This window comes from Ostrea edulis, chromosome 1 (assembly GCF_947568905.1).
Source record: "Ostrea edulis chromosome 1, xbOstEdul1.1, whole genome shotgun sequence".
NCBI classification, from domain to species: Eukaryota; Metazoa; Mollusca; class Bivalvia; order Ostreida; family Ostreidae; genus Ostrea; species Ostrea edulis.
The window spans coordinates 70,013,986-70,068,262 of record NC_079164.1 but is presented as its reverse complement, the minus strand read 5'-3'; the positions used below and the strand labels follow the sequence as shown (position 1 = coordinate 70,068,262).

At 34.9% G+C, this 54,277-nt stretch overlaps 1 protein-coding gene and 2 long non-coding RNA genes across 3 annotated transcripts; 2 read left to right on the top strand and 1 right to left on the bottom strand.

The window, feature by feature from the left end:
* Positions 1 to 8,595: 8,595 nt before the first annotated feature.
* Positions 8,596 to 48,108, bottom strand: LOC125683512 (uncharacterized). Its single transcript, XM_048924745.2, has 2 exons — positions 47,772 to 48,108; positions 8,596 to 9,906 (listed from the first exon to the last, which is right to left on the bottom strand). Exons 1-2 carry the CDS (start codon positions 47,853 to 47,855, stop codon positions 9,019 to 9,021), a joined length of 972 nt encoding a protein of 323 aa, XP_048780702.2. The 5' UTR covers positions 47,856 to 48,108; the 3' UTR covers positions 8,596 to 9,018.
* LOC130052731 (uncharacterized) lies at positions 21,665 to 23,661 on the top strand. The gene is made up of 2 exons (XR_008801113.1): positions 21,665 to 22,169; positions 22,275 to 23,661. It is a non-coding gene; the product is annotated as an uncharacterized LOC130052731 (long non-coding RNA).
* Positions 34,193 to 38,702, top strand: LOC125681092 (uncharacterized). The gene is made up of 3 exons (XR_008801112.1): positions 34,193 to 35,129; positions 35,993 to 36,059; positions 38,326 to 38,702. It is a non-coding gene; the product is annotated as an uncharacterized LOC125681092 (long non-coding RNA).
* Positions 48,109 to 54,277: the final 6,169 nt, after the last annotated feature.

Here is a 54,277-nt window from a genome sequence, read left to right as displayed (position 1 = left end):
CTCAAATCTATACGGCTCCAAACTTAACTGTTCGTGACTTGTCATGTTTACAGTTCGCAATGCTGATGAAATAAACCGGAATAGACGGTGTGACGTCATAAATTAAACTCCAATTGCCACTCTCTTAGCGGCGGGTAATTCAAAATACATGATATATTAATATTGATTTAATTGTTAAGCAAGGATTTTTGTTGTTAAAGACTATTAAGCAATACTTTATTCATAAAAGCAACTATGTGGTTAGGGTTACCTTTCCCTTTAAGGATGGAACAAAAATTGATCAATGTTAAATCATCTTCCCTACAACCTCACATCTGTAATAAAGATCTAGGCCTCTACCGAAATTGTGTAAATTGAAATTGATCTCTGGGGTAAACGTACTGACTCCAGGGCGGGGCCAAACTTGGTATATATAATGTTTATGTGTAAACCATTTCTGAATGTCTTTTAAAATGTTATTGATAGCATATATCTTCTTTAATGGGTATGCCGTGGGCCTCTTGTTAGTTAAATATTTTAGATGAAATAATTCCGGATCCATCTCCGCTAAGTTCTGTTTTTATATGTCAGTATTGAAAAAAAATTCATCGGGGACAGGGGCCAGACTGATGTCTTTCATAACGTACTAGGATTACTTTTCAATATTTACGTCCAATATTCGTGTTTATTATGAATGAAGACCGAATACGTACTTCATATTGGATAGAATGAATAGATATAAAAATCAACGGGGTTCGAATTGACTGCTACGTAACATGGCTATCTTTAAAAACGAAATCATTGAAGTTGCGACAATTCGGTTCACATGGGAATTTGATAAATGTTTGGACAAAAATATACTAGGTTAATTTGCAAGGAATTTTTTGATATTATGATGCCAGAATGCAGCGACCTGCACCGTAAATCGAAGGTTTTTATAAGGGGTGGATCTGTAGCTTTCTGGTATGACCAAATATTTTCCAAGAGAGCTACAGATCTGCATTAGTGCAGATGCACATGTAATTCCAAACTGTCGGTACGCTTAGCACGCACTGTGTTGTATCTGTGTTTGATTGAATAAACCTGTATAACAACTTTACATTTTATGATAAAAGAAAACGCAAACCTCCTGCATAATACACTTACATGTACATCCGATTCATCATGTTGCGATGACTTTTTGTGTCGCCTGCGTTACGCAGTGGCGACATATAGGGATCACTATCCGTCGTCTTGCGTCGTCCTGCGGCGTCGTCGTCGTCACAAAAAATTTCTGTCACAGTTTTCTCAAGAACCACATGGGGCAACTCCCTGATATTTGGCATAGAGCATCACTGTGGCCAACTGTATTGTGTAAGACATTTTCGAATCTGTCGCTTATCAACTTCCTGTTTGCCGGGACTTAGAATTTTTTACAGCAAAAACATTTCTGTCACAGTTTTCTCAAGAACCACATGGGGCAACTCCCTGATATTTGGCACAGAGCATCACTGTGGCCAACTGTATTGTGTAAGACATTTTCGAATCTGTCGCTTATCAACTTCCTGTTTAGTGACAAAAACCATTTCAATAATTTACTTTTTCAACATTATACGTGATATATTACATATAGAATGAACTAGCAGGCGACACATGTCTTCCGGGGAAGACTTAATACTGCGTTGTAAAGTTTGAACATGAATCAATGTATATGTTCGAGTTAAGATTTTACATCTACAATGTATGTATGCATGCAAAAATGAAATGAATTGTTTTTATTTTTTAATAATTGTCAGATAAATGAAAGAAGTTAATGTGGTTTAAAACTGAACAGTAGTACTATAATAATATTGTAACGTACAGTGATATGAACACGCTCACCGCTGCTTAGAGAAATACTACCATATCACTAAAATGGCTACATGTGGCTCTCTAGCGAAGCAGTAGAAATTCCCTACATACTGTTCGCTACACTTCCTACGTTCAGGGAAGCTTCGTTCCGAAGCTTAGCATGGATCTTCTCTGATTGTTTGGCACCTCTTCGGCAAAGGCGTCCGCCGTTCACGACGACAACTGCCGTCGTCCCGGGACGAAACCCCGTCTGTACATGGACACAAAGTCCCAGAGATACTCTATCAGAAGCAGGCCTCCCACCAACATCAGCGACTACCCTGCCACGATTTTGTAACGTGCAGCGGTTTGAACACGCACGCCTTTGCTTTTGCGTGATCAAGAAAAATCACCAAAAAAGCTAGCTCAAGATCGAGGCAGTAGAAGGTCCCTGTATAAATGCCAACAAGTCGATATTACATATATTTAACGATATCGTGCTTCCATACCATACGCAGGTTTAAATGTCCAAGTCAGCCGTTGATTGTGAAAGTCAGCCCTTCTCGCAAAAGTCCATAGGTAACACGTATATACATGTTTAAAAGGAAAACTAATGAAAAAGTAAACCATACCTATGGAACTTGAAAATTTTGGTCACAATGGCGTCGATTCGAATACTATCGCGCTAACATGACTGTATTTCTCCATTTTGAATCTCGTGTACCCAAGTTCACGTTATTTTGAGATGTTACATAAATCCATAAAAGCATATAAATCTTATATTCTTAGTCATATATAATCACTCCTCGATTTAAAACGCGAATTGTACATGTACAACGTTTCCAGTGTTTCTGTATTTGCTAAACACCGACGCTGAATATGACGTCATAATGCACTGTTTACATCGTTGCATAGAGTTTCCCGCGTTCAATGAATAGGCGGATCAAAAATGTCTGAAGTTAGAATACTTTGAGCTCTGTCCTCATATGTTAGGTGCAAATATTTCGGGATATTTTTTGTCCTGTTATGGATCTAGATACTATATAATGCCAATATCTTTTTGCTTCGCCCTCAAACACGGTCACGCCGTAAAATGAACTTGATTTGAGGTCAATGTTTTATTATCAACTTTAATATTCTCTTCATTGTCAACTTAAGACGGTGGTACATGTATATAGCGACTATTGTGCACAATGGCAACAATGCTGTTTCCTTAAAAAATGTTATTTGTTTATTAAATTAACTTTCTATCATTATCAAAATTTAATGTCCATTGTTTACCGTTTAGTTATGTAAATCCCAAAATAAAAGAACCACATCGTTTTGCCATTCAAAAGATGGCATCCATGACGTATATAGGGTCGAACTAATCACCTGAAGTACTAAAATCCTGACTGACCTTACCAAGCTTATATTTTGTCTAAAAATTTACTTTTAAGTTTTAAAGTCTTATTTATGAAGTCAAGTAAAGTTATAAATAAAATTCAAGAACCCTATAAACATTTATTAAAAAATTCTGAATTTTATATAGGTCAGATCAATTTATTGTTGGTAGTCAACAAATTTTATACAATGAATGAATTCAATAACGTTAAATATGTTTTCAACCTCCTTCAATATATGAAGAATTACACATATTAATTATGAAGAATATTTCTTTAAAATTCATTAATAAGAATTTAAAAGTGTATCCTCGGCAAAATGTATGCATGGTAAGGTCAGGTAGGGTTTAATACTTGTTTAGGTGATTAGTGCAACCCAACGTACGTCATGGATGCCATCTGAAAACAAGTGTTTGTTTTTATTTTGGGATTTACATATCTAAATGGTATGTAATGCATAACTAATGCTAATTAGAAGTTAGTTTCATAAACAGATAACTTATTGGAAGCAAAAAGCATTGTTACTAAGGTGCAGAATAATTGTTAGCACCGGCTAAAGTTGACTGATATTCCACACATGACACATGAATATTATGGACTGTCCCGAGATTTCAACGATCGACGGAGGCGTCTGTCCAAATATCCAGTCCAGTGGAATCTATTTTCTTTTCTTTCTTTCTTTGTTGGGGGTTTTTTTGTGAAAAGGAAAAATTACAGCGTCGGAAATATAAAAAGGAGTGAAAAACCATTTTTTTTTTCAAGATCCCAAAAAATCAGTGCGGCGGATCCGTAAACCAACTCAATAAAAAAAGGCCCGAGTTTCTATTTGTTTCATCGTTGGTTTACAAATATCGTTTTTATATTGTTTAACATCCCTCTCGATTTTTTTTACTCATGGAAACGTCACGATTGTCGATGAAGGGCTGCAAAATTTAGGCCTATGCTCAGCGCTTACAGCCTCCAAGCAGATAGGGATCTAATATCATGCCACACCTCCTGTGACACTGGGCCTCGGTTTTTGCGGTCTCATCAGGATTTAGTAGATACAGGAGTTGTGTGTAAATGAATTGCTACAATGACAATGGCACTACTTTCTGTCACAATGTGTCTTAAGATTTCTCAGAAGGCCTCCTTTACGATTTTTAACACACACAAATCACTGTATTGGTTGGTGGATGATTTTGTTTCTTTTACATGAAAACTGAAGGTGACAAACAGTGATCAATCTCATAACTCCTATAAGTTATCCGCAGTCAAAATCAGTGTGCCAAGAACGGCTTAAAAATCGGTATGAAACACGTCAGACAGCATTTGACCCAATGCGAGGTTGTATTGACGAACTAGATCGTTATAACGACCATAGAATTTGCTAAATGCTGACTTCAATCGAGACTGTTGAAACCCCCTGTACCATCAACTTGTTTGTCAGTAGCTTACCTCGATTTAAAAACTGACTATACCCAGAACAAGCTCTTGCATATCGAATCAGTTGAGATATATAAACACGATATGCAGGTGATAATGCAATATTGCTACATAAATGTGGGAAGTTGACAATGGAGAAGCTGAAATCATCCCGTTTGTCATACAGTTGAGTTGTCAGTTTGCCGTTAATGTCTACTTTCAATAAAATATCTAAGTATGAAGCAGAAGTGGACGACTCTGTGGTCTCCTTTATTTCGAGCTCACAGGGATATATCAAATCGACATATGAATGAAAGCTATCATTGTTAATAGACAAAACGTCATCGATATATCTAAAAGTCGAATTGAAGGTCACAGCAAGAGATTTTTTCTTCTCACGTAGAAGTTTTTGAATAAATTCTGCTTCATATGAATATAAAAACAGGTGAGCTTACAAAGGAGCACAATTCGTGCCCATGGGAATTCCAACAGACTGTTGGAAGACCTGATCACCAAAGACCACGAAGATATTGTCAATGAGGAACTCTAGCATATTTTTTATTTCAACTTCAGAGTACTTGTGCGTGGAATCAGAGTGGTGTTTAACAAAGTAAGTTTTTGAATGACTGATCACTAGATATGAATATTTCCGTTTTTGTTGAAGAAGCAACTGTCTATGATGTTAAAAAGTCTAGTCTTTAATTTATCGTGAGGAATGGTCGTGTATAGTGTTGAAAAGTCATAGGTTTTAATGTTATTGATTTGGGAAAAATTTTGCAATTTCAATTTTACTAAAAGTTCTTTAGAATTAACACCACTTCTGGCATATGTAGTCGCACAGCAAGTTTGGAGTTTCTCCTTCACAGCTCTTAATATTTTCGTGAGGAGCAAAGATAGGGGCTTGGTAGAGCACTTACTGGATCCAGCAATGTATCTTTGTTTGTAAGGGTTTTTATGTAGTTTAGGAATCCAGTATAGGTACGGTAACTCATATTCATTCGACCCATTGACTGGGATATTAAATGTGTCTAAAACTGAAGCATGGTTTTGAAGAATTTCATCTTTTGAAAGGGCAGTTGGAGTATAAGTATGATTACCAAAATTGGAATTAATGCCAAGTTCGTTTAAAATACAGTTGTAATAATGAGCCTTACAAACAAAGACAATGTTGTTACTAGCTTTGCCAGCTGGAACCAAAACATATTCCTCATGTAACCAATTTAATTCTTTTATCACTTCTGGTTTACTAAACACAGAAGGATAGATGGTACGTACTTGTGTTTTCATATGTCTAATGCGGGATTTTAATATCCTTCTTCTGCTTTTAACCCATTCTGACAATGTATCAAGTTCTTCTTTTTCATATTTTAGCCCATTGTCTGGCATAATCTTCGACAGCATTCATAATAGAGATGAAGTTCTGTCGCCAATTAAAAGACCGAGGTTCTCTGTATTTAGGACCTTTTAGAATAAGTGATTTGAGGTCCTCATTTTCAACTGTATCAACATCACCAGTAATGACATGTCCAGCTGGACTATAGTTGAAAGAAGATGAAGAACATGTTGGTGGATTACGTATAAGATGGTCTATAACTAGGCACTGCAAAGTTAATTTAAAAGTTTGGATGCAATAGTAGAAGTATAGCTGTAGGAAATACAGGGTGTAGACTTGAACTTGAAATAAGTTGGAATACACGACTGAACCCTTTTATGACGAAGAATGTTGCTTATGTTGACGGCATCTATTCCTTTGTTTGTAAATTTGAGCTTTAGGAACTGGCGGCATGATTTGGAAGGAATATCATCCATGGTCCGTGCTGGTTTATAGAACCTGTGGTAGACAACATCCATAATAATAGAGTTCAGTCTATATTCAGGTGTTGAAAAATCCAAGTATAGACTAGCCATAGCTTCTTCAAATAACGTGTGTAAAATTCTCAATGGAATAGAGTAAAGTTTTGTACGAATATGATGTGGACCTAATTGTCTGTTGACGTAATGCAAAAGTGTATCAAACGTGACATCATTTATACTTGGTCTTTTATATGAACGATGTCCATGACTGCGTTTCCGTCTTTGGGTATTGGGAAAGAGTCCCATCACATTCACGTTATTTCCTTGTGGACTAGTCAAATTTCCCACATCATATACATTATCATTGCATCCATATGGAATACATTTCCTTGAAAAAAAAAGACTCAGTTCAACAGCCTGTAATTTTCTCAAACATTGAAGAAAATCAAAATCCTTGCCTCATGCACATCTTCCATACCCATACAAATATTCTGTAAAATAAGGTCCTCACTTGAAAACTGGAGAAGGAGAAATAAAAGACAAATCGTGTACTCTGTGCAATATTTCCTCAAAACTGAATAAGTTCAACAACCTGTAATTTTCTCAAAAATTGAAGAAAATCAAAATCCTTGCCATATGCACATCTTCCATACTGATATGAATACTCTGTAAAATAAGATTGATTGATTGATTGATGTTTTCCGCCACACTCAACAATTTATCAGTTATATAGTGGTTTTTATTGGTGGAAGAGAGAACCCAGATACATGTACAATGTACCTGGGAAGAGACCACCGACCTTGCGAAAGTAAACTGAGAAACTTTCTCACTTATCGGCGCGAGCGAGATGCGAACCCGCGCCGACAGAGGTGGGAGGCCGTGTGATTTTGAGCGCGATGCTCTAACCACTCGGCCACGGAGGCCCTTGTAAAATAAGAAGGCCTCAAAACTGCATGTGGAAGGAAAAACAGACAAACTATGTACTCTCTATTGAATAATTCCTCAAAACTTACTAAGTTCAATAACCTGTATTTTTTTCCAAAAATTGAAGAAATTCAAAATCCATGCCACATACACATTTTCAATATCCATACAAATATTCTGTAAAACAAGATGGTTCTCACTTGAAAATTGTGGGAGCAGTTAGCCGGACAAGTTGTATGTATGTACCCTACATAAACAATAATTTTCAAATAAAAGGGCAAAACGCCTGCAAGAGAGGTAGAAATGGATCACACAAAGATCCACATAGCAAGTTTCAGCTTGATCTGTGAAAGAGAAATGAAATTAAAACGGAAAACCCCGAACGGACGTGCAGGCATCGCTGTACCATACCCCACTCCGTAAAACTTTAACATTTATACATTATAATACCGGCATTTGAATATAAGTTTGAGTATATTTACGACCTTGGATATAATTCGAAATTTGTTAAACTCTAACTATTAAAATTAAGATACAGGTACATATCTTCGTTATCTTTACCTTTATTGTGCTTTGCAATTTAAATTTCACATTCTATCGAATTTTTTTTCTAGGAAGGGTATTTGAACACAACTTGTAAATGTAAAACGTTTGTCATAAAGTGAGCTGTTATTTTGTCATTAACATCTATTTTTAGTAAAACATTCAAATATGAAACAAATGTGGATATATACATGAATATATAGTCACATTTTGAAAAATCTTTTGAAGTTTCTGAATGTCTCATTCAAATTTGATGTGCCGAAAATTCACTACAGCATTTTTGTTTTAATGTTGAAGTTTAAAACATTTACGATTTAAAATGATACCTTGAATTTTGACATCACAATAAAATTTTGGGCATACGACAAGTTCAGTTCACAGTAACTAATCTACTGAAACTCACGTGTATGATGATATGTCGAAGAATACAGAAACATGATTTACTCATACTCATGGTAAAAGATTTGTCATACATATGGACCAAGAAAAAGAGATAGATTACTAATAATAATACACGCATTCGAAGAACTTGCAATAGAATAAAAAGCAGTCAATATCAGTTACATGTAGGTAGAGCATCTCTGTAGTTCCATTGTTATCATGTAATATCTACAAGTAATTATCATGTACGGCGATATTAAATACACAGTGGTACCAGGACCCCATAAGTATGAGTAAATTAAGTTGTTTTCATAATGTTATATCATTACTCAATATTTCCATTATTGCACAGCACGAACCATGATATCATCAAAATATCTCGTCTTTTATCTGGTATATTTATTCAAAACTGAAAACACTGCATACAAAGAGAGAAATATATCCACACTAAAGCTAACTGACAAGAAATCCATGTGCTAAACATGTGAATATGATAAAATCTATATCACCCGAGAATCAATGTACTTGTACAGTTGTATTAAAATTAACTCTGACCTTTTACTTCATTATATTGAATATAACATCGAGATTATACACTCGTGAGATGCTATATATCTTTATGAATATAATCAGACGAAATATACCGTGAATATCCGGTGTTGTGTTTGTATATATACAACCTAAATACGCATGCATTCTCTTCAAATTCAACGAAAGGAAATTGGATTTAATAACCACATGAAATATACCAGTAACATTGCTGTACACCAACATTAACAGTCACAAGGTTTTATTCATACATTCATACCGAGTCCAATGATCCTTTTGGAATCTCGTCAGTTCTTTTCTTCATAAAACGGACAAACGACCCCGATTTATTCGCAATAGAGTCAAAGCGTCGTTTTGAAAATCCCCCAAATCTGCCAGATCCATGGGCGATGGGGTCCATACTGTATTTCTTAGAAAACCCTCCGAAGTAACCAGAATCATGACCGATTGAATCAAATGGTCTACGCTTTGAGAAAATTCCAAACTTTCCCGATGAATGTGCAATAGAGTCAAATGATCTCTTCACCCGTGACACGGTCTTTTCTTTATTGGCAATAGGAGAGTCAACAGAACGTTTAGAGAAACGCCCAAAGTGACCCGCACTGTGAGCAATTGAATCAAAGGACTTCTTTGAAAATCCACCAAATTCGCCATGTTGATTATATATTGAATCGAGGGTTCTTTTTGAGAAGCCTCCAAAGGAGCCCGTGTCGTGTGCGATGGAATCGAAAGTCTTCTTCTTAGCAAACAAGCCATGCCCTCCATATCTGTAGTCTCTGTACATATATGGAATCCGTTTGGCATTGAATATTCCAAAATGTCCTGAACCATATGCTATTGAATCAAAAGGGGATCTTTTTCGAAAGCCATGAAACGAATTACCTTTGTAACCTATAGAATCGAATGACCTCTTGCCATTAAACCGACCAAATGAGGACCCGTAAGCAATAGAATCAAATCGCCTTTTGTCGGCTGATTTCGAGTCGTCGTCGGCCTTGAGGAAGGTTAGGTAGATTGAAGGATCGCCTTTCTGGGAACCAGAATTTGAGGGACCAGACTTGGAATCGCTAGCTGAATCATAGTCTAAACAGACAGCCAAGTCACCATATTTAGGTAATGGGATGCACACCGCACCTTCAATCTACAAGTAAAATATATTAAATACAAGTTTTATCATAGACATGACAGAGCTTTGCCCTGTATCCACAAACATATTGTTATCTTCAATATCGAAATGAAAGCCTTTGTTGTTATTCTATTATGTTTATAAACTACATTGATTACTTTAATCACAGAGCAGTACCTTGTCCATAACCTAGATCCACCTATCTATGCTTAAACATCTATTTTTACACAAGTTGATTTGTCAAATTCTCACATTACTCTGAAGGAAATAACTAGAAGAATTAAAATATTTAAAGAATTACATGTATATTCCGTCATTTCAAAGTTACACCAACCCGAGTTTAGCATTTATGAGGATTGATGACTAAAAACTGAGCACATCACACCATAAGCGAAAATAATAACAAAAATGTTGTCAAGACATCACATCAAAAGGCTTGGTGATTGTAAAATTGCATGATTTTTACATATCGCATATCATTTCTATAGCTTTCAAAAGAAAAAAAAATAGATCTGTTCGTGAGCGGGAGGGTTTCGATTGTTTTCTGGTTAGTTCTGGGCCTATAATGCGAATGAGAAAAAAAATGAGATTGATAGAAAGAATTCATAACATTCAATTAATCAATCATGTAATGCAATCTATCGTGTTCAAGGGTTTGTAGTCTACAGAAACGTGCAATTTATACAGAGGATTGTGAATAAATAAATTGTGAATGAATATAAAGTCTCCATATAATGTAGCTCAAGTTGACTATCAACAGGTCATGAATCCCTGAGGAAAAATACATAAAGCGATCAGTAGGAAGAAAATGATATTACTAAATGGTGCAAATGTCTTCATGCCCTCACCAGGGATTGAGCGAAAACCTAATCAGAATTTACTGTGAAACATGAAGAAAATGGAAAAGAAAGACGAGAGAAATTTAACTTCGCGTTTTACAAGACAAAATTTGCGAGAAGCCATGACATAAAACTTGATTATCCAAGAGAGGGACATTAATACGACTCTATTCTATACGGTATTAAAACCACGTGCATATGTAATTTAATTTCTTCTCCACGAAAAATCGGGGATATGTCTTGAGGAAGAATTTAATATGACACTTATTAAAACTAAGTTCACCATTAGGGAAAACAGCTACATTAAAGATATTTAGATTTCAATGAAAAACAACGATAATAAGAAAAGCAGTCTGCCGCACGCAGAGAAAGTAATTAAGCTCCGTCATTATAGCATTGTATTGAAATGAAATTTTTTCTCTCGGACAGCAATATTACAAAATTCAGGCAAACCTAATGTTTACTGTTCATTATGTGGAAACTTCTTATAGAAATATAAAATTCTAACTATTCTAGAATTGTAAATGTATGTGTGACCTGTAGTTCTGATAATAATAATAAGGCTTTAAAAAAAAAAAGAATCGAGGCACATTCTCATTACATGCATTTCGTTCATTGCCTTCAGAACAGGGAGTAAAATGATCCGATTATCGTCCATTGGAATTTATCGAAAGTGTTAAAAACGGTAGAATAGTCTCGCAAATCGTAAGTTGCAGAATGTTTTATATTGACTAAGAACATATAAGTAAAGAAAAGCAGCAAATGTTTAGAATGATCGAAAATGTTGCGGGAGTGAATCAATCCCGCATTTGCACCATTACAGAGATCCCAAGAAGTTATAGCCCTCCCCCTATAAGAAAGTTGGAGAGGGCTATATTATTGCTGCTAATATTAAGATGCCCCCAGCGGTAGGTGAAGTACCACAAATTAGATCTGTTCGTAGCGCTCAGGGCCGTAGCAGTGAGGTTTTTAATGTACCAAAACCTGCCGCGACACAGGATCTCCATTTGTAAGGTCATATCGAAAAGACCTGTGACTCTCACTTCTAAATGCTGGGCGTTTGGTGAAGGCGCCAATACTACCAATGATTGATACTGCTAAGGCACGGACAAAAGTAAGATAGATTACAATCCATCTTTGATAAACCAGAGTATTTACAAATACAAAATAGGGGAAAAAACTGTAAGAAATGTTCTACGTTAACTCACAAGTACTATATCCAGGGTTCGGATCCAGGAATTGCGGCTACGGGGGGCGCCACTTTCTGAAGCAGGGGATCTGGGGGCCGCCTTGAGGCCCCCAGTGGGTCCAGAAAAAGCGAAGCCCCCGGATTTTACAGGGCTTTAAATACATCTCCTATTTAGTCAGTTGTACTCTTTTCTATCATTTTTTAAGAAGGTGAAATTATTAAAATGACGCAAATGTTAAGGTTTTTCGAAAAAATTAAGTTCTCCCTATAAAGTAATTCAAGAAATCCAAAGATTTTGTCATTTATTTCTCCGGGAGTGGAAGAAATTATTGCTTCTTTTATCGTTTAGTAAATTTTTCTAAACATGATGCCACAATTTACCTTAAATTTGAAATTTTTAGGGGGGGAGACTCTGGCTGCGCCCCATTGATATCCAACAACCGTTGGATAAAGGTACTTCCGGCAAGTAAATTCCCGACGTAGATTTACGTTTAGTTACATGTTAGTCAAGAACATTCAAAAGCAATTTGTATGATAGATAGAACATAACAGTTGCATCTGTGTGTGTAGAATTAATTATTTCCTCATACACACTTTCTGACACCATCACAAAATAAATCGGTAGCAGCAGCCGAAAATAAAATAGTTATCGGGTACTTTGAAACTATTTTTAGAAGTGGACTCTATTTTTTAGGCCGATTGAAAATATATCGTTAGAGAAACTATAGTGACTTATTTGTATTATATCGTCTTTTCGTTATTTATCCCGTGGGGATCCGGGTTAGAATAGGTCCTCAGTACGCCCTTGATTGTCGTAAGAGGCGACTAAATAGCGCGGTCCATCGGATGAGACCGCAAAAACCGGGGTCCCGTGTCACAGAAGGTGTGCCACGATAAAGATCCCTCCCTGCTCAAAGGCCGTAAGCGCCGAGCATAGGCCTAGGTTTTGCAGCCCTTCACCGACAGTGGTGACATCTCCGTGTGAGCGAAATATTCTCGAGAGGGACGTAAAATAATATTCAATCTATCAATCGTTAAATATTTCGGAGCGAAAAGACGACAGAATGACAATTTGCGTAGTTTCGATTTGAATTTAATTAACCCGCGGTCTATCTGCCAGAGTTTCTCGCCTTTCGCTCCGCGTTTTGTCGTCTTTTCTTTCAACTAATTTGTGATTATTTTCTCGCTCCGCTAATTTTGAACCTCTTCAATGTAAATTTTTCGTCTCACTAATTTGCGACCTTTTTATATATGTTTTCATTCTCCTAACAAATCAAGAAACACTGACATAGCTGGTGTTTATTCTATATCTTAGTCGCGAGGAGATGCTTCATGTATATTGTTTTTGGCACTGAATCTTTTAGTGAGAAGGCATCAAGTGCAAAAACGATACACTTCCGGTGTCGTGATGCTGTTTGCCTTTGAACTAGAACATATTTCTTTGATCAATGCATTTATAATATGTTCAGATGCGAAAGTGTGACGAGTATGAAATTTGTGCATGTGATATCTTTTGCTGGTATCAATTGCATATTTGACTAATGAATGATACTATAAAAACTACAATGGTGAACTGTCAAGGATAAGAGATACCTCAGAAACGTCCTTCACTATTATAAGAAAAATGAATTCTAATTTAGGACACACACCTCACTTATGAAGTAACTGTACGTAGAAGTTCAATGAGAGTATCAATGTGTAGTTCTTGCAAATCCAATTCACGTGACGCTAATATTCTGTTTAAAAACAATCTTGAATTTAAAATGCATTAAGAAAAGGGGATAGTTAAGGAAACCTGGTTCCTTTGGATCAATATATTTTCTCCCGCCTCAGGTATGCCCAGGGGTCCGTGTTAGCCCAACTCTCTATTTTGTATTCCTTATAGGAATTATGACATTAATCACTGTTCGTTATCTTCACCTCCTATTAAGGTGTGTGGACCAAATAGTGATTGACCTGACTTCTATGAAAACTTAATTGTCAATTTCTCAAAAACTTGTTATTTCTTCATTTATACCTAAAGTAAAGGTGATAAACGAAGACAAGGTTAAAAACAACAATTGGCACCAACAATTTTATTGCACGTAGAGGTGTAGATTACGAACAGTGAACGGCCGCGGTAGCTCTGGGATAGCGCGTTTGTTCCGTAACCAGGTCGTGAGGTCGAGTTCCGCTTGTGCCCTGGCCGCGTCCAACCTAAGACGTTAACATAGGTAGTGATTGCCCCTTTTCCCAACGCTCGGCATTTAGAAGTGAGAATCAAAGGTCTTTTGGATTTGACTTTAAAACGGAGATCCATGTCGCGGCATGCGTTGGCACGCTCAAAAACCTTCAATGTTACGGCCATGAGAGCCAAGAATAGGATGAAAGTTGTGGTATTTCACTTACAGCAGAGGTCTGTTCAGCAGAGCGCCCGCCTGTAAACATTCCGAATATAATCCTTTGGTGCTCGAGGCGTGCGCCCGTTCTGCTGAACAGGTCTCTGGTGAGTTGACTCCTCTTTATGAGTGAAAAATTATCGACAACCAATCGATCAAACAAAGAGTGACCAATCTCTGAACTCCTATAAGGAATAGAAAATCAAGAATTGTGTAAACACGAACCCCTGGACATATCAGAGGTTGGGTCAGGTGCCTAGGAGGAGTAAGCATTCCTGTCGACCGGGTCTTATGTCTTGATCAGATAAACGCAGTAACCATTAGTCAGTATTTGTATAAATAACGGTTTAACAATTGGTATAAATCACACCAGACAGCATTTGACCCAATGACAGGTTGTATTTGCAAACTAGAGCGTTATAACGACCATAAAACTTGCGATATGCTGACTTTAAACAAGGTGTTGAAGCCCCTGTAACATTAACTTGTTTGTCAGTAGGTTGCCTCGATATAAAGACTGATCATACACAACAGTTGACTGAATCATGTTTATTTCTCTCCCTACACCTAATAGAGAAACAAATCTTCATTCTTCAAAGCTAGCAAATTGATATGTAAATCACAATGCGACAAGGTAAAAAGAATTATAACTACTCAATATTGTATCTATCTGGGTGCTTAAAGATGGTGAATGTTGATAACTTCACATACATGTAATCTTTAAAATATATATACGTGGGCGAAAAAGCTGGTAACAGCGAAGAATAAGCTTTGGCGAAAAAGCTGGTAACAGCGAAAAATAAGTTTTGGTTAAGCTTAGCTTTGCAATTAATGGAACTAATGCATTAGGGGGAAATGGTTTTGGAGATGGTTATATATTTTTAAAGTTTTTATTTACTAAGAACACTAGTTTTTTTTTGAAAAGATATTTTTTTTTTTTAGTTCAGAACAGCATGTTATCAAGAAAATAGAACAATAAATGCATATAATTATGAAAACTAAAGCTTGTAATATTTCAATATGGTATAATACAAACATAAAGATTGATAATAAAAGTATTTTTTTAAATTGAAAATTTGTATCGGCATAATGTTAAAATTATTGAAGATTTTTTTTGGTCTTATGATTATAGTTTTCTTTCAAAATTTGTGTTTCAATAATAGTTCAATCTTCCGTGTATACATGTGATGCAGTATAATGAAAAAGTGAAGAGAAGGAACAACGATCAATCTCATAAATACCACAAAGATTACTTAACTGAGAGTTTGGCAAACATGGGCCTCTGAAAACACCAGAGATGGGAGCAGGTGCCTAGGAGGGTTGAATATTTTCTGTTGACTGGTCACACCCACCGTAAATATACTGTTAAATTGGTATTTAAAAATGGCTTAACACATTGGCATAAAACAGCATTCGACCTAATGAAAGGCTGTATTTGTAAATTAAACCATGATAATTATTTGCGAAATTCCTATTTTCAAACAAGACTATTGAAACCCAGTAATATCAAATAATTTGTCAGTAGCCTATTTCAATTTAAACATTGATCATACGCAGAACATGTTTTAACGTAATCAGTTATGAGACACAAATACCTTATGCAGGTGATAATGGACTATTTATATATACATATGGGACATTTACGATGGAGAACATGAAGTAATCCCATTTGTAAGTTGATTCGTTACTTTGTAATTAACGTCTGTCTCTAAGAAACATATTCAAATATGAAGCAATTGTAAAAGACTCTGTGGTGTATTGGGATACATCAAATCCACATTTAAATGAAAGTGAATGTTGGCAATAAATGTCCATGCATCTAACATTCGAGTTGAATGCCACAGCAAGAGATTTGTTTTTTCATGTAGAAGCTTTTGAATGAAAGTGAAGACAACGAACAGTGATCAATTCCATAACTCCTTTAAGGAATACAAAATAGTGAGTTATGCAAATACGGATCCCGGGATATACCATAGGTGGGATCAGGTGCCAAGGAGGAGTAAGCATCCCTGTCCGGTCACACCCGCCGTGAGCTCTATACCTTGATAGGTAAACGCGGTTATCCGTAGTCAAAATCAGTGTGTCAAGAACCGCTTAACAATCGGTAAAAGGCAGACAACATTTGATCAAATGATAGGTTGTATTGGCAAACTAGATCATTATAATGACCATAGGATTTGCGAAATGCTGACTTCAAACGAGAATTCTGCCCCATACGCATACAAAATCAGGTCAGCTACTAAAGAAACACAAATCGTGCCCATGAAATTCAATCAGACTGTTCACCAAAAACTACGTAGACATTTTCAATGCGGAACCCTAGCATCTTTTATATCAACTTAAGAGTACATGTGCATGGCTTTATTTAGACGCTGATTTTGAATACGGTTGACTCCCGTTTACCTGATTAAGATATAGGGTGTGACCGGTCGACAGGGGGTGGTTACTCCTCCTAGGTACCTGATCACACCTTTGGTGTGTCCAGGGGTCCGTGTTTGCCCAACTATCTATTTTGTATTGCTTATAGGAGTTATAAGATTGATCACTGTTTGTTATCTTCACCTTTCATTCATCGGGATTGTGTTCCAATGGAAATGCGATAAAAGTGCATGTAGGACGTCTGAAGAGAGTCCAGTAAAAAAAAAATACTTCATTTCACAAAAGAAACATATCAATGAAAATATATATCAAATCTGTTAATCTTGCGAGTATTTTGTGTAGTCGGTGAGCGAAGTCCATGCGTCAGCAGTTCTCAATTTACCGCATTCCGGTATTCGAAATCGGCATTCAAACGGTTTATAGTACTGTAAGTAGTATTCAGAAGTTCTTTATTTAACATACAGATATGAATGTTGTATCGATGTGTTGTTTTGTCCCATTTGCACGATTATTTAAATATTTCCCCCACCTATTTTGTGCAAAGACTACTATTTCATCCCTGATAAAAACTACATGTGTCAACTGTATGAACAACAAAACATTAAATAAATTCGACACTGGTAAACATGGTGACTTAGTGCCAATGTATCGGGTCACAGTTCAAGGTCAAACATCAAATGTATTAATAGTTCCTCGAATGATAAGTACAGTCGTCGATTAATGGGGGCGCCGGTATGGGACATGTATTGCTTATGCAATACTTACAGAATTCTTGTTTATATGAAAAGCAATATAATGTAAAATATCAGACATTTTAGGTCTGCTAAACCATATAAAAGTGGAATGGAATGTTGAGAGGTGTATAGGGATTTACATCTTTTACCTGTTATGGAGTATTTGGAAAATGTGGAATAACAAGTTTTATCCCATCTGTTAAATATTGTGAAGGTTTTGCAACTTTTATCAATATTATATATTTCAATATGTATTGGATATTTTAGTGCAAACCACAGCAGCTACTTTCGAAAAGTGTGAGTTAATGTATTATGAATGGATGTATATGATGATCCATTGTATATACATGATATCCTTAACATTTATCGATCTTTATGTGTATGTATCTATCTATCTACCGGTATCTATTAATCTAGATTTCCAATTTTTTTGCCTTCGATATATTTGCAACTTGTAATGATGGGCACATCCTTTATGAACGCGCTGCAGCTTCACGCCGACATACCTTACATGTAGCTCTAACACGGCCCATGATGCAGGGCGCGGCGTGAAGCATCGCAGTTTATACCCTCATTTATTTTCAAAAAATAAAATCTATCTATATACATTATATTCCTTTTATATAACGGTCTGGTGCCCCCAAACGGTAGCTATATTCGGGGGGGGGGGGGGGGGGGGGTCGGGGTCTTCACGCACGAAAATGGCGATTTCGAATTCATTGCCGCGATTGCGTTGTGACATATGTTCTGAATTTTATAGACTTCGATGATGTGTCGTTCGTTCGATATTTGTTAGCTTAGAAAGTTTGTAGGGAAAGTACGACATATTTAAGAGTTTTCACAGTAGTGGAGCGAATTCGAAAGCACGACAGTGAAATATTCTCGAGCGGGACGTTAAAAAATATTCAATCAATTCAATCGCGCAGCGAGAAGACGAAAATTAAAAGAAAAACCCAAGAAAAGTAGGTCTCTGAATTTCTGTTTGACTAAATTTTGTCGTCTTTTCGTTTTATCACGAAAAAAAATCAACGCTAAATGTTTTGTCGTTTTTTTTTTTCGCGGAGAGAAGAATTTCAAGCCTAGCTTTTGTCACCGATTTTTACTTCTTTTGCGCATTTCCGGATAACGACACTGATGAGCTGACTTTGGTGTCTGCTCTATTATAGGGGACCAGTGTAGTCTGATCTGGGGTTTACTGTCAACTCAGCCTAGGTGATATGTACCTGAATCTGTAGAACCGATCAGGCCAAACCCTACAGAAAGCGGACTCCAAGAAAACCCTGTCTCAACATTTCAAGTTTGTGATGTATTACACATTCAAAACCGTTAGTACATGTAATATAAACCCCACGTGTATTATACACTGTACCTTGTTAATGTTACCAAATACACATAAACATTCACATTTCTATTTCATATAAATACCAGAATTTACATGCTTATCGCTATCTCAGTACTTCCAGTGCTTTCTACAGATCAGTCTATTTTGAAGTTTAAGATCGATCACAATTTATATCTATGAAGTGAAACTTCCGTTCTGGGCACGATCTCTTTTCTCAACTTGAGGTATTCTTTTTTAAATTCTGTTGACTTGCTCAAATATATAGTTATATGTAAACGAAAATGACTATTAATAAATCCACGGCCAACTTTACGATGAAAATGCTGGAAAATTACTTTAATTTATATACAATGTTATACATGTACATTGTGTTGCAATTCTATAGAGATCGATTGTTATCAAAGTTGCATCTGGAAATGGAAGTGGAGACTGAAACTTTTTTTCTCTTTCAATTTCTACAAGCATATGATCTGTCGGTATTATAATAAAAATGAAATTTATATTAAACAAACTTTAAGGCACTTTACAAGGGCAAGACGAGAAATGCAACAATAAAACAATTAAATCAGTGATTATGATATCAAAATAAAACACTATAATTAAGATCGATACCTAATTAAAGTGTTTGCAAACATAAGCGTGGTCAGTCTAAAAACCGAAATTGGAAGCTGTGCATGGTTGGCTTATAAAGAGGAAAAAATTCTTTTGAAAACACCGATGTTATCCGTGACTATTGTTGATTCAGTCCTAAGACAGTGTATGAAGGTACTAATTAGTACTAATGGCATATCTAATACGGAAGCATGAAGAATGTAACCTCGGTTCTTTTATCCACTCAATAATCGGACACTAGGAACTCGCTGATCACGCATATTAATTATAATGACATGTGGTGATTGTCCAATAGGAGAGATGAGATGATACACCTCCACTACTCATGTGTTGATGACATTGCTGCATTTAATGCTGGGGGCTGTTCGAGCTGGACTCGCCTATGGCTTTTTTTTTCAAACGTGGTAAAATCAATTTTTAGCAATAGATTGAATGGTATAATATGTGCCTTGTGTTTTTTGGTCACTTGTTTGTTTATTCAGTCAATCTGTTAATTCAGTCGGCGCGTGCGACCGGAAATCTCGCGTCGTTTAGGTGTTTACAGGGATCTTGGTCGGACAATACCTTCGGCCCGCAGGTAATGTAGGGCTGCAGAAAATCCATAATTGTTTAATGCAGGACACTGGATGGAAGCTGTGGTCAATTGTTTTGAATTTAAAGTCTCGCTCATTAGTGTTAAGTATCGGTATCTGAGAACGGGGTTAATAAAATTGGCCATGTTATACATGTACATCAATTATATTGCCACCATTCAGTTCAATCCATGCAGTTAAATTGTATATGAGGTACAAACACAATATTTACAAAAGGTCATCATAGGTCCATGTATATAAAAGGGCTAAGACAACGAACAGTGATCAGTCTCACAACTCCAACAGGGAATACAAATTAAAGCTGTATGGTCCGAATTACAATATTTTTTTCCATCTCGTAAAAACGCTATTAAATCATCGCACATATGTAGTTATGAGGCTATATGACATATCACACATTATTTCACATGTTTTAACCCAAATTATTTGATTTTAAATCGATGTTAACAAATAATCGCGTCACTCTGCCATTTCAAGTGACAGTCACGTGACCAGTTCAAACTTTCAGATCATCGGTGTTCTTATTTGTGTAAAGCTGTGTCTTTTGTTACAACAGTACCGTGCCATAAGTTTAATAGAAATAAAAACATCAAATACCTCTTAGTAATTCGTTGTTTTACGCTCTTTCAGCCTTAAAACTAGACAGTTGCGTATGAATTAATACATCATGTTGGGATTCCCCAGCCGCGCGTGGGTCTATTTATAGACGCCTATTATGGGATGATGATTTATATATGTACCACACTATATTTACTTTCTAAATAATATTCTCACTGTTTTCTTTTACATGCATGTAATTAAGGGAAAGTTAAGGTAGCGACGGATAGCAACCACGTGATCAGTAAAAATTGTGTATTTTCACGTGAATTCATTTTCCGGAATTCCTTACTCCGTCATAGAATAGTAGAAAAACAAAAAGGGGTTCCGAAAGTGTATTGTTGCTGTGACTGACTCGCCTACAGAAAATATGCACATACCACATAAGTATACGTCAATGTCTGTAATAATGGTAGATCAAATGTTTCATCTGTGTGAAACTTTTTGCTAATCGAAATGTTAAACCAACCACCAATCCATGTACATAGATGCGCTACGTAAACAAAGTTGTTGATTGATGCATCGTAATGTCCGAGTGCTGCATGCTGAGAGATTAAATACTGTTTATACAGTCATTGAGAGACCTAACAAAGTTTCTTGCAAGAAGAGGAAGTTGGTGGATGCATTCAAGTTGGACAACGAAATCATAGTTTCGTTTGGTGAGTGAAAAAAATGCCATAAATTTGTATTCAAAAGTTCAACTCACATTTCCTCTGCTATTTCACAACGCGATTTATAATAACATCTGTAAGTTTAAACACACGACATACAGTAGATGTATTATTTTGTATGTATATATGTATTCCATATGTGCATAAAATATAACTCCCACCTGTGCCAGTGATTGTAAACGAACGGATGTCATGTAAATGTATACCACATTTGTAAACATGGGCTCTCTCAACTCTTTTATTAAGAAAATAATAATATCGTTATGAAAATAACTGTTACGAAAATAACATACCTTGAACTACATGTATAAAAGTAATGAAAAACAAATATCTGCATAGACCTACTATCTAGGGGTATGAGGGAACCGGATAAAAAGTGGAAGGGGGGGCATGTGTTGAATTATAATTCCCTAGACTATAGTGTACATATATTATTACTTTGAAATTTCAGTGACCTAAGAAATATATCAAACCTGAAGTTTTGTGTTTCACACAAACATGTAGGTTGGCAAAACCTTTTTAAATAATGTAAATTAATCACAAGTCTGCATATGCCCTCTCATAGGCAAATGTATGCATTGTATGTATAAGTAAGATATGTATACTACACGTATGCCCTTCTCTTGACCCACATTTTGTAAATAAAACAGATATGATAAGTCTATGGCAGTTTATGAAAACATATATACATGTCATCTCATTGCAATTTATAATTTTGAAACATCAGTATTTAAATTTTAACTGAATATGTGTTGAGACACAGTTTTAAAATTCACATTGTATGACGCAATCTAATTACTCAATGGTATAATATAGACCTAACGGTGCAAATATCAATTATGATGATCTTTTTTCTAGGCATCAGCCTGAAGACCGAGGGAGGTTAGATAGGACCAGTGCAGGTTGAAGTGGATTTCGAGTCAACAAGTAGAACAGCAAGAGAGGTACTATATTTTTTTTTTGATAAACATTTGTAAAGACAATTCTGAGTATATCAGATATTCATCTATTTTGCTATATTTAAATATATTTATCTATATTTTGAACAGGTACTCCATTTACAGTGATGATGACATATCCCCTGGACCCCCACAACTCCACAAATTTAAAAATGTTTGATCAAGTTCCGAAGATTAAAGAACTACTGCAAAATTTGGGACTGGATGAAAAACATTAATTCACTTATATGAGCTCAGAGCAGTGGATGTTATACAACATACTTTAAACTAAATTGTGAATTTAAGGGAAAACAAGTACATGTCATGTACTCATATATTACAAGTACATGCCTTTTGAAAGACAATAATATTGCATAGATGTAAAGGAAATTTCAATGTTGATTATTTTTTCTTAGATATATTAGTAAAAAATGTGCACATGATAGAATATCAATTTTATTACTTCAATCAATGTGTTTGAATTTTCCTTGTAATTCAAAATTTAGTTGAAACATACATCATAGATACATTAATGTATATAAAATTTTTAGAAAAGTTTCATAATGGAACTAATTCACCCCCCCCCCCCCCCCTATACATACAGTGAACATAGACCTTCACCTGGGGAAAACTTCCGTTAGTTAATGCAATATACATGTACATGCATTCTCAGTTATCCAATAGTTCCATGTGAAACTACAATTAGAAATCTTAAACTTATGAAAGACACACCTATCTGTGAGGGTAAGATGACTCAGATGGACTTAATTGTAGTGATCCATGGGCAGTCCATGGGTCTCTTTCCATTAATATTAATTATTTATTGAAATATGAAATGGTTATTTAAACATATTTGGTGTATTATACTGTATAGTGATATAAATTTCTATCAAAAAATATGTATAAGTAATAGATTTGGTCTAGTTATTACAAGAAATTGTATGAAAAATAACTAAATATTTAGGCAATCATTGTGAGTGCAAAAAGGTCAACTGCAATAGCACACACTATATATCATTCTTAAATGGCTCATAGAAACTTCTAGTATTGTGAGTTTGAATGCTCAATATGGTAATTTGGGAATGCTTAATCATTTAAAGTCAATAGTTTATCTCTGCTGACTGTATCTCTTAAAATTCATTTCTAGAAGGGAGGGGGTAGGGTTACAAAATCTGACATAGTTTCAGATTAAACCTCATTTGGTATATTTTTTTCTATTCAATATTTTAGATACTACTTGACTTATTGTAAAAATGAAATAAAATCAGAAATTTTATGAGCAGAATTTTGTTGTTGTCAAAAAATGTATGCGTGATAGTATTTGAGAAACGCCATATTTAGGGTAAATTTGGCCAATTGCCAAGTCGAATCATGCCAATGTTTTCCTTAGATGCATTTTGAAAATCTAATCCATGTTGATTTTTTATCTGTTTGTGTTTAATTTACATAACTATATATGACAAACAATATTTCTGGTGTCAATAAAATTTTTATTGGCTTTTGTGTTAATTTGCTCAATTTTAGCATTTTTTGCCTTTTGGGGCTGCAAAAGAGGGGATTTCAATCTCGCTTTCCTCGAAAATTAACCTGATTACTTTTGTTGATTTTTTGATATGTTTTAGGATAAAGTCAAATTGTTAAAATAAATAAAATTGAAAAAAATTCAATGAGCGGTTTTTTTGGGGCTAGCTATCAATAGCTACCTTAATAACTTCATAAAGTAATTAATCTGCTTTAAAGTAATTACATGTATGTACCAAAATAATTACATGAACATCGGGCCATACAGCTTTAAAGGGACTGATTCACGATTTTTGATTAAAATATTTCTTATTTTCGATGTCAAACATTAAAAATATGACTCATTTAATGTTGACAGCCAAAATTTTGACCTTCTGAATGTAAGTTCAAAAGCAGTATTTTAACCTTAAATCTGAGTAATGTAAACAAAGACTCGAGTCTTTTTATGTATAAAAACAAACAAGTGAAATATTGATTTTATAATATATAGCATCTTAATTTTGCATAGTCACAAATTTTAACTTTTAGATGACATATTCTACCTAAAAAATGCTTGAAATGTGAAAGATATGATAAACTTGCATCGATATCCATTTCTTTTGAGAATTTTGTAAACAATAACATGCCGCAATGTTTGTTTACAAAACAAATAATAAACTCTCTAAAATGAGCTTCTTTGATAATGTATAACCATACTTTTTATGTTAAATCTTTTAAACACATTAGACAGTAGATTTTGATCATTAAAAGTAAAACAGAAGATTTTGGGGAAAATCGTGAATCAGTCGCTTTAAAGGGTTGGGCAAACACGGACCCCTGGACATACCAGGTGCCTAGGAGGAGCAAGCATCCCCTGTCGCCCGGTCATACCTGCCGCGAGACCCATGTCTCGACCAGGCAAATGGAGCAATCCGAAGCCAAAACCAGCGTGCTAAGAATGGTCTAACACGTCAAACAGCATTTAACCCCATGTAATGATAGTAATCTAGAGGTAATAGGTATGCATAAGAAAAGAACAACTATTAGAAAAAGAACAACTAGGAGGGATGAGCAGTCTTAAAATTTTAAGGCGGCTCATTACACTAAAATTTTATTTAATGGCTCGTATTTTAAAAGCACCTGTACAAAACAGGATATTACCATCGAAAGGGTGATACAAGCTCTAAATTATTTCATATGATTTTTTTGTGAATTGAATAGCTCTTATGACACTATACATAGCTTTTTGCTCTTGGTCGCATGCATGTCCTCTGGTTTGTAAAATGAGCCTGTTCTTATTGATAATAAGATCTGAATATTTGAATTCTTTTACATTTTCAAAACTGCTATTGTTGTAATAGAAATTCCCTTTAATGATTGGACGTTTAAAAAATCATAATTTTAGTTTTATCTACATTTACATTTAGCTTCCGTTGTGCGGAGTATATACATGACATTCATTCATTATTGGTCAGACAGCAAACAACCTGTCTATATGCGCTGTAAGCTCGAAACTTCTGTACCTTCTGTAACAAAACTAAGTCCTAGATCTGATAAAGTTTACCGTACCTTTGCTATTTCGACTGTCTTAGTAAAACTTGAAACGTCTTTATTAGTGTCTCAATATTCATTGTGCTTTTACAATAATTAGAAAAGTTTCATTCTTGAGGGCATCTGAAAATGACTAATAAGCTCGAGGTGTTTGTTCGAAGTTTCCAATTCAGGGAATACATTGACATTTCGCTGCTGATTCCACCAAAATAAGTCAATATATTTCAATTTCCCAAATTCCATTTTAACGTTAAATATTACAACTGTAAACAAAAAAAGTAATGCAGTATTTGCCAGTAAATTAAAAAAATTTTTTTTTTATTTATACCCATCCAATAAATTCACAAAGTTCAATATTACATATTTGTAATGTTACCCCCACCCCACACCCACCCTCGATATAAACTCGAATATTGTTACAATTTTTGACATATTTTAAATATTACCCCCACCCCACACCTACCCTCAATTTAAACTAGAATATTATCTTGTTACATTTTTTTTTATAGACATAGTTCCATGCCCCACCTAAGTGTTTCCATCCCGTGGGGATCCGGGTTAGAATAGGTCCTCAGTACCCCTTGCTTGTCGTAAGAGGCGACCTAAATAGGGTGATCCTTTGGATGAGATCGCAAAAAAAAAACGAGGTCCCGTGTCACAGCAGATGTGGCACGATAAAGATCCCTCTCTGCTCAATGGCCATAAGCGCCGAGCATAGACCTAAATTTTGCAGCCCTTCACCCGCAGTAGTGACATCTCCATGAGTGAAATATTCTCGAGAGAGACGTTCAACAACAATCAATCAATCTCAAGTGTTTCCTTGGTAGCAGTAGGATGACATATGCTGTCATTAAAAAGAATTACTTTCCATAGTCAGCATAATTTCAACGTCAGATTTAAATTCTACAGTTTCATTTTTAAAAGCAACACTTTATTTCAGCGTTAAAATTATATAGAATTGATGTTTCTTTAATATCTGGATAGAACAAGAAGATCGCGGGGAAAAGACTAAAGGCACGTACAGAAAACAGAATAATCTCGTGTGGATGGACAGATTGTCTAGTTTAAGTTCAAAACGATACTAGGATTTCGTTTTATTTTGCAACATAGCTCTGAAACTTTCCATCCTTTTAATCTTATAGGCTTTACCAGAAAAGACAATAAATCTCGACTTTCATTCCGGTGTTATATCGCTGAAGTTTAATACCTTGGGAAAAACAAATGAAAAGGACCGTGCAAACACGTAATGCACAAAACAATCTTCTTGTCCAATTTCCATAAAGATAGGATTTCCGACATACAAGCTTTCCTTAACTGCTTTAGTTTATTGTGTCAAACACGAAAACATTTCAATGGCTTATATTAGTTGAAAAAATTGAAAATTTCAGGTTAATATCAACTGACGATATACATGTAGAAAAGTAGCTGGGGGGTGGATTTAGAAAGTAGATAATCAGAATTCAGTTAGGATGAAAATTCATTCTTCAAAGGTACAGTACCAAAATACCCTGTAAAGACGAAGTCACAATGAACAAAAATATCAGCCAACATGATTCAAAATTACGATTATCTGAAATACATTATGTACTGTACACACACTTTATTTAATTAATTAATTACGATTATCTGAAATACATTATGTACACACACGTTATTTATTTTATGCACTTGTACATGTATTGGTTTAAAAAAATTATAAAGTTTATTTGGGATAAAATTTAATTAAAAAGTTCCAAAAACCTATTTCATAACGGACGATAATTTTAATAAAATGCCACATTAAAAAAAAAAAAAGAGGTCTTAACGCAAGTACATGTTTAGATTGATTATTATTACTTTATACTAGAGAATTAAAACTCTCTTATCTGAAAAATGAAGAAAAAAAAAGGTTTAATTCACAATCTTAAGTGCCTGTCGGGATCATGTTGACACACATTCCGAAAACCTCAAAAGGGGCAATCCTGGGACCGATAATGGGAAAGTATACAGTCTACTGCTTTCAGAAACACAAAGCTCGGGTATCTAAAACTCATTGATAAGAACTTTTTAAAGCAAATGACGATAAAAGCCGACAATCCAGCATGTTCCGACTCCTTCTGTACACCATTCATGATGGGATACAGTAATGCTATCTGGTTGTGAATTAAACGCATATTTATTACTCAATAGCCTGCATCTTCGGAGATTGACAGAAACACGAAAATGGAATTGCCATACATCAACCCTGGACTGCTTCGATAGATGTGAACGAGTCCCGTCAGTTTTGTATCGTCGATGTAATGACCATTGATTAGAGTACATGGCATTGTATGTTTGTAATATATAGCTTATCAGAAGCTGATATACAAGGAACTGAAAGTTTTAATATATGTTGTGAATTTCTACTTTTGACAAGCCTCAACATTACCATTGTAATAGATTGTTACACTGAACAAATAAAAACGTGGATGGTGAAGTTTAAGATTTCAGGTGGAAATAAAAAAAATCATGGGCTGAATTTTCAATGATATATCGTCGTACATTGTAGGAAGTAAAAACAACATTTATGCATAGCTTAGATGTAGCTGGAACTAATAATTTTCTTTTAGGAAATGAAAGGTTAAAATAAATCCTGTCAAAAATATCTATTCGTTTATCATAACACAGTATTTGACTCCTGCTGGAGAAGATTACTGAATAGGCTATTGTGAATTTTACTGTGCGATAAAACATCACTTCCGGTTGCTTGAGGTAAGCGCGTTCTAAAGACCGGATACCATTAGTGTCCCGCCGTTGTGATGTATATACAGATGAATGATCAATTTGTATGAAGGATAAAGTATTTCAAGATAAGAATTCTGTTACAAATACGTGTATTAATTGGGTATGGTGAAATATTGAATGAAATATAAGGCACAAAAACCCTATTTTATGATAACCTTAACACACTTATTTGTCTTTAAACAGCGCAGACCACTTCTGAATGTCCACTTCCAATTCATACATGTATTTCAATAGTATATTATATGTCTTATGCTAAGCAGCAGTCGAGCTAAGAATCACGCAATACAGAAATGAAGTTATATACATTGTATCTCAAAAGAACCAAACAATTATTTTTCAATTTTGATATTGGTTTGCATAATGAAAATCATAACGAGTTTTTGACGTACCACTTGTTCATGGAAATATAATGAATAGGCAATTTCAAATGCTTCTATATGTATTTGTAATTGTCATTGCTACTTAGAATTATTTAATCTTGATGTAACAAAACATGACTTACTACCATCCACCATTGCATTTGTGATTCTGGCGCATATTGGAACAAAATGTCAATGCTGACTTTTCGTCGATAAATTACCTTTTGCACAATGCTCACAAAGACTAATAATTTCAAATTAAGAAATTGATACGATCAACAGATGTATTTGTTTCCATTGTGTGAAATTGACAATGACTCTCCGTTATATTAGGAATAACAGAAGTTGTGACAGATGATATTACTTCAGTCACGAGTGCCTTTAAGAAGAGAATATATATCGTAAAATTATCTCTCTCGCCTGTTTGAAATTTTTTGAAAAGTTCACAATGGTAGAGCTCAGAACAATCCTTATTGGATTCTAATAATGCAGTTGAACAAAATGATTAAATTAAATCTGTAAAATTCAAGAGGTTTGTTAATATTTACATTTCCCGTTTTTGTTTTGTTTTTTGTTTTGCTTTTGATATCTCTAAAAATTGTAAAGATAGTCCTTTCCTGAATGAATGCGTATTGGTTGTAAACATTGCACACACATATCTTTCATACTTGCTTTGATTATCATAAGTCAATATTACTGCTCCAAACCTTCATTGTATGAAGTACACCCCCGCTCTCTCTTTAAGCAACAATATGCGACTCGGATAGGTTTTGTGACCCATGACCTCATCTTAAATTGTCTGTCTTTTAATTTCATCATGAACTTTCTCGCCTAAAGATCCGACAGCACAAGTTTCTTTGTCATGCTTATCCCCTCCGCATACAGAGCGTATCCATTGTTAAAACATAACGCCATTGATTTGGTTGCTTTCCATAATATTTCACTCTAATCTTTCACAGCAGAATAAACCATTCAAAAGTGGCCACGGCGTGAAATAAGGAAACAATATATCAGATAAATTTAGATCTCGATCATCGAGTGGCTGGGGAATTAGATTATCTTTCAAACAAATATTGTAATTCTACCAATTGATCTAGGAATAATGAAAAGTTGGCCCTGATTGGGTTTCCTGTTGGTTAAAGAACGCAATATACCACAGACATCTGAACTTTCGGTGAAATGTATTTTACGTCTGACCAATCATGAGTTATTAATACAGTGTCACGGCCAAACATTTAGTTAATAACTCGTGATGTAGAAGTGGACAAAAACCATATTTCTCTTGGAATTTAGGGTTTTGATCATCACACTTCATATTACAAAATCATTTGTCTTTCTAGTGTATATCAACACCGCTTGGAGCAGATAATATACAGATGAAAAGATATGATATTGTGACATTTATTGTTGTAAATTGAAATGGGAAATGCAACAAGTTTGGTTTTTTTGTAAATTAATACCTTCGTATTAACGCTGCAACTCTCAAGAGGGTTGCAAAATAAACCCTACAAAATCTGTAAATATGTCAAAGGTTTACTACTTATGCATAGCTACATGTAGTTTTAATAACCGCTACACACCTTAATAATTCTATTCAACATTTTGTCTTAGGTAAACTGGTGGAGAAATGAAGAAGATGAAAATAAGATATCAATGAATAAACGACGATGATGGTGTAGGGTCGAAATGATGTCTAAAATTCACAATTGTTTCGGATAAAAATAGTTTGTTGCTTATATATTGTTTAACGTCCCGCTTGGGAATATTTCTCTAATATGGTGACCATTCCCGGTGAAAGGCTGCAATTTAGGCGTACACTCGGCGCTTACGGCCTTTGAGCAGGGAGGCGCGGGGCCTCGGTTTTTGCAATTAAGTCTACTTTAACGACAAGTAAGGGGTACTGTGGACCCACGGATGAAAATGGCATTACCATATAATGGTTGGCATTGATACATTAAAATACATACTACCCTTATTGTTCCGCTTTTAGCCCATATTATCAGCATGTTGGAAATTACCCTTAAACCAAATGTTAGTGAATATATACACATGGAAAAGGTATTGAAACCCCTTTATAAAAAAAAAAAAATTGAAAACAGCAATAATTCTGAAGTCATTAACGCAATTCAGTCTGTGTTTTTGTTTACAATATAACTATTTAATTGTATATTGTCCACTCTGTTGGCCGAGAATTGCCCGTGCATCTACTGTACCCACTTCCAATAAATTGCAAGGTTTGTATGCAGTTCTTCAGATCTGGAATACCACGTAAAACATTCTGTTCGGGAAGACAATGAACTCAGAAGGATGGTTAGACGAAATGCTTTACCAGTGTGTAAAATGGGAATGGTTACCACATCGTTTGATTTCACGAGAACAGTGCGGAATCGACTGAAGTCATTTTACTGTCATGCAAGAAGACCGATAAAGAGACATTTGCTTACACCCAACCAAAAAGCAGCACGTATGTAATGGTGTCAAGTTGACGAACTGACACTGCATTAGGAGAGATAAGCTTTACCACATCATGAAATTCAACGTTTGGTCGTAGGCTTAAGAAGACGCTTCGAGTCTGTCATTCGTGTGAACGAAAGTTAAATATATACTGAAAAAAACCTGTTCAGTTTGCAGTTTAAAAAATTGTTAACCTTATTTAACTTTAATTCATTCACAATAGACATTTCAGTAAATAGATACCGTGGGGATCCGGGTTAGAATAGGTCCTCACTACCTCTTACTTGTCGTGAGAGGCGACTAAATGGAGCAGTCCTTCGGATGAAACCGCAAAAGCCGGTGTCCCGTGTCACAGCAGGTGTGGCACGATAAAGATCCCTCCCTGCTCAAAGGCCGTAAGCGCCGAGCATAGGCCTAAAATTTTGCAGCCCTTCACCGGCAATAGTGACGTCTCCATATGAGTGAAAAATTCTCGATAGTCCAATATTCCATCATCATCATTGTGAGATTTAACTGTCTATTATAAAGTAACAGGTAACTTTCGTTATGTAGCTAGTAGAGACCTGATATTTGGACACATGTACATGTATAAGCACTGTTTCATCTTAAAGTATAATGAAGGTCAGGTCATATCTTAAGGTTAAAGGTCAAATATGATGACGCCATTTACCGACTGAGTCGTTGTTTTCTTAAAGTTTCTAAATAGTCCAAAATCTTGGGTTGAATTTTCTCTATTTTAAAATATATCAATTTCTGCTTCATTTTAATCACTATATTAATTTTTTCCAAACATTTGAATTTTACATTTCCTTTTAAGAGATCTTAATATGAAACAATTTTACATTGACGAACTGTGCATGTTAAATTGTACACCACGCTGTACACAAGTATATCAATTACAATATATTTTGTCGAGATTTAGTAACAAAATGGTCAGCTTTATAAAAAGTATTATTAATCTTGTAAAATCTCTGTAGATAATTTTTTCATACGGCACATTCTTATCGCGAAATTTTATTTTCACAGTCTTCTAACTGGGGTCTGATACCCTATGATTTGAAACTAAGTGGGGGGAAATTATCGGATAATTTTTTTTTATATACCATGCACAATTTAAGAGATTTTGTTCCTTAAAACAAAATATTACAGTTTTTAAAAAAAAAATGAACTTGAGAAAAATTTACGTATCTGTTTGGTACTGCCTTAATTAAGAAATCATACAAATAAATTGCATTCCATACGATAAACTGAACTCATTGTACTTACAAAAACAAGTATAGATTTAGTTTTCATTACGTGGACCCTGAGGTATACGAAGAAAAAAGTACAAGCGATGTTTACCCGGATGTTATGAGGAAAAGTCAGCTTGTGCATGCACAAGTGTACGTTTTCATCGGAGCTTGATGACGCGACCTTTATTTACAGATTGGAATTATTCTCTACCCAGAGACCTCTATCAATACCCTTTTATCAGCCTTTAAAGTGGGTAGAACTTCAAGTGCACATGCGTGTAATTGGAATTCTGTGGGGAAAATGAGATACAATAAACAGGTTGTTCGTCTGCAATAAAGTGCTGTAGTGTTTAGCAGGCTATTCGTGCAACCTGTAAAATATCATCTTTTAAGAAAATCCATAACAATCTGCATGTGCAGTAAAACCATCGCACAGATTAGTCATTGACTATATTGATTGATTGCGGTTTCACGCCTTTTTTTTTTGGCAATGTTTCAGTCATTTTAAGTCGGTTAACTAACTGAAATATGTTTGGTTGTGAGTGTTCCCTGACGGCCCCCAATGAGCCTACTCTTTTTCGAAAATCAGGAAAAGGGTCTTTTGCGTGCTAAGGGGGTTGTGATCCTTGACACGGAGAACCGTTTAACGTCCGACGACTATGAACAGGTGTAAAATCAATCAGAACCTTTGCTCTGTAATCTTTGCCAAGCGATACATTCTATAATTTGAATCCTGTGGGGATGCGGGTTAGAATAGGTCCTCAGTACCCCCTTGTTTGTCGTAAGAGTCGACTAAATGGGGCGGTCTTTCGGATGAGACCGCAAAAACAGAGGTCCCGTGTCGCAGCAGGTGTGACACGATAAAGATTCCTCCCTGCTCAATGGACATAAGCGCCGAGCATAGGCCTACATTTTGCAGCCCTTCACTGGCAGTGGTGACGTCTTCATATAAGTGAAATATTCTCGAGAGGGACATAAAACAATATCCAATCAATCAATTAATCTATAATTAGAGGACGAGGAAACGTAAACTGGATAATTTTATGGAGTATCGCGAAAATTTGTGAATAAATTAACCTGAAGTATCAACATAAAATGGGATGGTCATGCATTTCTATACAAAAAGAAGTTGGGAAAGTGTGTTTGAAATATTTGTGCAAAGAATTTTCGCGGCGGTCACAAATTATCGGATTTGAATGTGTATTATTTAGTACAGTTGTATTTACTTTCATAAGTTTTTATATTTATATTCTCTCTCTCTCTCTCTCTCTCTCTCTCTCTCTCTCTCTCTCTCTTGTTTGAAGCGCATAGATTTGAAATTAAGATTAATTTTTGATATGAACAGATAGCTGATTGATTGATTGAATATTGTTTAACCTCCCGCTCAAGAATATTTCACTCGTATGGAGACGTCACCACTGCCGGTGAAGGGCTGCAAAATTTAGGCCTATGCTCGGCGCTTATGGCCATTGAGCAGAGAGGGTTCTTTATCCTGCCACACCTGCTGCGACACGGGACCTCGGTTTTTGCGGTCTCATTCGAAGGACCGCCCCATTTAGTCGCCTCTTACAACAAGCAAGGGGGTACTGACGACCTATTCTAAACCGAATCCCCACGGTATTGAGGGGATAGGAGAGGTCGGATGATTGCATCATCCTAATAATAATTGTAACTTGACATGGAACACACTTTCTGTAGTGAATCAGAAAATAAGAATAGTGTTGTCATCAAAGGAAACTCTTCACAACAATGATACAAATTGTCATTGCCTTTGTTTCAAACATGAATATAAAATGAAAAATAATTTTCAAAAATAAAACAATTTATCCCAAGAGGCGACTAAATAGGGTGGTTCTTCTGATGAGATCACAAAAACCTAAAGAGGGTGTTCCACCGAAGCGGTAATTTTCCCAAATCGGTGCTCCGTGCCAGCATTCGTGACGTAGAGCTGACCTTCATTCATATTTATACTCATTGCGTATTTGCCATTTAAATACCTGAAGGATTCCCCAGTACTAGGGACAAGCCTAATACATTTTATGTGTCGATACATTATACAGTAGTCTAAAGATAATTTTTGAAATCGTGAAAATTAAATTGTCTTCTTTTTTTCTGAGTATCAGATACAATGTATACAGTTTCATGTTACGAGTGTATCAAATATTTAAGACTGATTCTATGTAACTATCAAAATTCAGTGGCCACGGTATGTCACAGATTTTGATGAAACTTTGTGTGTAACAATATTATGATAGATATAAAACAAAAAGGACATGCAAAGGTTTGACTTAGCAACGGTTGCCATGGAAACCGATCCTCTAACAACAGCTGGACAAGATATGCACATGTATGTTATATTTTGAATAATCAAAAATTAAACGCTATTGTTTATAAAAACAACAATTGTAAAAATTATTTTGAGCTAGGTTCTAGCTTTTAGAAATTTTTTTGTATTTATTTAATCCTTGAAAACAATAGAAATAATTATTTTTATGATGTATAAGGGTTTAATATATGTAATTTTTAGAGAGGGATAAAATATATTTGCCCAGTCATTTGGTGTAAACTCACATGCTAGTAAAATGTATTGAATCTTACTTTAAAAAAGTACAGAAACACATTTGTGGAGAAACCAAAGGTAAACACATAAACCAGTAGTTTCCTCTGGTGCACAAACCAAAATACACCAGAAAGAGTTATTGCCCTTTGTAACACTCTCTTGTATTGGAGATATGAACAGCCTTCATTTGTTTTCAGTATGGCAGGAGGTGGAAATTGAGTTTTTATTCAATTTGTTCTTCAGAAGTTTATCAATATCAGATGCTCTTTGTTCACTTAATTCACTACCACGATCTTTATCTTCAATTGTGCTAAAGGATTCCGGTTTATTTCATGGAATACAAATCCGTTTGATCTTTGCCATAGTCACCGGACTCTAGCATCCAATCGTCTACGTAATTCGTAGAAAAAGTAAATGTTGTGGAATTTAACGCTTTATTACATCACATCCGACTAAAAAAATGACCAGGGAAACAGAAGGCTGACAGACATATTCATAGAAAATATGAAAAAGCCCTGCCTGTTGCCGTGTTGGAACTTGTATTGACGTAAGTATTCTATTTGATTTAGAATCCAAATTCTAAAGTAAAGGCTGAATAAAATGTATCAGAAAATTTGGCTTTTAGTAAACATATGAGAACCCCAATTTATTTTATACTGTCAGCCAGGCTAGTCAGCTATAGTGGTATACATGTAGACTGAACATTGTAAGTGGTCCTGTCATTTACTGCATGGGTGTACAATATAGAATACTAGTTAAGTATGTCCCCAACCTAACATTCTCTCAGGGAGTTTCCTATCACATTTACACAGAGTTCAGGATCTGTAAAAATTGGGGAATACTTATAAAATCATGTTTCATGTGGAAATTTTCAAAAGGACTAGGCTTAATTTATGTAATCCTAAGTGATGACCCCCCCCCCTCTCTCTCTCTCTCTCTCTCTCTCTCTGACTGTCAAGTTTACAATAAAAACAAACATGTGAATGCCTGTGTGCATTATAGATAAAGATTGTTAAAATCATATATATTGGTGAGCCAGGCTACTTTCAAGTTTGTTTACCTGTGGTAACCCCCACTAATATGTGATGGTTCTAATCTACAGAAGAAATCACACAAATACTATTATGATTTAAAGTTTTCTCATCTCTGTAATTATGAACTTTAGGACACTTGATTTGGAAAAATTAAATGATGAAAAATTGATGATTTTGAATTGGGTCCTGTAACTGGGCCCTCAAATTCCAATACTTGTAGGTCCTGTCAACTGAAGTAAATCAAAAAATATTAAATGTAAATTGTAAATATTCAAATACTTTTGAATTCTTACTTTTTCATCCAATAATCACATATTTTGGCCAAAGTACATGACCACTATTTTATGTAATTAATGTGTGCTTTTCTGTGTTTCAGCTGTATGAGCATCATACGGTGCAAATCACCTAAAGATGGAGTTGACCAAGTTGCTGACTTTGAGGAGGTAAATATTCAGCATTAATAGTGACTACATACACATTGAATACATAATTTTAAATTCAAATTTGAATCCCAGTATTATAAATCCTAAAACAAATTAATAAATGTGGGGAATGTGGTACATTGGGTTTAATTTCTTGGTTATAGAGCCTGCATGGAAACTGAATTCTCTAGAATAATCACAGGAGACCATCCATTTTTTATGCGACATGATGACTTGAAACGTTTTCATCACAACTTCCTAAAAAAAATTTATTACTTCACTTAATTAACATACTCAAAAAGACTAGTTGTTTTGTTGTCAATGACGCACATATATATGTACACATGTGTATGAGCTCAGTATCATTTGTAAAAATGATTAATTCTAATTAGATCAATGTTGAGAATCACTCAAGTGACCTACATGTTGCTATTTGTGTGCGTCAGTCATCATAAGACGTTAATTGAACATTAATATTTTTTCTTGATAACCACCCTTCGAATTCTTTTCAAATTTCTTTTAAACATCTTTGGGACAAGGGGAATTAACATAGATTGTAAATCTAAGGACTCTGGATTGACGGTACTTTTAAAAATGCTCTATACCAAAATTGAGAATTTTGTTTTAGAACCAGGGTTTGATTTCTTCAATTTTATGGGGAAAACTTTTTCAGATATACACTTCGTTAAATTGTAGAGTTGGGGAAGGAGGGGTATAAGTGTATTTGACATTTATTTGTGTCCAAATTATGCAATTAATATTGAGGATTTCAGTAGTAGTCTGTTTTTAAAACAACAGACACCTAGAATTAAGAGCACAATGAAAGCATACATGTGATAAGGAGGGGGGGGGGGGGGGGGGGGGGGGGGGGGGGGGGGGGGGGGGGGGGAGGGTGACTTCATAATAATGCCTAAAAATTCTTAACAAGTAAATTTTAAGAAAAATTTTACACTAGAGATGCCAATTCAAGATAATTAACATGCTTTGTTTATTGGCATCTGGTGTACATTTAGCAACAAGTAGTGTTGTTCATTGTGAAACGATAAATTGATAATGTACATGTATGCGTTGGTTGTACATGTGTTTTAGGCATATCTTATTGCATGTTTTGTTGTGTTTGGTTGTCGAAAATATTGATAGAAATTAATAATGAAGAATTGCTGATATACTAAGGACATCATGATTCTGATCTAAAGAAATTGAGGACTAGTTGATATTTACATACTTTGTTACATCATGACCATACATTGCTTGCAAGAAAAACACACATGGGCCACATACATGTAATCAGTGACTAAGACATTTTTGTTCAGTTATACTGTTTTCAAGTCATTACACTTAATTCTTAGAAAAATTCCTTAACTGGCAATTGATTGCAATCAGAAATTGCAAATTTTCTATTTATTCCTTACTTGACACCATCGAATGACAGTAATGTGATGCACGCTCCCTGTAATCAGGGGGAAATAACTCGTATAGCATTGTGAAAAATGTAGCTCATTGATTATTCATATACATTTGAAATATTTTATGGTTATACAAGATTTTTTACAATAACTATTGAAAAAGACTCTAACACAATTTATGTTCATGTTAAATCATTGACATCACAGGAGGGTGCAACTACCTTAAATAAAGCTGAATGCTTATGAAGGAAAAACAGAAAGGGGTACCAAAATTGCGAATTTCGAAAACACAGGGTTGTGAATGTGGGTCCAAAAGAGTCATATAGTGTATAACATGGATTTTGTAGCCCTTAGAGCTATAGTGATACTTTGAATTTTTTTTAAATTTGATTAATACTCAGGTAACCAATAAGGTTTGTGGACATCTTGTTAATTTATGAGTATTAACACTATTAATAGCTCTTCAATACAGCATAAACACATGTATACAAACTGTATCAAAACATAACATCCTTTAGGCCAATTCAACTTAATTAGGTCACCAAAAAGTATGGGGCAGACTGTGGGAAGATTTTACTTTTTAATTTTTATTTTCTGAGAAATATATTGATGACAAACGAGATTTTGTCAACAGAAGTGCATAATTTAATGCCAGATATATAAATCTATGTTATTTCACAGATGATTTTTGAGGGGCGGGTGGGCGGGCATGATAATCTATCAACTAAGTAATTAATTAAGTGGTAAAATTACTATTCTAGCATCATGAATGATCTTGTACATGTAAATTTAGTTTAATCAAATTGAATTAGGTGTGTACTGTATGAAAATGTGAAAAAAATAAGATGAAATTTTCATTATTTGTTCAACACATTTTTTAGAACTTGAAGAGCAGAAGATGCATTCCATGACTCTTATATGATATAGAAGACAAAGAAGAGCTCTTGAGAATGGAAAAAAAACTGCGAGTTTTACAGTCAATGAACACACCTCACGACACAAGTCCATCCTGATTCAGTAAACTATTTTTCTAAGGAAACACCATGACTTAGTTAAGATCAAGTTTTGGTGTCAGAAGACTAATGTAACTAAAACATTGCAAAATTAACCTGCAAGTGTCTTATGTGAGCCTACTGAGTAAGGATTCATTACTGAACAGTTGAAGGAAAATCACTATTATAATGATTTTTAAAAAAAGATGATTGTGTTGTTTGGATAACATTGTGATCCATGTTTGTTGAATAAACAACTTTGCAAATATGAGTTGTTCTGTGTTAATATTATAAATTTACTAATTTCTGGTATGTCAACATAGATTACAGTAACACTGAACAAACTTCAATAAATTTTAAAGTTTCATGCAGTTTCTGCAGTAGAAAATGACACCTATTGATTTTCTGGTCCAAAGGTCACCAGGTGCAATACAATACTCTGTACAATTGATGTCTGCCCAGTTTCTTCAGAACCCTTTGATTGATAGTGATATTTCATACAGGGGTTGGTCACTGGTAGTATATGACCCCCATTGATTTTTAGGTCAAAAGATTAAAAATGGCAGGAGCCTCCGTGGTCGAGTGGTTGGAGCATAGCGTTCAAAATGACACGGCCTCAGTCGGCACGGGTTCGAATCCCGCTCGCGCTGGTATTAAGTGAGAAAGTTTCCCAATTTACTTTCGGAAGGTCGGTAGTCTCTTCCCAGGTACATTGTATCTGGGTTCTCACTTTCACCAATAAACACTGGGCACCACCAGAAAACTGAAAAATTGTTGAGTGTGGTGGAAAATATCAATAAATCAATCAATTAAAAATGACTAGGTGCAATGTAGCTAGTACTCTATGCAATGGTGTCCCCCCAATATCTTGGGCCTGTTGTTCAATTATGATATTTCATATGTTGGTTGGTTATGAATAGTAGATGACCCTAATGATTTCAGGTCAAAGGTCAACAAATACAAGGCAGTACAATGAACAATTTATTGGTATCTACCCAATATCTTGAGAAGACTTTTTATAGTTATTGATAATAGTTTACATGACAATACAGTACATGTAATATAGCTCGTTTATGGAAATGATTGCAAAATCTACTTGGTGTTTGGGGAGGGGGGGGGGGGGTTCTACTGGATTACAGTTTATGTTTACATGGATTTTTTTAATCACTCTAATTAATTTTTATTAATATGTTAAACTTCTCCATGTTTATTTTTGAAATATCAATTGCTCATATTGTTCATTTTAACTGAAAATGGTGTAGGTTGTATTATTTGTCATTAGTATGAATTTTTGGCAAAATGCCCAAATCTACAGTTTTCGTACAACAATAGATCAATTGTACTACATTTCACCATTAATCTTTTTATATAAATTAGGAGTCTTTGATATGGACACCCTTTGATGACAGTTGATTATGTTGTATGTATTTTCCAAATTATCTACATTCATCAACGAAATCCAACAAAAAATCCCGTTTTGGCAAAATGCCCAAATCTACAGTTTTCTACTACAATAGATCTATTGCACTACGTTTCACCATTAATCTTTTTATATACATTAAGAGTCTTTGATATGGACATCCTTTGATGACAGTTGATTATGCTGTATGTATTTTCCAAATTATCTAAATTCATCAACGAAATCCAACAAAAAATCCCGTTTTGGCAAAATGCCCAAATCTACAGTTTTCGTACTACAATAGATCTATTGCACTACGTTTCACCATTAATCTTTTTATATACATTAAGAGTCTTTGATATGGACATCCTTTGATGACAGTTGATTATGCTGTATGTATTTTCCAAATTATCTAAATTCATCAACGAAATCCAACAAAAAATCCCGTTTTGGCAAAATGCCCAAATCTACAGTTTTCATGCTACTACAGATCAATTGCACTACGTTTCACCATTAATCTTTTTATATATATTAAGAGTCTTTGATATGGACATCCTTTGATGGCAGTTGATTATGCTGTATGTATTTTCCAAATTATCTAAATTCATCAATGAAATCCAACAAAAAATCACTTTTTGGCAAAGTGCCAAATTATAATACATTGGTACAGCGGTCAGTAACACACTCTTTACCATAGGTGGATATAGATATCATAAATAAGGAGGGAATTTTATGGGGAATCGAGATTTATGGAGAAAATTAGTTGTCTTTTTCAATTTTTTATATACCACAAGGACAAAACATGGGCAAAACGGACTGAATTTTGCAGTTCAATTAACCCTCATAGACTGCTGTCGGTTTCCATGGCAACGGATGGTAGAAATTCGGTGGTGGGGTTGAAATTATGTAAGATGGTGCAAGTAAAGTTAATACTGTGAAAATCAAAGAAATCTGTGACATTGAGTGGCCAGACCCTATCTGATTTCTTTGATTTTTACATAGAATTGATCTTAATATTCTATACCACTACAGACCAAAAGCTCTTATACTCGTATGTATTATTTTCTACAACCAACAATTGGCAACTGTACATGACTCTGGCCACAAAACAAAATATGGGAAGTTTAATACGCATTAATAAAGTTCAACATTATTCGAAGTACATGCACCTGTAAAAATTGATTCAACATAGCAATTTGCTACTGGAATACATATAAACTCAAACTGTTTAACGGTTATTTACCTTGTTTAGCATTAAAAATTTTCTTCCAAGCTTGGCAAAGTTCACAACGGTTTTTTGTAAAAGGTATCATGCCTTTGTCAACAACTTTCATTCAGAAAAACATGCAAGTTTTTGTTAGCAGCCTTGACTATTAAAACACAGGTATTGCATGCTGTATTCGGCGTGTTGAGAGTCCTATTCACAAACTAAACAGTGCCCAGGTTGGAAGCTTGTTTCAAACTCGGCACATGGTAATAAACAGATTTGACATGAAACATTTATAAAAACTAGAAGCGTGTTTCAATTACGAAAAAAAAATCTAGATGGAAAACGTATTATGAAAAAAAAGTGTTCGTGGGGGAGTCGAACCCAGTCATTTTAAAAACAGAAAACATCTTTACACATAAGAGTCGACGACCTTATCTATTGAACCACGCAATAGACCATACATTACTAAGGAAAATTAATGTACAGGTGAAGTTGAAAATAATGCCAGTGAAGTTTCGTTGTTTTTTTTTTAATTTACCAAAAAAATGCCCTCGTAAAACAAAATTTCAAAGCGACAGTTTTTTAGAGAAAAACTCGAAGAACATGTTCATGCTAAATTCATTTTGTTTCACGGAGGCAGTTTTTCTGAAATTCGGGGATACCCCTCCATTTTAACGCTAAAAATCATATAAATCGCTTATTGTTTGATTTAAACTCGAAATATTTTGGCTAATTTTGTCAATACACATCTTTTAAACTTATTTTCAAAACTTATTGAATGAAGACATACGTTCCAATTGGTTTTATCATATATTTGAATAACTTAAATTTTTCGATCTTTCATGCAACACCTTTAGAGAAATTAACATGAGACGTGCAACACCTTCAAATTTCGAGCGATACCTTTTAAAGAATTTAGTAATGACAGGTATAAATTTTTGTCGAACGTACAAAGCATGGAAGGGGAACAAGATTAGAACATGTAGTTTAGGGTTTAAAGATATACCCTTCCAAGTTTATGGAGATCCATACCACCTTCCCTGCTTGGAATATGATGATATTAAATGAGTGTATAATCTGCATAGGATGTGTATGTAGGGGGACATCGGTTTATAAAAGTTTCTTTTTCATTACATAAATGTCAATGGCTGACTCCCTAGCTTTTTTTTCAAAAGCTAAACTTGTTAAAGATATATTGTAAAAGGTTCCGGTATACATCATTCATATTGTGAACTAAATACTTCATCATATTATAAAATGCTTGAAGGGGTGAGGATCAATAGGACGTTTTTCTTTTTCAGTTTCAAGAAACGATTTTAGCTATTTCATGTCACCTATTATTGTTTTTCCCCAATGTTTTCTTGCTCATTGAAAAAAAATGTCAATATCATCTTCTACGATCGATACAAAACACGATCAGGGATAGTCCTGTAGTGTAACGCTGCAGGCTGTTTCACTTCTTCAAGATGATAACTAGGCTAGAAAATGGAAATGACAGCCTGTTTCCTCGATCTTAATTTCATATATAAATTCATCGTTTTCACATTTTGAAGATTTTACAACATCTGTGCCACCTCTCTCATTTTTTACCATTGAATTATTGGAATACCTTCACCCTAATCCATTTTCTATGCAAATATACAAGTTGTTTATTTACGTTTCCTCAAGCGGCGTAGGAATACCTACTGTGGATATAGACCCAATAATTATCCTATGAGTGATATCCACTGGATGAAGGGGTAATTATGTGATAAATGGTTATATATCATTAGATAAAGGGATATACATGTATGCTATGTTGCTTATTATAGCCCATTTGTTTGGAAATCATTACAAAAAATGAAAGAAGTACATTTTCATTAATGTTGATTACATGTGGATGGGGTTCTTACATGTACCTTAATTTTGAGATGCAATAACAATAACATTGCGTGTTAACATGTATATTTTTCAATATCTATTTATCTTATAGATGCACTTTTTTCATGATTGAGTTCATTTAAGGCCTAGTTGAATCTACATTAAATACAAGACGACTCTTAATTTTGAGGTTAATCGTCAAAACTACAAATCTTCCATATCCATTAGGCCTATATATCTGTACACTTCTAGCAATAAGACGTATAATGAAATATTCGCATGTTTCACAATCTAAAATAATGTGTTAGTTGTTTTGTTTTTTAAATTTCAACCTAGAATATTAAGTTTATGTCAGAAAAACATGCTTATGTTCCATGTATTGCAGTTCTTTTTAAAGGACAGCAACTTGTTTTCATCATTTTTGAGAAAAAAGGTTTGTTTATAGGAAGTGTCATTAATCTCGTCTTTTTATTCATCACTCTAGGACAAACTCGCTCAGAAATCGTCTTATTTTAATACTGGCCAAAAATTTCCGATACAACCGATCAGTAATTCCGATAACAATTTCCAACTTTTCCAGTGTTATAAATTTTATAATTAAAGTAATGTTGATATGTTTGTAGGATATATCGGGCGAAAATATACCAACTTTGTTTAAACAGATGTGATGTTTGAAGGTTGTTGATGTACTAGTTTGAAGAAAAAAACAAAATATATGTTCGTGAAACACTTATTTCCACGCATAGTTAAACTCCAAGGTCAAGGTAATGTGGGCAAAACTTTTGGAATGACATAGAGATCTTGTCACAAAGAACACATGTGAAATATAAAGGCATTAGCACATACCGTCCAATCATTATGACCAAAATTAAAAGTTTTTCAAGAGTAGGTCAAACCCCAAGGTCAAGATGTCAAAACTTTTGACACCTATTGATTACATTATTGTTTAACATCCCTCTTTAGAATCTTTCACTCATATTGAGACGTCACCATTGCCGGTGAAGGGCTGCAAGATTTAGGCCTATGCTAGGGGCCTCAGTTTTTGCGGTCTCATCCGAAGGACTGCCCCATGTAGTCGCCTCTTACGACAAGCAAAGGGTACTGAGGAACTTCTAACCTGGGTCCCCACAGGAATCCACTTATTGAAAGGTCTTGTGAAAAGAAATACATGTACATAGGTGAAAAACGAAAGCTCTATCACCAACCATTATAAAGTTATAGCCAAGGTTATGATTTTCAAAATTAGGCCAGACCCCAAGATGAAGGTCAAAAGGTATATACATGTGAAATATGAAAGCCCCATCACCATCCATTAAAAAGTTTTGGTCAAGATTAAAGATTTTGCAGGCAAACAGACTAGCAGACAGAAAGATAAAAATGATATGCCCCCGAAAGCATATAAAGGTGTGAACTCGTTTGACAAAATCGAAAAAAATTCTATGTTTGATTTAGAAAACAGATATGCAGATATGTAAAGTGAATTCTAATTGGTTCAAATCCCATTGAGGTTTTGCAATAACATATTGCAACTGCTTGATTAATGCATAATAATCAGGTAGTATGTTTTCTCGGTGAGTTTGCCAACGGGTGATGAGCGAAAGACAAAATCAACAGTGCGTAGGTATTTTTTGGGATGTCACTGTCTTAATGAATCAGAATTTATGGCAGTTGATGACCATGGGGTATTCAGTTCAATTTCTAAATTGCCTTTAACAGTTTTTAAAAGAAAGAGTTTTTAAAATTTCTATCAAAAAGTATCAATTTTATTCAATAAACAGTATTTGAATTTGAACTTGTTCCTACTTCCATTACCGACAATGCTGAAGGAGTAATATAACCTTTATAAGCTAGGTACATGTACATGTAGTTGCAAAGTGACAGTCCCTATTTGAGCCAAATTTTTCAAACTTACAGAAGGAAAATTCGATATGAAACAATCATTGTGAAATCATTATATTACGCAGCGTTGTGATGTTATATCTGGAGGTTAATCAAGACACTTGTCTCTGCATAAGAGGACCGATATATGGGTAGGGTTAGAAGGAGTGATTATAGAAGCACATCAGACCAAAACAAAGATCAATATAATGATTGTTTGATTACCCTTTGCGATTCATCATATTATCCCATGGTTATGTAAAGGAAAAAGAAATGTATTTATTCTTCATCTAAAATTTAAATACTGAATAAGCAATTCACTTTTACAAAGTTTTATGATTGTATATTGAATCATACTATTAACTAGATAATATTTTTATATAATGATATCCAGAATTTGTGTAAAGTTCTTTTTTCCACCAATCGGATGGTAGAGTTTTGAAGTTGCGTTAGAAAACATTTTACTTCCAGTCTTCAAATACATGTATTCATAATATTACTCAAAAACGGTATTCATTCCCATAGTTTCACATTGAAGAGTGAAATGTAAATAGATAAAAATTTATAAACAATTTTAGATATTTATCCAGATTTAGTTACAAACACCTTGGTGTTTATTGAACTAGAAAGTTAATCTACTGGTTTTCCTGAATCGCATTTCTATATGTGTATATTTTTCATTTGGATAGTGTAACAGCTATATATACAATTATAATCTGTGATAAAACAATATTGATCAAGATAATTGTTGTGATTCATTCAAATTCAGATTCCGAACTACATACTTTATCGTATACCACATCTTCCATGAAACATTCCTATGTTCACATTGTATACCAATTTTATGCATATTATGCATTTGGGTTATTTTATTTATATACCCTAGTCACCCTAGTCTTTGTCTTCATAAAACTTTTCAAATCTAAGCCAACAACAAACAAGCAGGGAAAAAAATTGTGAGACAAGTATCGCTGCATTTGAATATGACGTACATGTACAATGTATTCTATATCTAGATACAGCGATCGGGGTAGCTCAGTGGTAGAGCGTTTGCTTCGTAACCCGGGGGGGGGGGGGGTTGATTCGATCCCCGCTCGTGGTATGGACGTGTCAAGCCTAAGAGTTAACGTAGGTAGTGTATGCTCTTTCGCCAAACGCTCAGCATTTAGAAAGTGAGAATCGCGGGTCTTTTGGATATGACCTTATAAACGGATGCCGCGACAGGCGTTGGCACGATACAGCTACGGTCCTGAGTGCTAAGCATAGGTCTAAATTTGTGGTGCTTCACCTACAGCTGGCGACGTCTCAATATGAGTGAAAAATTCTCGACGGGACGTAAGACAACCAATCAGCAGTTCATTAAAAATGAAAAACACGGAAAATGAAGCAAATTATCAAATTGAAGTAAACTAAGAAAAGGCACTGTCGATACATGTATTACTATGTGAAGCCTTCATTTGTACCATGCTACTTTGAAATCAGATATAAGAGGATTGGGAATTTGTAAGAAGAATTTTATTTCATTGATGACCATCAGAGGTAAAACCCCAAACGGCTTAGTTGACAAAATACATTTAAATGTGTTACGTATAAATATCTGAGTAAGCTACACCAGAGGAACAGTTAACTGAAGAACTTCAACCTTAGTACATAATAAACTTAAAATTAGTCATCCTTTATCGATAACTAAGGATGTCTTGTGAGTATAGGCACACAAGTAACTAGCCATGTAATTAATAGAAAACTAGTAAGAAAGCATTGATACTAGAATGACAGCGAGACTCGGAGTTTGACAAAGTGCGTCGGATGCGCCAGCAGAGAATTAACGATAGATTGCCGGTATATGTACCATAGATCAAAAGAGGGGGAAAAGAGGATATCTCGCCATCATTATGACACTTTCGCCTTATCATTGGAAATCTATACCTAAAGGAAATTCCGTATTACGAATGTCAATGTAATATTTCTCTTTGGTAACCGTTCATCTTACATACAGTGAATAATTATTTCGTGAAATATCGAATTTATCTTGTGTGAAATATTTATTGCACTTATCGGTGTCCTATGTATTTTATACTTTTTCACTCATTAAGAATATATTAACACTTATCGCCATTTACGAAGCAGGTGAAATATGGTTCCATCCCTGTTTTAAACGTTGTGTTCTAGTTATAGAAATACAGCTCTGAATTGGTTCTGAAAGAGATTGTATAGGCGTCCAAATCATGTAAGTTTGATAATCCGTTCTTTGACCAATTCAATAAGCGTAGGTTAAAGTCAGCAGCATTACTTCTTATTCCTGGTTTTTATGATGAACGATGACATTTCTCGGCTTCTCGTTAAGCTGAATGGGCGGTTATTTGTTATTTACTATATTTCCTATGTCAATAATCCTCATTATTATTCTTTATGTATGAATAATTAATCTGATCATGACATGTTTTGTCAGTTAACAAGCACCTGATTTTCAATCATATTCCGATCGTCATTACCGAAATGAGGTTTTTCGCCATGCTTAACCCATTAGATAGCATTTACCTTTCCCCTACATAATCAGAATTCACAAAGCATTAACTTTCCACTTTCAATTGAAGTTTCTTATTATTTATGGTAATGAGACAGAAATTTATACAACTTCATATACTTGTTTTTCAATCTCAATTTCCAAATGAATTGAAATAAACGCAGTTCAAACCAATTAAAGCTTCTATGCACAGTATAACAATAATGATGGCATAGCAGTTGATAAAAGTTCCTGTTTGCGTGAAATTCAGAGTTTAACTTTAATCTTCGATCCGTTTGTTCCTTATATAGATGTATATTTTATATATAATTATAAAATCTAGAAGTTGTTTTTATTATGTTTTTATCATTACAAAAATCCTCTTAGTACGGTTAAAAATTTATTACTAGAAAAAACAATATCAGAATAATGTGAAACAATATAACAATACACACTAATAAGGTAATATACAGGTTTCCACTTACCTTTTCATTCGCTACAATGCAGGTAAGCTGAAGAACACCCAGGGCAAGCAACGTTCGGAGTACGGACGCTCTCGATAGCGACATGTCTTCTATATCTGGACCTACGAGGGACACACAAGCTAATTTTAAATATAGAGGTCTGTAGGCGGTATTTTGCTACTGTTTAATTGGATATCTCCAACCATCCGGGCATTTGAATCTGGAGCGTCACCCATGTTAAGCCTAATCAGGAGGTTGTTCCAATCGATACACAAGACAATCTGTATTATCCTTAGATTAACTGTTTCTTTAGCCGATGATAAAGATGCAATAAAGGCATCTCTGGTGCTAATTCCCCCTCAGTGCGATGTGTTCGTATTGTCAATAAATGCCTGGAATACCAACAGGATATTAGACCTGTTGTCCAGTAGTATTACCTATTAAACTCCGACTAGTGTTGAAGGAGACATTTTGACACTTATAAATACTCAAGTATATGTATTCTTTCATTTAGTTGAATTATTTTGTTTCCACTGAGAGGCCTCGCTGCTGTTTCTCTAAATCGTATTTTTAATATTTATGTTGACATATTCATCACACTACTCCAGACTTCAGACATTTTATATCAATAGTGTTTCTTCCTTTACATAAGGTAAAACACTAATAACAAAGCATCGTCTTCCAAATCGGAATGTAAATATCAACCTACTTACAATTCTGATATTGACCATTTTGAAAGATCCACATTCCGATGTGTTCGCCTTTAATATCTGTATACAAATGGTATGATACGCATTTCCTCATGAAAACGAATATGAATACATACCTATTTATTAAATAAATTATATGTATGTCTATTCTAACGCCTTCGAATTCCGACAGAAATGAAAGTAGAATATCAAAATGAAATTACATTTATTTTTGAAAATACATAAGGGTATGAAATGCGACGCTTCACGCAGGCATACTTTTCATAAAGCTCTGAGAAATAAATTTCATTTAATGCTCTACATGAAGAATGTCGGTATGAAGTGTCGCAGTTCATACCCTCATGTATTTTAAAAAATGACAGTATTCATAGGATATGACACTCACTTTTTTAAATTATTGTTTCAGATCAGGCAAACGTAGTCATCCCTACTCAAAATCAGTGTGCTAAGAACAATCGGTATGAAACACGTCAGATAGCATCAGGCAAACGGAGTCATCCCTACTCAAAATCAGTGTGCTAAGAAATGCCTAACAATCGGTATCAAAAATGCCAGCCAGGGTTTGTACTCTTTAGATTGAGTTAACAATTTCATTACTTCACGTGTATGCATGTACAACGTATTAGTATTTCTGCATAGATCATTGCCACTTTAAAAGTGTGGTATAATTTCGGTGTACAAATAAAGCTGCAATGATTTTTAACGATCTTGACATTAGGGGTGGTGGACTTCAAAGATCTTTTCATTTCAGAACTGACCTGTAACTGCTTTTTTCTTTTCTTTTTCTTTTTCCATTATACACATCATTAATTTCAAACCGATTTCAAATTAGAACAAATAATCTTGAAGAATTTTTTTCTCTGATGCCAACTTTGCAACTTGAATATATTAGCTGCAATAATGTAGCCCTCTCTGATTTTTTTTTTTTTTTTTTTTTTTTTTTAGGGAGAGGGCTACAACTCCTTAGGATCTCCATAATGGTGCAAATGCGGGAGTGATTCACTCCCGCAACATTTGCGCTCATTCTAAGCATTTCCTGACTTTATTTACGTAAATAAAATGATATTCTATGTTTCTTAGTCAATATATAAATTTACAACCTGCAACTTAAGATTTGTGAGGCTCTATTCTACCGTTTTCGATAAATTCCAATTTCTCCATTCATATTTGTGCGCCATGTTTGATGTACTGAAGTTTCAACTTCCGATTGTCAAGTCATTTGCATATGCCATATACATGTAAGGTAGTATTTACATCAATGGACAAGTATGGAGGCGAAAGCTATTTCGTCGGTATTGAAAAGGTTTGAATTTAATATCAAGTTAAAAACCGAACAGCAGAGAGTAAATTCTTTCTACAACAATACGATTTTCCTTTCTTTGTCCAAGTGGCTCGAGTAACTACATTTTCGCGCTGATTGTCAATGTTTAGGTTTTTCATTAGATCCACCTACGAGATCTCGCGATAACAAGCATGGCGGAGCAGACGAAGAACTTTGCATGTTGTACATTACATTTAATGAAAAACACCTTTATTAGACATGCCCGAACACAAAGTTGGTACTCCTTTTGGTGTAAACAACATTTGGGACTAATACACAGAGTTTATTATCGGTTATTCATAAAATTATTTTGCACCATTACGGAGATCCATCCTATGGAATTGTAGCCCTATCCCGAAAACGTCAGAATAAAAAAAATTGGATAGGGCTACATTATTGCAGCTACTTGAATATCAATATTAATGCCATCTCATTTACCGTGACCGACGGTATTTTTGAAAAAAAAAACCTATTCTGAGACTGAGGCTGATCCGAGAGCCATATGAATACTCTTCAGATAATAATACAACAGGGGTGGAATTTTGAACCAAAAAATCATCCTTTTACTTTATATGCGCAATGGATAAATTTCATTTGTTCATCAAGTTTTCAATTGTAAGTTTTGGTAAATCACATTCCAACTATCCTAACTGATGATATGAGTTTTAAAATGCAGCGATATTTTCAATCTTTTAACTAGTTCTAATTGTAACGGGGACCGTTACATATGTTGCCCAAACCTCCCCCAATTAAAAAGTGATGTCATTGTAAACCTATAGCAACAAATAATTTTATTCTAGCCTTTAATTACATGTAGTACGTTCAATATGGTCATTTCAGTACCAAGAAATGAATAATCGTAACGTTTTCATCAAATATAAGAACGTTATAGCGATTTTAAAATCATCCAATCAGAATTCAGCACACGTGCATGCACGTTATAGATTTGCATTTACATATCTAAAATAGTGTTTCTATTGGGGATATCGCATTGGAGTGTGAAAATCGTCATACGTTAACGTAATACATTGTACATGCTTATTTTTACGGTTAACATGTTTTTATCAATTTTTGTTTTGCTTTCATCAATATGTTTATTACACTGAGAAAAATCGCTATATGTCTAAACGTTTGCAATATTCCTATTGAATACAACCCCAACCATAAGGTGAAAGACAGAAGTACGTTTTATTAAAGAAAATTAGTATTGAAATGGTGTAAAAACGTCGGTGATTTTTATAACCGATGTCAATAATTTTCTGTTTAAATTTTTCAGCAAAAAATTATTAACGAGCAACGGAATCGATCACGAGACGAACTTTAATAGTACATGTAACATATGTATAAGAAAGAATTCATTGAAAATCTAAAGTTTGGGCTACAAATGAGCGCGCTTGATTTGTCTCGATTGAAGTCAGCATTTCGCAAATTCTATAGTCGTTATAACGATCTAGTTCGTCAATACAACCTCGCATTGGGTCAAATGCTGTCTGACGTGTTTCATACCGATTGTTATGCCGTTCTTGGCACACTGATTTCGACTGCGGATAACTCCGTTTACCTGATCAGGATATAGGGCTCACGGCGGGTGTGACCGGTCAACAGGGGGTACTTACTCCTCCTAGGCACCTGATCCCACCTCTGATGTGTCCAGGGGTCCGTGTTTGCCCAACTACATTTATCTATTTTGTATTTCTTATAGGAGTTATGAGATTGATCACTGTTCGTTATCTTCACCTTGCATTTGTCTACACCGACAACAAAGTGTGCACCTCTCCGTAATCAAGTGCAAAGGTGTACATGTTTTGGTGTACACTGTCTACCCCTGTATAGGATATATGTGTTAATAAATGCACCGAAATATTCAATATGGTCGAAAAAAAATTGCAGCTTATTCTCTCTGTGTTTCTATATATGTTACGTATATAAGAGAATCATTCTTTTTTGTTAAACGTCTTTCTCAAGAATTTTTCACTGCATGTCATTTAAACGTATTTTTAAGACGAAATCATTTGAAGCTGGGAGTTTTCAGGTCGTATGGGGCTTTAATGAATATTTGCAGGTATGTTTAGACACATGTATAGTAGGAAAATATGTTAAGAATATTTTGATATTAAATTTATGAGACAGCAACTCAAGAATACAACGATATAAGGCCTCAACCGTGCGCAGCTTTTTGTGCGCCATAAATCGAAGGTTTTTATAAGGGGTGGCTCTGAAGCTCTCTGTTATGTCAAAATAATTTTTCAGAGCTACAGTTCTGCAGCTAGAGTATGCATTGATATTTTTCAGGTGTATGTAGGTATTTATAAATGCACATTAAAATACATTTTCGTTAAAAAATTCTTGAATTCAAGTGCTTATTTATTTTGTACTTTATTTGCATTAAAATCGTTAATTTTCCAATGATGATCGATATCCTCAGCTGTTGAACGTCCATATTGAATATACTACACCAAATTGCACTTGATTATAAGGTGTAGACAAATCAAGCACACCCATTGTTTCCTTCATTTTTCTTCCGTTCGATCCCGCGGGGATCCGGGTTAGAATAGGTCCTCAGTACCCCCTTGCTTGTCGTAAGAGGCGACTAAATGGGGCGGTCCTTCGGATGAGACCGTAAAAGCGAGGTCCCGTGCCACAGCAGGTGTGGCACGAAAAGATCCCTCCCTGCTCCATGGCCATAAGCTCCTATCGTAGGCCTAAATTTTGCAACCCTTCACCGACAGTGGTGATGTCTCCATACATGTATGAGTGAAATATTCTTGAGCGGGACGTTAAACAATATTTAATCAATCGAGCGTTCGCCCCGTATGCAGAAAGTCGGGGTTCGAATCCCGGTCGCGACAGACCTAAGTCTTTAAAACAGGTAGTGACAGTTCCATCGCCAAACGCTCGGCATCAGATGTGAATGTCACGGGTCCTCGAAGATGACCGTAAAAACGGATGACCCGTGTCACAGTAGGTGCAGCACGCTAAAGAACCCTCTCTACTCAATAGCCCTAAGCGCCGATCATAGGCCTATATTTGAAGCCCTTCACTGGTCTTGGTAACGTCTCCATACGAGTGAAAAATTCTCGATCGAGGCGTTAAGCAAGATACAATCAATCAATCCGTTCGAGTCATGTGACTGGTCTAAGACCTCGCCGTTTATATCTGCGCAACTCGTACTTGTACCAATATTTTTCCATTGACTAACGTTCAAGAACAGGCATGTAGGCTTTTTGAACACATATATCACTTTAACTGTTAAATATCCAGGTGACTTCAAGCTGCTATAGAATGTGGTGTTTAAACGCGCGTTATCCTCAACTTCATACAATATTTGTTTTATTATACTGAATGTTATATAAACAACAAAGCAGAAAGACTTAAGTTGACATTTGATGAAGAAGTGTCATGCGATGTTTTGTATACCAATGCAGGTCTTAGTACAAACGCTCAAACGCCGTCGTCTAACAAACTACGGCGAACCGTTTGCGCATTGATTTGACGCATGTGATAATTTTGATACCACCCGTTGTCAATATCAATATTAGTATCAACTTAACTTTCTCTTTCCAAAGTAAAATGTAATACATCTACACTATGCAAAATGATACACATGTTGTTCCATAATTCAATAATATATAAATATTGATTAAATGTGTGGCAGAGATGTCAGTACTTTTCTTGCAACCATGCATGATCAGACAAAAGAAAGTAATTTAAAACAGCCATCACGTTGATTTAAAAAATTCCATACGGATAAAAGTGAAATATTTTCGACCAACACATTTAGAAAAGGCAAAACTATTCAATTATTTGCGCTAAAAAGACATAATAATAGTAAAAACTATATTCCTGAATTTTATTCAGTTTAAAATCAGTTATATTGAACAGACTTGTTTTGATATAGACATAGTTTCACATCGGGTACGTTTTTTGATAACTGTAAAATATGACGTCACGATGCGATGGTTATATTTCCAGCGTTAAATGAATAGGCAAAAATTTAGTCATGTCGCACGATGTTAGATATATTTTGAGTTTCTGAACACGTACGGATAACTTTTTGTACGTTCCTGTTATTAATAAATCTATAATCATAATAGTATACACTGGCTGCGCTCGCCCCAACGGGAGCGCAGGTGGCATTTTATTTCTTATGTGTGTGTATTACAGCATTATAGTATTCATCCGTAATTAATAAAATTCATGTCCCCGAGGAGTTTGTAATGCACCATAATCAGTGATTTCTTAAAATATTTCAGAAACATTGCAGTGAACAGGTCGGTTGTCAAGAAGAGATGCTATCCCTTAATTACCATTCCATCTGGAAATCATATAAATAAAATGATACAAAGCCTACACCAATTTCCAGGTGAAGGTTGGAGCCTTCTTCTCACGGAGTTTATGATTTATCAATGCAATATCTTTTCAACTTTGTTTCATTTTATTCTTTTGTACTGTTATTATGATATAAAATTCTTCTTGTAATTCAATCTCAAAATTAC

Excerpts from the sequence above, each read along its gene's own strand:
- LOC125683512 (XM_048924745.2), bottom strand. The coding sequence starts at position 47,855 with ATGTCGCTATCGAGAGCGTCCGTACTCCGAACGTTGCTTGCCCTGGGT. Across the intron at positions 9,907-47,771 it reads GCATTGTAGCGAATGAAAAG|ATTGAAGGTGCGGTGTGCAT; the intron begins GTAAGTGGAAAC and ends TTTTACTTGTAG.